General features: G+C 47.0%; 4 protein-coding genes across 5 annotated transcripts; 1 reads left to right on the top strand and 3 right to left on the bottom strand.

Moving 5' to 3' along the window:
• Positions 1-4,980: 4,980 nt before the first annotated feature.
• On the top strand, positions 4,981-8,667 carry LOC127293759 (auxin-responsive protein IAA12-like). Of its 2 annotated transcripts, none has more exons than XM_051323399.2 (3): positions 4,981-5,396; positions 5,487-5,861; positions 8,331-8,667. In XM_051323399.2, the coding sequence occupies exons 1-3, from the start codon at positions 5,170-5,172 to the stop codon at positions 8,401-8,403; spliced, it is 675 nt and encodes a 224-aa protein (XP_051179359.1). In that variant the 5' UTR covers positions 4,981-5,169; the 3' UTR covers positions 8,404-8,667. The 2 variants fall into 2 exon arrangements, with proteins under 2 accessions (XP_051179359.1, XP_051179360.1); XM_051323400.2 differs by lacking the exon at positions 8,331-8,667 and adding an exon at positions 5,952-6,292 and having other exon boundaries at positions 4,989-5,396.
• A 4,513-nt stretch (positions 8,668-13,180) lies between these two features.
• LOC127293757 (protein OSB2, chloroplastic) lies at positions 13,181-20,079 on the bottom strand. The gene is made up of 5 exons (XM_051323398.2): positions 19,681-20,079; positions 17,489-17,627; positions 17,305-17,386; positions 16,361-16,518; positions 13,181-13,629 (listed from the first exon to the last, which is right to left on the bottom strand). Exons 1-5 carry the CDS (start codon positions 20,043-20,045, stop codon positions 13,432-13,434), a joined length of 942 nt encoding a protein of 313 aa, XP_051179358.1. The 5' UTR covers positions 20,046-20,079; the 3' UTR covers positions 13,181-13,431.
• Positions 20,080-20,283: 204 nt separating this feature from the next.
• LOC127293756 (sec-independent protein translocase protein TATA, chloroplastic) lies at positions 20,284-29,237 on the bottom strand. The gene is made up of 2 exons (XM_051323397.2): positions 28,792-29,237; positions 20,284-20,607 (listed from the first exon to the last, which is right to left on the bottom strand). The coding sequence occupies exons 1-2, from the start codon at positions 29,128-29,130 to the stop codon at positions 20,464-20,466; spliced, it is 483 nt and encodes a 160-aa protein (XP_051179357.1). The 5' UTR covers positions 29,131-29,237; the 3' UTR covers positions 20,284-20,463.
• A 14,619-nt stretch (positions 29,238-43,856) lies between these two features.
• LOC127293755 (CBL-interacting protein kinase 7) lies at positions 43,857-45,464 on the bottom strand. The gene has a single exon (XM_051323396.1). It carries the CDS (start codon positions 45,380-45,382, stop codon positions 44,078-44,080), a length of 1,305 nt encoding a protein of 434 aa, XP_051179356.1. The 5' UTR covers positions 45,383-45,464; the 3' UTR covers positions 43,857-44,077.
• Positions 45,465-71,289: the final 25,825 nt, after the last annotated feature.

Below are 71,289 nucleotides of genomic sequence, written 5' to 3'. Positions count from 1 at the left end.
GCCTAGCTAGCTGCAAGAACTAAATTCTTGCCACCGTAAACCAAGGATTTGTCTGTGTGAGTAAGATCACAGAATAATACCTTCTTGTATCTGATGATCTCGACCCAATACCTTCTTGAATATTTCGGCTTCCATATCCGTGAACCCCTCCTCATCAATTTCTTCATCGGGACCATCGTCATCCGAGTCTGATGCATAGCATCGGGAATAAGGGATGGAACGGTCATGTTCTATTGCATATAATATGTGTCCAAATCACCTACATTGTTCTCATTGAGCTCAAAATCATTCTCATCGTCCTCATACTCATCATTCTCCTTCTCCGATTCTTCATATTGTTTCTTCGAGATTGGGCTCAAAGGTTGGCTCACTACATTTTGGGTCATGGGAGGTTCACTCATTTGTTCGTGGTCCATGGGTGGTGGACTCCTAGCATCGAACGGGGATGCTTGCCGGTTCAAGTCAAGGTGCAGAGTAGCATCAACCTTTTTGGGTGACAAACAACTCAAGAGCCTTGTCTTGTGATTCTACCACTGTCTCCTTATATACAATCCCACGTTGGTCGGAGTTGATATGGATCATCTTCCAACAGATGTGCATTCCAAAACCCACATTATGCCTTCCCTCCAACTCTACAACATCACTTGGCTAATTCCAATGCAAACCAATCCTAACTTGTTCCAAAACCTCGGTATAGTTAGGAGTACGCTCAAACAACAAGTCAAGATCATCTGGGTCGGGCTCTATGTTTCAAAAAAGCGTCCTTATCCATATGATGAACATGAATCACCATCCCTAACATAATTACAACATCACATACATAATTTTTTTCAATAATTAATCATGACAAGACACAAGAAATTCTAGCAATACAACCAAACCCTAGTCCTAACATAGAAATCTAACAAAAAAAACATAACTCTAACCTAAATATAACCTAACCTACAAATCTTAGACATAATGCTTCATACGAATCACAACAAACAACCATTGGGCATTCCAACACTAATCAACCATTCAAAGTTTTTTTTTAGATGCTATGGTTTCCAAGATTTGGAGAAGTCAAACCAAAATACAAGATTCCAATCGGTTGAAGAAAAAGGAAAAGGGGAGAATACCTATTGGCACTTGGGGGTGGTCGAAATCCATGGAGAAAACCTTCAGATTTGGGGATTTTGGTTGAGGGATTTGAGAGGAAGAGATAGGGGAACCGTCAACCTCAAGCTTGTGTTGGTGGGTGGGGGAAATGAGGGAGATGGGTCGGGTTGGGTGGCTTGGCGGTTGGTTTGTTAAGTCATAGTGTAGCGCCGAAGTGAGCGGCGCTACACCGCACAAAGTAGCGGCCAAGGGAGCAACGCTACATGACCCGTGGTGGGGGCCGGCCTAGCCCAATCATGCCACGCTAGCTGGGCGTGTAATGTCGCTTGGAGAAGTGCTATGCTTCTGAGTGTAGCGTCGTTGACATAGGCACTACCAAAAGGGGTTAGTTTGGTGAAATAATTTCCCCGCGAGTGTATTCCATGAATTTTTTTCACCCATAGGTTAGTTTTGTCCATTTTGCCGAAGTGGAATGTTAGAGTATAATAAATGATCCTCCATCATATCTACATTTGGTTGGCTAGTGCATGAACACGAACGAGTTAGTAGCGGCACGTAGAACCGAAAAAAACCTTGCCTTAAAGCAAGTATTATGATCCTTTTGCCGTGGTCGAGCTCCGCTAGGTTTCACCCCCGCGCGCCGCTGCGAGACTCCTCCGACATTGTTCACTCGCCCCATCCCTCTCCCTCCTTCTGCTCAACCCCCATGTCATCTGCGGGGGGCGCCATGGGGAGGAAAGCCCAAAAAAGCAATGGGGTTCCACAACAGCGGTGTTCTTCTATTGTTGCCACTTTCTTCGATCGCGCCACTTTCTTCGATCTTGGTGGCAGCAGAGCCTATTCTCCAAGAGGATGGGGATCTCCGGTTGTCTCTTGCGGCGGCTGAGTATGGTTCCTAGGGCGGCGGTCCCGGTTGATGGCGGCGGGTGAGGCTCGGGCTCCTTCAACAATGCCGCGTGATGGTCCAAGGCCAAGGCTATGCTGCTCGGGCGTCTGATGTCTACGCACGCTTCTATTCTTGTAGAGAGTATTGGGCCTCCAAGTGCAGAGGTTTGTAGAACAGCAGCAAGTTTCTCTTAAGTGAATCACCCAAGGTTTATCGAACTGAGGGAGGTAGAGGTCAAAGATATCCCTCTCAACAACCCTGCAATTACGATACAAGAAGTCTCTTGTGTTCCCATCACACCCAATACACTTGTTAGGTGTATAGGTGCACTAGTTCGGCGAAGAGATAGTGAAATACAAGTAATATGGATGATTATGAGTGGTAATTGCAATCTGAAATAAAAATGGCAGCAAACAAATATGTAGCAGAATTGGTTGTAAACGGTGTTTTAATGCATGGAAACAAGGTCTACGGATCATACTTTCACTAGTGGACACTCTCAACAATGATATCATAATTGAATACATAAATATTATCTCTTCACACATGGTACTCTGAACCACTCTCCGGTTGGATAACAAACACAAATTCACTACGTAGGGCTGCATAAGAACTCTTTAAAGTTCACGTTCCCAATCTATGGACGACCTACACTATCAGTTTGAACATATAAAGATGGTACTAACAAGATACCACAATCATAAGTATTGAGACACACGCGGTATGCACGCCGTCACCTTCACACCGTGGGACAAGGTGTCCCCGGAGATCACATAATAAAACCACTTGAGTAGCATAATAGTTGAAGAATAACATCTACTTATTCAACTGGATTACAAAGCTCACGATCACATAAAGATCATATCATGGGAGAGAGAGATAGACCACATAGCTACCGGTAAAGCCCTCAGTCTCGGGAGAGAATTACTCCCTCCTCATTATGGGAGTCAGCAACGGCGATGAACATGGCGGTGGAGTCGATGTAGATGACTCCGGGGCAATTCCCTGTCCCGGCAAAGTGCCGGAACAGAGACTTTTGTCCCCCAAAACTTGTCTACGACGACGGTGGAGCTACGGAACTTTTCGTGGAGGGAGGTTGGTTGATTTAGGCTTTTCGCGTCGGGAGGCTTCTTATAGGCGGAAGGGCGAAGTCGGTGGGCGCCAGGGGGCCCACACTACCCCTAGGCGCGGCCAGGGGCTGGGCCGCGCCAAGTGAAGGTGTGGCCACCTCCTGGCCCTCCTTCGTCTGCCCTCTGAACTCCATCTTCATTATGGTAAAATAGGAACTTCGGCTTTTGTTTCGTCCAATTCCGAGAATATTTGCTGTACAACTTTTCTGAAATACAAAACAATAGAAAACAGGGAACTGACACTGTGACATCTTGTCAATAGGTTAGTTCCGGAAAATGCATAAAGGTGCCACGAAGTGTAAACAAAACATATAGAAATTGGTGCAAAACAAGCATGGAGCATCAAAAATTATAGATACGTTTGCAACATATCAGCGCCTGGTGGCTTCTGCTCCGATGGCTGCTCGATGCAATAATGACAACGAGCAGGCGCGGGCTTTCCCGATGGCTCACCAGGCTTTCGTGGTGGGGTGGCAACCCACCCTCCACGCTATGGCTGTGGCACTCTTCGGTAGCGCCGGAGCGTTGTGCTCCTATGGCGGCACGGCTGTGGGTGGTCACCGCATCTGGGCGACCATATCTGGCTTTCAAGGGTGGGTTTTGTGGCGTTGGTGCGGTTACTGCGGCAGGGGTGTGCGGGCCAATGGAGGCATGTGCCGGCTGTTTCCTGTTGCGCGAGGTAGGGTTTGGAAGCTCAAGCTTGCCCGACTCTTGCTAGCCGGTGGCGGTGACATCTATAGCCGTTGGAGGCGCCGATGTGGAGTCTTCCTCGACTTCTTCCACCTCGGAGCAAACTTTTAGGGTGAAAGCCTAGACCCTTCGGGCCGTGCAACGAGAGTCGCTCTCGTATTGCTTTTTTCCTTTGGGGCACCGTCTTGAAGATCTTGCTTCTTTCGGTGAACCGTGGTGGGATGGACGCACGTGGCATCGCAGTTGGTTGATGGCTAATTTGCGGTGCGGGTGTTCCGTGTGGCGGCCTGTTTGGCAATGATGACATTGAAGAGTGATGGTTTGTCGCGTCAAGACCTTGTTAGTCGGCATCTTCCCGATGTGTCCGAGCTTCCTCGGCCTAGGTCTTGCGCCTTTCCTTCCGGAGATCATCGGTGGAATTGGAGTTTCCCATCCCTGCACGATGGGTCATCTACCCGGCCTAGGCCAATGTGGGTTTCACGGTGCTTCTTTCGAAAGGTCTTCGAGGATGTCGGAGTCGATGTTGCGTGGGGATCATGATCCTGGGTGGCAACCTCTACGAAGACCTTCGACTCGGTTATGCGTGTAGCTTGTGTGTGTAGCCAGGATGGTTGCGTGGGCCAGGGTTGTTAAGGTATTATGCTGATTTCCCGCTAATTAACCGATGATACTCTCGTCGTCTTAGTTAATGAAAATGAAAGTGTTTTTTTTTTTTGCCTTAGTGTTTAAAAAAAACCGTTGCCATAATAGACCCGTAGTGCGATGGATGGACGATCGACAACCCGGTAGACATGCCATGTGCCCCACGCAATACAAAATGTGCCCGAGACCCGGAAAACCGCGTGCCCATCCACCCCGTCCGAATTAATTAATCCAGCCCTCAATATACACAAGTGTGCATCGTACAGCCAGCCAGGCCGATCGGCACCACCAGCCGGCGACGAACGCACATGGGCTGCCGCTTGATCGGACGGCGGCGGCGCGTCGTTGCCCGTGGACCGAGCGATCCCCGACGGTCGCTCGCGCGCCGCGCGGCCGGGCCCGCGCTGTCGCCGGCCGACCCGGCACGCTGCGCCCCAGCCACCCTCACACCCCAGCCTAGCCCCACCCGCCGTGTGCTGCGCTCGATGCAGCGACGTGTCCCCCTCCCTCCTTCCCAGCTGCGCATGTCAGCCCATGCCATGACCTTCCCCGTTCTTGCCCCGCCTATAAAACATGCAAGCTAACCCTGGCCAAGCCAACACAACACACAAATCGTCTCGTCTCTCAGAGCGGAGCTCATCAGATTTGACATCACATCGACGTACTCGAGTCTAGCTAAGACAAAGGGAGCAGACAGCACCTACGATCGCACTTCAACCGGAAATGGAAGCCGCCGTGGGCTACGTGAGCGGCGACGCCGACAGCCTCCTCATGGCCACCGAGCTCAGGCTGGGCCTGCCGGGCACCGACGACCAGAAGCCCAAGACCACGTTCTCGCCGCCGGCCACGCCTAGGGGCAAGAAGCGCACCGCCGACGCCTTCGAGGACAGCGCCGCCGCCGAGGCCCACAAGGCCGACGACGACGTCGAGGCCGCACCGCCAGTAGCCAAGTGAGTATACTAGTCGATCCCCTCCAGCCTCTCCGACTCCTTCAAAACGCATAGCCAGGGTTCTTACATGCTTGTCATCAACTCTCTCAGGGCACAAGTCGTAGGATGGCCACCGGTGAGGTCATACCGCAAGAGCTGCTTCCAGGCAGCGGCCAGCAAGAGCAAGGCTCACAAGAAAGCCGAGGACGCCAGCAGCAACAGCAACGCACCATCTGCGGCAGCCACAGCGGCGCCGGCTAGCACCAACGGGGGCTCCTTCGTCAAAGTGAGCATGGACGGGGCACCCTACCTCAGGAAGATCGACATGAGGATGTACAAGGGCTACCGGGAGCTCAGGGAGGCGCTGGAGGCCATGTTCGTCTGCTTCTCGGGCGCGGACACAGCCGCTTCCAACCCGTGCGAGTACGCCATCACCTACGAGGACAAGGACGGCGACCTCATGCTCGTCGGAGACGTGCCCTTCGAGTAAGTTCTCTACTTAACTTCACCAGTTCTTCATCTTTAATATTACGTGCAAACCAGTGACTCATGATCTTTGCTCCTCTGTGTTTGCAGTATGTTCAGCGGCACCTGCAAGAAGTTGAGGATCATCAAGAGATCCGAGGCCACGGGGCTGGGATCCAAATGATCAAGGATCCCTGAGAAAGCGCAAGATGAAGCCACGAGCTCTTTCTTTTTTTATATACTTTTTGTTCTTCGATCTGGGTTCGATCACCAAGCCCAAAAAGGAGATGAGCTTGGTGCATCAGAGTGCACACATGGATGTGTGCCTTTGTTTGGGTCCTTGAATTTAGTAGGCCTTTTTAGAAGAAGCACAAAGGAGATTTGAGTTCAACTCTCCATGTGTTTGTACAAACCAAACTGTTATATTGATTGTTGATTACTTATTATCATCATGCATGCTGGCTTGCTTGAGGGAGGGATCGAGATTCGAGAAGCGTGGCTCCTCTCCTCTTTCCCCCCTTTTGTCTGTGCTTTTGTATCCGGTTGTCAAGTTACTTTACCATCATCAACTATATTACTCATGTTGGTTGTTTGTGAGGGTATCACATGTTTCTTCATTCTTTTGTTTGACTCCAAGGCTGAGATGCTTCAATAACATATCTTTTAAGTGGTAAATGATATCTGCAAAGATCGAGTTACAAAAAACGTTTCAATCTACTTAATTTCAGAGTACATGTTAGAACAAAATTGGATGGAACCGATCCCTCAAAAAATTTTTTTGGATGGAACCGCCACGCCTGTATATTTAGTTAACAAATAATGCAAACACGCCGAACTTGCTTATAATGCGAACTTGTGATTTCTCTTGTTTCATCAAAGCATTTTAAGGACATACTTGGTTCAAAGGAAGTTCAGAGATAATATGTACGAGTTCAATCTTATTATAGAGATTGGTTTATATGGTTAGAAACCCCATGACCGCTACGTATGCATCACTTTGCAGCCGATTCCAAATAGAAATTTTCATTGAAGAGTTCATATGCTGCATAAAACCAACACATCTATAGGATAGGTTCCAGTTCCTATATGGCTTTCAGTCCTGTAAGATCAAGAGGAGCTCACATTACATTCATGACTCCAAATTCTTGGGAGCCAAGGAGGCTCTCTCTTGAATCATACTCCAAACATTACAAAGAAATGACAACTTGTTCCACCCGAATCTTTAGCCCATGTTACACAACAAATTGACTTGAATCGAAAGCATAGGCCAATATATAACTTAACCCATGTGCTTCCAAGATAAAAATTCCATCACGGCCTAATGGCTAGTCACTGGATCCAATGTCAACTCTTGCTAGCCAGAGGTCAAACGATGAGAAAGAGATCTACCAAGACTGGTCAAGCGAGCAACACACAGAGCCCCCATTCAAACTGGCCTGCAATCCTGCATCTTGTTGTCAACACATGCTCCGGTCGATCCTTGAGCGGACAGCGTGCATGTGGTGCACATGAGCGCTGGATCCAAGCATCATCCACTGACATCAATTAAATCGATTGAGGTCTTTATCCACATCTCAAAACGAAATTACATAAACAGTTTGCAATAATCTTCAAAAATATATATAAAAGAAATCAAAGTCTACTGTACCACCTGCGCCTTCTGGGATGGTGCGGTGGTTTGGTTGCTGGAGAAGAGATGGTGCCTGGAGAAACGATAGGTACATGTTCTCTTCATTAAAAGGAAACAGCCTAGACACAGGGTTTTCGGTGCAAGTCATCATGTCTGGTCAGGGTCCAACTAGAGGAGCATCAAAGTATCAACGTATATCTTGAAGGTTTGATGTGCACCCCTCAACAATCCTAAATCCTAATACATGTTGCGAGATCAGGATACAGATTTGACAGTGCAGATATCTCAGACGTATCAACTGCAAACGTTTTTTTTAGCAAGATAGTGACAACATATCATGGCTTGGCTGTGTCATCCGAGAAACGGCGACTTATCAGACGGGACTTAACCAGTGTACCATTTCTCAGATAGTAGAGGTTCTCGTACATAGTCATACTCACATATTGTCAGCTAATAAAGCTTCCAGGGCCTACCTATGTACAAAAAAATTGAGACACGAGAAGTTTAGCGATAACACAGCCTTTCTACATGAAAGATAATTGGGGAATCAGAACTTCAGAAGCTTCCTCCCTCGTAGTTGAACTTAGTTGTTGGCGTCAGATTTCATGAAGTCATCAGCATACATAAAAGAGACAGTGTCCATCCCAGAAGGCGCAGGTGGTACAGATCTCTTGATGATGAGACACAGCCGCTTCCAACCCGTGCGAGTACGCCATCACCTACGAGGACAAGGACGGCGACCTCATGCTCGTCGGAGACGTGCCCTTCGAGTAAGTTCTCTACTTAACTTCACCAGTTCTTCATCTTCAATATTACGTGCAAACCAGTGACTCATCATCTTTGCTCCTGTGTGTTTGCAGTATGTTCAGCGGCACCTGCAAGAAGTTGAGGATCATCAAGAGATCCGAGGCCACGGGGCTGGGATCCAAATGATCAAGGATCCCTGAGAAGCGCAAGATGAAGCCACGAGCTCTTTCTTTTTTTTATATACTTTTTGTTCTTCGATCTGGGTTCGATCACCAAGCCCAAAAGGAGATGAGCTTGGTGCATCAGAGTGCACACATGGATGTGTGCCTTTGTTTGGGTCCTTGAATTTACTAGGCCTTTTTAGAAGAAGCACAAAGGAGATTTGTGTTCAACTCTCCATGTGTTTGTACAAACCAAACTGTTATATTGATTGTTGATTACTTATTATCATCATGCATGTTGGCTTGCTTGAGGGAGGGATCGAGATTCGAGAAGCGTGGCTCCTCTCCTCTCTCCCCCCCTTTGTCTGTGCTTTTGTACCCGGTTGTCAAGTTACTTTATGATCAACTATATTACTCATGTTGGTTGCTTGTTTGTGAGGGTATCACATGTCTCTTCAGTCTTTAGTATGAGTCCAAGGCTGATGCTTCTTTCAAGTGAAAATTGATATCTGCAAAGATCGAGCGTTGCAATAACGTTTCAATCTGTTTAATTTCAGAATACAACCAAATTGGCTGGAGCTTCCACCTATATATTTAGTTAAGAAATAGCACAAACACGCTGAAATTACTTAAATTAAAATGGAAACTTGTGGTTTCTATCATTTCATCAAAGCATTTTGAGGGCATCTTTGATTCAAAGTGAGGTGTCAAGTGGCGCGGGACGGCCCGCTAGGCCGCAACGCCGCCCCGCGAAAATCGCTCGCGCGGTGCCGCAGCATGGACCGCGTTGGTACGTGCGGGATAAAGCGGTCAGCCCGCTAGGCCTGCACAGTCCCGCACTGTATACATAACACGCTTCCGACGGCCACACTGAAGAAATTCCAACGCATCATTCTTTGCTTTCGTGCAGCGTAACCACGGCTGGATGGCTGAGTCCGATCGTTGTCTTTTGACTGCCCCGCCTGCAGCTGCACTCCGGCTCCACTTGCCGTCTATTCCACTGTAGAACAAATAGAGTAAGACATCTTTACTAATTTAATGGCTATTTTTTTCTAATACTGTTTTTTAAGGGCCGTAACAAAGCGACAACGTTACAATTGTATTTTTCCTGACATAATATGGGAAATATAGAGGTAGAGTTTTTAATCTAGGCAAAACGTTTGCCGCTCGCTTTGCCGCACTTTGCCCCACCGGACGCGTCAAAATGCAGCGCATGTGCGGGCGGTAAAATTGAGCCTCCTTCGGACGCTCTAAAATACAGCGCGCGCCGCCACGCGAACGGCTAGCTTTTTGTATATCGTTTGAAACGGATCAAACAAATCAAATAAAATTACGAAAATTTAACTGAAATTACGAAATATATTAAAAGTTCGACAAATACCGACATTTTATTTAAACTAAACTAAACTAAACTACTCGGAGTCCTCCCAATCAAAGTCCGACGATCCGCTAGTCGGAGTCGTGTCGGACACCGGAGTGGTCGTCCACTCAAAGGAGGGGGAGGAGGTCGGCATGTTCGTCGACGGTCCGGCGCCCCTCTTCTTCTCCTCCGCCCTCTTCGCCCTCCGCGCCGCCTTCTCCGCCCTCTCCGCCTTCCTCGCCGCCGACTCAGCGCGGCGCCTGTCGCGGTCGGCCTTCTTCGTCGCCGCCGCCTTCGCCTTGGCCTCCTTCTTCTGCGTGTAAAACGCCTCCGTGGCGGCGACGTCCTCCGGGAACGCGCGCGCCCACTCGAGGCGCATGCGCTCGTCCTGCTCCGCCACGCGCAGAAGAAGGAGGTTCCGAGGCGGATCCGCTCCTCGCCGGAGCGGATCTCCGCGTCGAAGCGGCCGCTCGGCCGCGCGCGGAAGCCGTGGTAGCGGGAGGCGGAGCGGCGGCGCGGAGGCATGGCGCCGGAGGCGGAGGCAGATCGGAGACTGAGGCGGACCATCGGCGCGGAGGCAGAACGCTAGGGGAGAGAGAGCGAGGCGGAACGACACGCGGAAGTTTCAGGCAGTTGGCGCGTTCGCGCGTGTCGCCTTTATAGCGCGCGGCAGCGCACGCGGCAATTTTCCCGTGTGGGATGGCGCAAACGCGCGGACGCGGCAATTTTTTTTACCGCGCGCGCCCTTTTCCCGCGTCAGCTGGAGCTTCGCGCGGGCGCCCGTGCGCGCCAAACAGGCGGTTTTTTTGCCGCGCGCGCCTTTTACGGCGTCTGTTGGAGATGCTCTTATGGTCCAGAGTTTGTAGTTTAGAATTTTATGTTCACTCAGTGCGTTCCGAATTTTACAAACCAGTCTATAAACTTCAGAGCGTTCTGTTCAGGATCGAACTTTTAGATTGCAGTTTCAGAGTGCAGTTCCGATTTTGTGTTCAGGTTTGGAGTTATTCGGTCAGCACGACGCCCTGCATTTCTGATCGACCAGCTAGCTACTTGTGACTGATCTACTTGCGATCGGTCAACTAGCAAGCTACTGCTCTAATCGTGCCCATGCGGGATAAAGCGGGATGAAGCCTGTTGCCGCAGTGCCCGCGCTATTTCTAGCAGTTTGGTGCGGCAAGCCGCGAGCTCCCGCAAAGCTAGTGCGGTCCCGCTTTGCTCTTTGGCGGTCGGCCGCAGCCCGCCCCGCTTGCAACCTTAATTCAAAGGAAGTTCAAACATATTACGTAAGATTGAACGATGAACGTTAGGTACGCATTACTTTGCAGCCGGTTCCAAATAGTATAAATTTTCATCGAAGAGTTAATATGCTACATAAAACCAACACATCTAGAATTGGTTCCGATTCCTACATGGGTTTCAGTCCTGTAAGATTCAAGAGGACCTCACATTGCATTCAGGCCTTCCAAGTTCTTGTGAGCCAAGGAGGCTCTCTCTTGAATCATACTCCAAACAGTACAAAGAAATGACTACTTGTTCCACCCCGAATCTTTAGCCCATGTTACACAACAAATTGACTTGAGTCGAAAGCATAGGCCAAGATATAACTTAACCCATGTGCTTCCAAGATTAAAATTCGATCACGGCCTAATGGCTAGCCACTGGATCCAATGTCAACTCTTGCTAGCCAGAGTCAAACGGGAGAAAGAGATCTACCAAGACTGGTCAAGCGAGCAACGCACAGAGCCCCATTCAAACTGGCCTGCAATCCTGCATCTTGTTGTCAACACATGCTCCGGTCGATCCTTGAGCGGACAGCGTGCATGTGGTGCACATGAGCGCTGGATCCAAGCATCATCCACTGTCATCAATTAAATCGATTGAGGTCTTTATCCACATCTCAAAACTAAATTACATAAGCAGTTTGCAATAATCTTAAAAATTATATATAAAAGAAATCAAAGTCTACTGTACCACCCCGCCTTCTGGGATGGTGCGGTGGTTTGGTTGCTGGAGAAGAGATGGTGCCTGGAGAAACGATAGGTACATGTTCTCTTCATTAAAAGGAAACAGCCTAGACACAGGGTTTTCGGTGCAAATCATCATGTTTGGTCAGGGTCCAACTAGAGGAGCATCAAAGTATCAACGTATATCTTGAAGGTTTGATGTGCACCCCTCAACTCTCCTAAATCCTAAGAGCATCTCCAGTCGCGTATCCCAAACCGTTCACCAAACAACACCGAATTGAGTGTTTAGGGGACGTATTTCGTTCGTGCTACGTTTGGGGGACATCGCTCTCCAGCCGCGTTCCCCAAACGTCGCCCCCAAACATTAAAATACTCTTTTTTGTTTTAATAGATAGAAGAAAACTCTGTACTAATATTCAAATCGGTGCAACATAAACAAATTACATTTAAAACTTCGAAAAAACATAATCAAATTACATATAATTTTTTTAAAACTATTTCTTCTTCTTTGATGGCCCCGCCTCGTTGTCCTCATCACAGTGGCGCTTCCTGCTCGTCACCTCTTCCGAAGAGGCGGTGTCGGTCGACGCGTCGGAGGAAATTGTGTCCTCCTCGTCGTCGCCGGTGCTCGTCGGGTGTGCCTTGGCCTTGGCCTTCGCTTTCGCGTCCGCCTTCGCCTTCGCACGGGCCGTCGCCGCCGTCGCCTCCTCAGACCCTTCCTCCTCCGCCTCCTCCTCCACGGCATGCCATTCCTCCGCGTTGTCCAATGGCGGCGGGGAATCATCGCCGCTGCTGGGCATCCGGACTCTATCCCACCAATGACGTCATTCTGGAGGCTTGCCCTCGTTGGAGGTGTCAGATGCAAGGCCAGAGATGTAGCTCATCGTGAGAAGTTTGGATGAATGGCGGCCGGTTGAAGATCCGAAAGCGCCTACGTACGGATCTTATTGAGCGTGGATGAACGGCGGCGCAGAAGTCGAAGAGAGCGACGGTTGCTCTTCCGAGGAGTTCGCGCTCCATTCCGGCGGTTGGCGCGTCGATCGACGCGGTTGCCAATGTGACGGTTCCCCTTCCCGGCAACTGCACCGTCACTAGGTAGGCAGCGGTTAAACGTCCGAGCCGCTTACGCGTCGGGCCCGCGTCTCCTCGCCTCTCATTTCGTTGTGTTCGTCGTGCCCGGAGCGTCCCTGTGTAGCGGGGACGGGCTCAAGGAGGAGGCTCCCATGACACCGTATTGGGCCGCGCGGATAAAAAGGATTTTTGGAGCGCGCGGCTGGGAACGATTTTTCATCTGACGCGTTCTAAATATCTTTGGGGGGCGCAACTGGAGATGCTCTAATACATGTTGCGGGACATCACGATACATATTTGACACTGCAGATATCTCAGACGTATCAACTGCAAACGTTTTTTTAGCAAGATAGCGACAACAATCATGGCATGGCTGTGTCATCCGAGAACCGGTGACTTATCAGACGGGACTTAACCGGTGTACCATTTCTCAGATAGTAGAGGTTCTCGTGCATAGTCATACTCACATATTGTCATTACGACAGATATAGAACAGATGGCCATGCACCTCGCTAATAAAGCTTCCAGGGCCTACCTATGTACAAAAAAATTGAGACACGAGAAGTTTAGCGATAACACAGCCTTTCTACATGAAAGATAGTGGAGCTAGATAATTGGGGAATCAGAACTTCAGAAGCTTCCTCCCTCGTAGTTGAACTTAGTTGTTGGCGTCAGATTTCATGAAGTCATCAGCATACATAAAAGAGACTGGTTTTCTCTCCTTGTCTTGCAGAGAACCCATTCTCGAGTCCAGAATTGCCAACTGGGAGATAACCCAATTGGGGTTGCTCCTCCCATCGACCCACAGCGCTTCGCCAGTGCTCTTATGCTTAAAGTCTGGATACTTCGGGTTCTTCTGTTGACACGTAGAAGGCAAATTAGCCATCGTTGTATGGATTAGGAGGTATTATTGTCGTAAATCATATGAACTTAAGATAATCAAAGCAATCTCCAGCACACATTTCTTCAAAGAAAGCATCTGATGGCCAAATCATAGATGCAAACATGAATACAAAATGCAACCAACTTCTATGATAAAGTTTGTGGGACAGGCAAGGAGGATAGCACGAAATTTCACAACCTAGCATGATGGTTCCTTTTGCAAGTTATTATGAGGCAAAAGGAAAGGTAGCTCCTATTGGAGATTCTAGCTATAAACTGAAACAAACTAAAACTAATCACTATCACATCACTACAATATCTCAAAGCATGGAATTCCTTGATTTGATTTGGGCATCAACTTTACATGTTCAGAAAATTTGTGAAATTGTCCTCAATTCATTGTACCTCCAATAAATTGGAACCGCAAAATCTACAAATGTCTGGCTAGAGAAGAAAAGAAATTCCTTGATAACTGCTTGCAAACAAAACTCTTTTCTCCTCTTTATTAGTCATAATGGAATTTTGGTTTAAACCTTAAAATTACAAGGGACGACACTCTTCGTATATAGACAAGTGAATGAAAAAGTAAAAAAACAAAAACAGAACAACAGCAACAGCACATCAGCACATCAGCCCATCTCTGCCACATCATCATTGTCTCATAAGTCAACTATCATGATCTCTCTCCTCTGACAGTCCAATAGCTTGTGCCACGCTAGCACATACTGCCAGATCTCACACTATCCCTCTCCTGTGTTGATGATAAGTAAACAATGATACTGGTGATACCAGAGACAGAAACCAATGGTGCCGTAAGTTTCACTCTCCCATCGGTCCCTCTACCTAGATTTTTTTTCTTGAGAGATGTCACGCGTTCATTTTATAAAAAAGTCGGGTTACAACACGTAGACACATCCGGAACCCTCCGAACACACCAGCTGATCACGACGCTTTACACGAAAGTCTCCCAGAAACAAAGAAATTACAAAGAACCCCCTGGAAGACACTGTGCAGCACGCCAGCACACGTCTCTCGAACCCACCGCAGCCGGAGCCGACGACGAAGCAGGAGACGAGAACTACCACCAAGGACCCGGAGCAGCCTCCTCGCAGACAAGCTGCTTTGTGCACCTCGAAAAGGATCCGCCGCGAAGCGGCGGAAGCACATACTCTGGAGCACGCCGGCCGGGGAGGACCCCGAGCTCCTCCGGGTCGCCGTACTGCCTGAATCAGTCGACCGAAGCGACGAAGACAAGCAGCACCGCCCACCAACAACCGCAAGCCCAGCACCGGATCCGCCAGCATGCGGAGAACACCGACGGCGATGGCATACAGAACGCCACCCGCCAGCACCGCCCCTGTGCAACAACTCCCCGGCTCCGTAGCGACGCGGGAACGCACGTGGCAACGACGGCCCAGCCGGAAGACAAAAGCGACCTCGGAGCTCACCGCCGCCGCTACGGCAACCCCGCTCGCACACCCAGCTCGCAAATCCAAACCCAATCGCAACGGAGGACGTCGCGGTTGGGCGAGATCTGGGGCTGATTTATTGAACGCCGCCCTCGCCGTCGGAGACAAACCGAGAGCCGGCAAACAACTAGCTACGAAGACTATCCTAAGTCTACAGCTATACAGATCCGGGCGGAGGAACCAGCGACCCCCCTCCCGCCGACAAGCCAGAGGCCCATGGGGGAGAGGAGTTGCTGGATCCGCCGCCGGAACCTTGGTCTCCTCTCGGTTCGCCCTTTTCTGTGGAGAGAAACGAGAGAGAAGGGAAAGTCGCAACTGAGATTAGTTGCTGGCTAGTGGTTCCTCTACCTAGATTTAAGGGTCCTATTCCCCAGCAAATAAGATTGCTGCTGAACCCAAAATTAGATCAAACAACCTAGATCAGATTTTTAGTCTGATCACCGTGCACCCTGTAACTCTGGTGTACTATAACATATCATGGTGGTAAATCACATTTAGCTTAGATTTGTTACTGGTCTTTTACAAATTTGAGATGAGCAATATTGTTTTTTTTTTGCGGGATCCGTGTGAGCATGTAACACTAACATAAGTGATAGATGTTGTGAAGTGTATAAGTGGATTGTACTAGCCCTTTCTATCAGTTTTTGGTTGCGTTGGCTAGTGCATGAAAGGTTGACAATAGATAAGTCATGACCCGCTAAAATTCAATTGCAAAACTGAAGCAGCAATGTTGCCACAGTACTTACGTGACTAAGCTGGCACATTATATAAATCTAGAAGTTAGAGGTAAGGTATGAAAAATGTTGCATTGTGCAGCAAGGCAGACTTATTTTGGAAACCATGTGCTATGTTTCTGTCTGAAGGGTGATACACAATCCCTAATTCTTCACGAAAATAGTAAATAAGATTAAAGATAGTTCTTATTTCATTTTATGTTTCTGAAATATATTTTGACGCCTTTATCATTTCTGCTTTCAATGTTAGCTACATTCCACTACCCCTATCTGGCTCTATATTAGTATTTCAGCATTTCTTAAGTGGTTTTAGTATTTCAGATGTTTAGCAGTGTAGTCCATGTTTTGTGCCTGCTGCCCGATTTCAATTTTCAGAGGATAAACCATCCTAAAAGGTATAGATGGTTTGCTTTAAAGAACAGACATTAACGCAACGAAAATAATAAATGATAATGTATCGGATATTCTAAATGCCACGACGAGAATAAAACAGGACACAAACCTTATCTTTCCTGTTATCCCACCAGTCAAGCGGATTTGCGAAGAACGCTTGCCACAGTGCTTCAGTTGAACGAGAGGAAGAACTCATGTAATCCCCTTTTCTATTCCCAGTTGAGCCAGAGGTAAAATCATTGTCAACATAATTTCCATGCTTTCCACCTTTCATTCACAACAAAGAGTCAATCTTTCCTATTTTTAAAACATATATTATTACACATATAAACAGCTACCCAGCACCTAGTTCTAAGTATCACTGGCATAGAGTTTCCATACAAGTTAAGACGAGGCAACACACATACAGTAGAAATGTAAGTTACTAAGTTCTACACAAAATGCATAGTAAACCCTCTAATCCTCTATAAAATATGATGAAACTCAGGGTGCAAATATGTGAAAAATCAATTGCATTGGAGAGAGTACTCAATGACTGAAAGGAGTCAGAGGATTGCACAATCCTGTGCTATTTCTTCTTATCTTGAGAATAATTCTGTGCTATTTCTTTCCCTTGGTATTCATGTGTGTTGCAAATTTTGTAAATATAAGCCATGATAATTTGAGCTAACTTCTAACAGCCTTTTTCTGCAATATTTGAAAAGTAAGGTTCTATCTTCCAAAATATGCCCAAGATAACACTTTAAGCTTTGGGAAAATGTTCTCTAAGCATGAAGTGAATTACATATGTTGAATAGAAGGCCTTCTCACAAGTGACTTTGAAGACTACAGCGTCGCAATGATTATAAATGTTGAAATTTGACGGTTTGAAGGTGAAGTGGGCAGTACAAACTGTAAGTTACTCTAAAACTACCTGGTAAAAGTAAATATTGCTGGCTTTCAAATAAGTAACCAGATGAAAATATAAATAGGTGAGAGGGAGGAACTCGGGAACAGTAGTTTTACGATACAGACTGTAGATATCAGCATACCCAGCATGACTTAGATCCATACCTTGGGTATCCTGGCTTGACTCTGGTTCATATAATCGCACAGGTTGGAAGGACTCAATAAACTTAAACTCCTGAACAACAACCTGCAAAATACATTATACTGATCATAAACACGAGAAACAAGGATAATACTACAGCATGGATATAAAGTAATGGTAACCCAAATAATATTATCAGAGATATACCTTGTAGTAAACCTGGCGCTTCTCAGGCCCCTCCTCAACAGTATCGGATACAAGTCGTCCAGAAACAAATATTTTGTCTCCTTGTTTCACATGCTCAGAGGCTGTAACAGCCAGGTCGTCCCAAAATGCTAGAGTTACCCTGCAACAACCGCCACATTAAAAAATTAATGATTATGAAGACGAACAGAAGATATGCAGACAACTTAACAAATGTACAGCTCCAGCTTATGCATAGTGAATGTTATAAACTATATAGTTTTGGTTTTCGGTTAGCATACTGATGAGTCAAAGGGGACAAGATCATTTCATCAAAGAAAGCTGAGTTTCGACCTTAAAAATCTGTTAAATCATGCTTTGGCTGCATAATGCTCTCGGTTTCATGCTTCGTCTGTTAAAATATTTGTTAATTCCGAACCTTGTCAAATGGTATATAGATATAGTTCTCATAGCTAGCTAATAAACTTAGGTAAATGATTCTGTCCGACCCACTGATTGGCATGTCATGTCGGCCGCAACACGAGACGTTGACCCATCCAACGGCCCACCATCGATTCAGTGCAGCAATCTTATCTACTCAGGGCCACTTGCCTCCACTTCTTTCTCGTTCCACTCATTTTGATGTTTCTTCTCTCTCATGCTGCCATGCATGCTCTGAAGCAGCACAAGAAGAGGCGCCCGGAGAGTCGGAGCAACTGGCTGCCAGAAAGCTCAAAAATTCTTTGTGTTTAGACAAGATAAGCTGCTAGTGAGCTTGGAGAGGAATTTGTGCTGGCTTCCGACAAGCCTGGGAAGACACCTAGGTGGATTGTTCCAGACAAGCTCAACGAGACATCGAGCTTGGGGCATTGCCGTGGACGACCACCAGCGGACTCAGGGGCAACTGGAACAGGCAGGCGGCCTTGAGTGGAGCTGTCTCAACGGAGCAGGCCGGAGTTGCCATGCAAAGGGAGCAGGCAAGGCCCATGACGTGGGTTGTTCAGTGTTTTCATTTTTGTATTGTTCTCTACAGGATTTCCTCATGCTGCAACTGTTGTCTGGCTGTGCTTCATGCATTGAAGACTTCCCTTCACATGTATTGCATATCTGTTGCAAAGGAAATTTCATGCTGCATAAGTAGACATTATTCTGTGTACATCTTGATATTTAGCTCATACTTTTGCAATGGTTTCATACTTTGTCAACTTAATTAGTTGCATAAACTCCTCGTTCTTGTGAATGCAGAACAAAATGCTGCATTCCCCACATGGATTTGCTGGCTCAGTTTACCTGTCTCTTTAGTCTTTTTTTTTGCGGGGTTTGTTTCTTTAGTCTTTGTTGCAGCCGCTCAGCAAATTAGTTGTGAGTTAATCCGATTTGCTTGGAATAGTTTTTTTTTTGTCGTAACCTAGAGATAGCTGTCTCTGATTTCTAGCATCTGTATTCTTAAGGAACTCCTTCCTACACTCCACCCATGGACTTTGAAGGAGCACTAATCGTAAAAGAACGAAGGAGAGGAAGGAGGGTGCGCCATGGAATCAGGGAGGAAGGAGGAGGGTGCCCCATAGAATCAGGAAGGCAAGAGGACGGCACGCCATAGAATCGAGGATAAGCAAGGGCACAGCTAGTGCCATGATGTGTTTTATTGTATGGCTGGGGCAGCGGCTGGTCTCGGTCTGATGCCCCAATTGCCCGACCGACGCCTAGCGTCGGCCATAAACTTGAGGGCGAACCCACTTACACCTTTCCTGTCCCAACTAGTCCCTTTGTAGACTGAGGCATCACTCTATTGCAAGGAACCACACATAGTGACTGATGATTCAACTAGTAATCTGTACTCCCTCCGTCCCATAATATATGTTATTACAACATCTAATATTACGGGATGGAGGGAGTAATTGTTAAGAAGTATCGGCCATTTCGCAGTAATATCTCCATATTTACAATTTCACATGAGCAGCAAATTGGCAATTAGCTGCACCGCTCATGACCAAAACCTCCCCTGTGACCATGGACTGATAATGGTACCCAGAAAAGCGTAAATTGCTACCTCTGCATATTGTCGAACACTTGGCGGCACCCTCCGACGATGCAGATTTCCACTAATCCACACGGCCAAACACGTCACCCATATATCCATTAAAAATGGTGAACCACGACATTGACCGCAGAAATGTAATTACGAGCTAGATCTCAGGCAGTACTGAAAATTTTACCATGTGGTCTCGGTGGCGGACTTCCAGACGGCAATGCGGCCCCGGGCGACGGAGGCGCCGCTGGGGAGCTGCCGCAGCTCGACGTCGGTGCCGACCGTCCCTATAAGCCGCACCGAGTTGCAGAGCTCCTTGCTCCACGGAATCTCGGCCGGCCGCGGCGTCGTCGGAGCCGCCTGCTGCGGCGCGGCCGCGTCGCCGTAGCCGGCTGAGCAGCGGAGGCGGCCGCTTCGCGAGAGGAGCGGCGGCACGCGGAGAAGGGAGTGGCTGTGGAGGAGGCGGCGGCGGCTGCTGATGCCGGGGGTTGGGTTCAAGGTAGGGTTTAGGGTTTTGAGCGGGGAGGCGACGGCGAGGAGAGGGTGAGCCATGGCGATAATTTCGGATTTTTTCTTTCCTTTCCACTCTCGAGAGTGGCCTCGTGAGTTTATTGCCGGAGGAAAGGTGGTGCTTTTTCTATCTCTGCCGCTTGGGGCCCAAAACCTGCGGCTATAGTCACTGACAATACGGGCCCACCTGCTAGTGTCAAGAGTGTGACCAGAATGCCTGTGTCGGTCAAAATTCTTCACACAATTTTTTACCAGAAAGCACCAGAGTAATCCCCTAAGATTGATGTACACAATTAACCTCATACATTAACAAGATGGTAATTTCACAGACTTGATTTCCCTGGTTACAAATAATGTATCGCCGCACATGCCTGCAAGAACATCAAAAAAAGAAGGGAGCAATGTGCTAAAACATCACACTGTTCTTACATACACAACTCTTCTAGTTCGGGAACTGTCCTCATGCGCTCTCTTTCCTACTCGATGCCTCTAGCTCGTTTTTCTCTTCACCGTCGCTGCTAACCGCCGTGGCGGTTGCAGGTGGAGGCTGGTCGCCGCCATCCTCGGGGTCTTTCTTCAGTTCCGTTTCAAACTCCTTGGCTGCCTGAGAGAGATTTTACATAAATAGGTAAGGAAACAAGTCACAAACTTGAAACAAATAACTTCATACAAAAAAAGTACTATAATAGTAATGTGCCTTGGTAGGAGTAGGACACAACAAATTAGAGTGCACACTACATGGCCAACTGCTGCAAGTCCTTAGAAAACTCGAGGAAGATTAGATCATCAAGTGAACATGATAGTGAGCCTTCAATATCATATCAGGATCTTAAATAAGTGATGCTAATGCATAAATCTGATTTTATATGTGGCAAGAGACTATCACACAACTTGCAGCGACGTGGATATTTCTCGCCATTAGGGATTTTATGCCAGTCTCCAGGGATGATTGGAGGAATTCTAATTCAAATTTCATATTCTATTCCCGAATATCTTCGTCATAACAATATACAAACTACATTTTCAACAAGGAATAAATTTATATTCTATTCCTGAATATCTTTGTAATAACAAGAACTTATAAGCTACTCCTTATTGTCCAGAAGGAGTATGAGTTAGTAAAGAGCATTAAATATGAACTACATGACCCAAGTATATAGCTATATTAAACTGACATAGTCCACCATCTTGAGACTTGACAGTGCTTATTTTCAGTCGCTCCGAGATAGCAAACACATAGTATACAAACTGGCCAAAGGTGTACAGGTAGCTACTGGTCTCCTCAATATATACCTATATTGGATAGGTACAGCCTGTCATCTTGAGGCTTGACAGTTCTCATTTGAAGACATGTAAAGGCAGTTAAGGGGGAGAATGCAAACACTTGTTTTTAAAATTTTGAATCCATGACTATGTGATTCAGATATTTGACCATAGTGAATATCACAAAGTAGCATGGGTGCAGGAGCAAATCCATGTATCGTCATAATCAAGTTTGTGCACTGGAGAACTCCTGCCTAGCTATGTATTTACCATAATTCCCTATTTCCCTCCAGTACTTCTCCCATACTCCCATTATCTCATGGGCAAATCAAAATCACACTAGAGCACATAAACCCCAGATCTGAGACCCACACTCATGATGGCCCATGCATCAGCAACTGTTGGTACAAATCAGCATCGTAGCATGAACTCGAGGGAATGGCACAACCACACACATTTAGACTAGATAAGACTTATTGGACATCCGAGCACAGCATGAACACAGACCAATATCATCTACAAAGGTATATCCGCATATATATTCACCGAATGAATTCCTAGATGACTTGACCTGATAACAGAAAATGGGCAGACTAGCTCGAGTTGCCTATTGACAAAATGGACATAGTGATCAAGCTTAAAGCTTTGAATATTACCAAGCTGTCCCACCTTGATTGATAAGTTTTTCCCATCAACCCATATTCTCTGATGACACACTTATGCTCAATGAAAATGGTTGAGCTGTGAGCACTGGACACCACAACTTAGTTCAGCTCATGTTAAAATGAATAGAAAGGTAGAACACGTTCAGGCAGTAGCATGAAACACACTCACACTTACACTTGGTAAAGTAATATAGCAGGGCAGATAGCAACCACGAATATTCATTTACGATAAATAAAGTACTATACCTGATCGCCTGATCAGATAAAAGCATATGAAAAAGTACCAAAGTAATCTACTTCAGCCAATAGACAGAAAGCATGTCCCATAGTGTTGAAGCTCAAAAAGGCTTCAGCTATTTGACTATCTGAATTTGTTATCTAGAAATTGAATAGTGATTTTTTTTTTTACAAAAATTGAATACTGATTTTCAGTTAACCATCTTGTTGACCATTTGTTACAACTCCAGGATTTCTTAATACAAATTATTTCACTATTATAATCATTGCAAACTATTATGGGTGTGGACCCAATCCCTGGCCCAAGCTATGGGGAGATTCTGTTCACGGGGCTGTAGCACAACAGATCCTAATCTCACATGAACAGTAACTGCCCATATCTTGGGCTAGGGTCTGGGTTCACGCTCATGACACAAACGTGGGTAGCAAAGTCCCAATATGCAAACTATATCATCAACAGAAGAAACTGCATTTCATAAGTGCGCGAGAACAGATCACAGTTGGACTCTTGGACTTCTACCCCGCAGCTACATCACAACGGCCTAAAACACAAACATTATCATTCCAAGATCCCTTCTCCTTCCTGTGAAGGTGCAAATAAGAGCTACAAAATTTTCCACCCCTCATCCCCAGACTCATGTATTCCCCTGAACCAAAACACTTGCTTTTGATTTTGAGTCCAGGGTTACATGATTCGGATATTTAAGCATAATGCATATCACAATGCATCACTGGTGCAGCAGGAAATCCATGTAATCCTCATAATCAAGTTTGTGCACTGCCTGCCCAGCTATGTATTTCCCTATTTCCCTTCAGTATTTGCCCCCACATTCCCATTATCTCACGGGCAAATTAAAATCACACTAGAGCACACAGTGGCGGAGCTACCTCCCGGTGACCCTGGGAAGCTGCCCAGGCTCCACCGGTGAGAGCTTGATTAACTACAGCTAAGAGACTTCGCCCAGGCACTACCAACAGGCTTACTCCACCACTGAGAGCACATACACCCCACCCCACCCCAGATCCGAGTCCCAGACCCATGCCGACCCATGCATGAGCAATCGCAAGCACAAATCATCACGGTAGCATGAACTTGAGGGAATGGGCCAGCCACACAAATTTAGACTAGATAACACAATATCAGACAGCAGACAACAACATGAACAGAGATCAAGATCGTCTACGAAGTCACATAGGCATATATCCACTGAATGAATTCCTTGGTGGCTTGAACTCATAACAGGAAATGGGCAGACTAGCTCAACATGCCTATTTGCAAAATTGGTAAACATAACCAGACTCTCCCATCTTGATAGATAAGTTTCACTCCTCAACCTATATTCCCTGACTGACACTTGTGCAGTTATGCTCAATGAAAATGCTTGAGCTGTGAACTTTGGGCCCCACAACTTAGTTCAATTAGTGTTAAAATGCATAGAAAGGTAGAACATGTGCATTCATTAGCAGTAAACGAGGTAGGCACTTGGTAAGTAATATAGCCGAGCAGATAGTAACCACAAATACCCATTTACATACACTAAATAAAGTGCTATGGTTGACCGCCTGATCAGATAGCAGCATATGAAAAGTACCAAAATAATCTACTTCAGCAAACGTTTCATCTATATGACTATCTGAATTAGGCATCTCGAAATCGAGTATTGATTTTAAGTTAACCCTATTTTTGACTGTCCGTTACAATGCCAGGATTTCTTAAGACAAATAACTTCCCTATTTCAACAATTGCAAATTGCTATGGGTGTGGACCCAGCCACTGGCCCAAGTTATGGGCAGAGTCTGTTCATGGGGCTGTAGCACAACAGATCCTAATCTCATGTGAACAGTTACTCTGCCCATATCTTGCGCTAGGGGCTGGGTTCACGCCCATGACACCAACGTGGGTAGCAAAGTCCCAATATGCAAACTATATCAGCAACAGATGAAACATCATTTCAAAAGTGCACAAGAACAGATCACAGTTGGACGCTTGGACTTTTACCACAGCTACATCGCAGCGGCCTAAACATAAACAACATTATTCCAAGATCCCTTCCCCTTCCTCTGAAGGTGCAAATAAGAGTTCCAAAATTTTCCACCACTAATGTCCAAGCCCATGTATTCCCCTGTCGGTGTGTCGCTTTGCATCACCGCCGGTGGTGTTCAACAGATCTCGACCGCCGGCGGTGGTCAGACCACGGGAAGCACCAGCAAGACCCAGGACACTTGGTGAGTTCCTGATGGCTGCGAAGTCGCGCTCGGACGCCCTCATGCAGACTCCGTCGGTGAGGCGCAGGTTGGTGGAGCTTAACTTCCAGCCGCGACGCAGCTTGAGGATCGCGGGACAACCTGGAGGGCTGAGCACGGAGATGAAGGCGGTTCGGAACCTGATGCGCAAGCTCGGCCTTCTCTCCGGGGACGAGGCGCCGTCAGCGGCTGCACTGGAGGCTTACCATAAGATGTACGAGTTACCACTGACGGATGACATGATTGAGGCCATTGCGGAGTTCTATGGATGGACGCTGGCCACGATCAGAGGATGCTCCCCACCCATGCTGGGGATGTTGGGTGGTCGCCTCGTTGAGGCCTGACCCCGACGGCGATCTACGGGTGTTTCTACGTTGTCCCAATGTTGTACGAACCAAAGATCATGGTGGCCAATGTGCGAGGTCTTAATGACCGCGCACGGCGTTCGGGTGTTAGGAGTGTTGTTAGTACTACGGGTGCGTCCATTGTATGCCTCCAGGAGACAAAGCTATCGGTTGTAACTCTGGCCATTGTTATGGAAACGCTAGGCGCGGACTTTGATGCTTACTTCTGCTTGCCGGCGGTTGGTACGAGGGGTGGGGTGATCGTTGCGTGGGTCAGCAGGTTGGTGCAGCTGGATAGCGCCCACTACGGAGACCATAGTCTCACGGCTAGGGTGTCCCCCTTGGGGGGTGGCCCTTGGTGGTGGTTGACATGCGTCTACGGCCCACAGGCTGAGGCTGACAAGATCGCCTTCCTCGCGGAGCTTCGCGATATCCGTGGTATTCACCGGGGCCCCTGGGCCCTCTGTGGGGACTTCAATATGATATACCGCGATGAGGATAAAAACAATGGTAACCTAAACCGCAGGATGATGGGTAGATTCCGTCGCTTCTTAAACGACTGTGAGCTCAAGGAGATCTACCTCCACGGGCGACGTTACACCTGGTCAAACGAGAGGGACACGCCCACTCTTGTTCGGCTGGATCGGGTGTTCACCACGGTCGACTGGGAGGAGATGTTTGGCAGCTGCATGTTGCGCTGCCTGGCGACGGTGGTGGCAGACCACTGCCCCCTCATGCTGGACTGTACCACAAAAGCAGCAGGACGGAAGAGGTTCCAGTTCGAGCGCTTCTGGCTGAAGTTGGATGGGTTCAGTGAGGTGGTGCAGGACAGCTGGGGTGTGGTGGATGGAGACCCGGACCCATTCCGTCGGCTCACCGCTAAGCTGAAGCGCACGGCGCGCAGCCTAATGAGCTGGAGCGATAAGAAGGTGGGGTGTGTCAAGCTGCAGCTGATGATAGCGCGGGAGGTTGTGCTGAGGTTGGATATCGCCATGGAATCACGACAATTGTCTCCGGACGAACGTCGACTCCGTGCACACCTCAAGCACGCCTACTTGGGTCTAGCCTCTCTGGAACGCACTATGGCTCGCCAGAGGGCCAAGATTGCGTGGCTGCGAGAGGGAGACGCCAACACATCCTTCTTCCACCAACATGCGGCCTATAGGCGACAGAAGAACGTAATCCATAGCATGCAGGTGGATGGCGCGGTTATCTCGGACCATGCTGCCATGGCTGAAGCGACCTTCACGCACTTTGAAGGTCTGCTTGGGACCTCGGTTGACCGGGCGAACTCGCTGGACTTGGACTTTCTGGGCACCCACCCGGAGGACCTTTCCGAGCTGGAGACTGCGTTCACTGAGGAGGAGATCTGGGAGGTGATTAGGCGCCTACCGCCAGGCAAAGCGCCAGGACCCGACGGCTTCACAGCTGAGTTCCTGCAGAAATGCTGGAACGTGGTTAAGGGAGATTTCATGGCAGCCTTCGAGAAGCTGTTCACGATGTGTGGGCGCGGGTTTCAGGGCCTCAATCAGGCCCTGATGATCCTGCTGCCTAAGCGCCCGGACGCGGCGGCGCTGGGTGATTACAGGCCGATTAGTCTTATCCACATCTTCGCCAAGCTTGTGGCTAAGACCTTGGCTACACGGCTAGCTCCTAGGATGGAGTCGCTGGTGGATCGTAACCAATGTGCGTTCATCCGCAAACGGTGCATCCATGACAACTTCATGTTGGTCCAGCAGACTGCTAGGTTCTTGCACAGGGAGAAGGAACCACGGGTGATGCTCAAGCTGGACATAGCTCGGGCGTTCGATTCTGTCTCGTGGGGGTTCCTCATGGAGATCCTTCGCAAGATAGGTTTCGGCCCTAGGTTCCGCGAGCTGGTTTCCATTCTACTGTCCACGGCAAGTACCAGGGTGTTGCTCAATGGCGAGCCAGGCCCCCCTATCTGGCATAGGAGGGGTCTGAGACAGGGTGACCCCCTGTCGCCGTCGCTGTTCGTCCTGATGATGAACTCGCTTAATAGGTTGCTGGCCAAGGCCATCGAGTTGGGTGTCCTCAAACGGTTGGCTCGGCGAGACCTGGTGACATCGGTGTCGCTATACGCGGACGATGTGGTGATCTTCTGCCACCCTGATGAGTCGGAACTGCGCGCAGTTCGCGGCATTCTGGATCTCTTTGGGCAGGCCTCGGGATTACACACCAACTTCGCCAAGTGTTCGGTCTCCCCCATTGGATGCTCGGAAGAGGAGGCTGCTGGCGCCGCTGGACTCATGGGATGTCAGCTGGCGCAGTTCCCTGTGAAGTACCTTGGCATCCCGCTCTCTACCAGGAGGCTGCCAGCCGCATCCTTCCAACCCCTGGTAGACCGGTTGGCTGACAAACTCCCTACCTGGCGTGCTTCCATGATGCCCAGGGCTGGGCGTTTGGCGCTGGTACGCGCGGTGCTCGCGGCGATCCCTTTGCATCAGCTGATGGTGTTGGGACTGGACAAGAAGACGCTGAAACAGGTGAACAAGATTTTGCGCGGCTTCCTGTGGGCCGGCAGGGCAGAGGCCAACGGAGGGCACTGCCATGTCAATTGGTCCAGGGTGTGTCGGCCGCTGTGGCTGGGGGGCCTCGGAATCCCCGACCTGGCGCGCACTGCGACCAGTTTGAGGGTGCGCTGGATCTGGAGGATGCGTACCGACCCCACGCGACCATGGCGTGGGCTCGATATGCAGTTCTCTAAGATGGAGCTCGACGTCTGTACGGCCTCCACTACGATGGAGGTAGGCGATGGGGAGTCCGCCCTCTTTTGGGAGGACAAATGGCTGGATGGCAGATCCATCAAGGAGATGGCGCCGGAGGTGGTGCGCTGGTCCCTAAGCGCCGCCGGAAGGCGCGCACAGTTCGGGAGGCGCTGATCGATCGAACCTGGATCCCCGACATAGTAGGCGCGCCAAGCGCGCTCGCACTTTGGCAATACGTGCAGCTATGGGGTAGGCTTCGCGATGTGCAACTTTCGGCGGAACATGATAGGATGGTCTGGCGCTGGACGACGGATGGCCGATACAGTGCTCGATCCTGCTATGACGCCCTCTTCCAGGGGGCTATCACGTCAGGGTCTTGGAGATTGAATTGGAAATCTTGGGCGCCGCCAAGGGTGAAGTTCTTCATATGGCTGACCTGCATGGACAGATGCTGGACGGGTGAGAGGCTGGCGAGGCGGGGCTTACCGCATGCGCCTACATGCCCGCTGTGCGATCAGGCTGTGGAGACCATGGCGCACGGTGCTCTTTCTCCAGGATGGTGTGGTTTGAGGTCCTCTCGTGGATCCGATCCACCTCAGGTCCTCCCACGGTGGAGGGTGACTTCGCGGAGTGGTGGTCGCAGGCTGTGCGGACCGCCCCCCGCCAACTGCGCAAAGGAACTTCGTCGGTTATCATGCTTACGGCGTGGTGGATTTGGAAACACCGAAATGCGGCGGTCTTCGACAATGCGCGGCCTTCGGTGACGTCCCTATTCAACGACATTAGGTCCGATGCGTGGCTATGGGCGGACGCGGGAGCCCGGGGTGTCCGTCAGCTCCTCCCCTAGACTAGTTTTCTTGGGTTGAGTTGTATGGCGGGGTGTGTCCTCTAGGGGACTTGTACATATAACCTTCTTTTCTATCAATGCATCGGAACGCAATGCTTTTGCGTTTTCGCGAAAAAAAAAATGTATTCCCCTGAACCAGAACCCAAGAATACTCTCAGAATGAACAAATTTTGACTCATAAGTCTGTGTACTGGCACAATCCTTACTATGCTTCTAAGTACATATGGCAAACACACCAACAAATGACCTAAACTTCACGACATCATCAAGTGGCAGTGTACTAGATTAAACATACTTTCTAACAATAATAATTGTCTCGTTATTTTTTTAAGTTTATAACAAAATTTTGTGTTCGCATAGCAATGCCTAGTACAGTGTGCTAAGTGAGCAATAAGCGCCAGCGAGTAATCATAAACATTAGAACCACCGAGAATTCCTAATTTAGGCTGCAACCCGCACCTGCTGGAAGCTCTTGACGGTCTTGCCGACGCTGCGGCCGATCTCGGGGAGCTGCTTGGGCCCGAACAGCAGCGCCGCGACGCCGGCGATGACGACCATCTCCGGCACGCCGAGCCCGAACAGGCACTTGCACCCGAGCGCGCCGCCCCCCGCGCCCGTCCGCCTCGGCCGCGCGGCCACCGCGACGGAGGCCGCCGCCACGGCGAGCCCGCTGCCGGCGGCGAAGGAGGACGCCCTCGCGGAGAGCCCTGCGGCGGCGAGGTGCGCCCGGTACGCCGTGCTCCTCGCCGGCGGCGGCGCTGGGAAGGAAGAGTAGGTCGCGACCGGAGCAAACCCCATGGTCTGGCTGCTGCTCGCTCGCTCGCTCGCTGGGTACGGCGCCGGAGTGGTAGGAAATGGGAGATCTTTTCCGATGGGATAACGTTCTGTGGATTCCGCGTCGTGACTGTTTGGAAGTGATGGACACTCACATGACATGTTTGTTTCTCTAGTTTTTTTTTACCTTTGAGTTTTATTTTTAGAATTAGTTTTTTCTTTGAGTGGAGACATGTTTCTCTCATTTGATAATCTATATGGCCTATCACTAATATGGCCCGGCCCATTAAATTTCTCAAATTTGTCCAGTACTATTATCAACTATGATGGGCTTTTGTTAACCATAGTTTTCTCCCTAAAATCGGTGTCTTTCTAGGGCCTTTCTCACCCGGTTCCATGTGTTGCAAAAAAGATTAAAACAAACTAATCGTTGTAAAAAAATCAAACACTACTTTCTTCATAAGTTTTTATACACATGAAAAAACCTATGTAGATTCTACAAATACAACATATGTAATGCTCCCTAACATGGGACATGCACATGATCATGGATGGGGGTGTTCTTGAATCCTATCTCGGCGCACTTTGGCCCTAGCATGCGTGGGGTGTTCTTGACGACTTCCTATCATTTACACGTGACTTAGTTGTTTCCGAAATCGGTAGTTGTTGTGGCTCGGCCATCCACGGCACGGAGCGAGAGGGCAGACGACCCTTTACGGAAATAACTTGATGGGTGTGGAACATCAGTGTCTATCGGTTTCACAATGAGGCATAGATTCACCTCTATTTGGTTGTCTTGGGTGTGTCGTGGAGGGTGCGGCTCCTCATGTACTTATCTTTTATCTTTGATCTGCTTTGTAAGAGGGTTTTTCTCATCATCTTGTATCGGTTTGATCATGTGTCTTTATATTTGTAAAATGGGGTGAAAGCTGTTTCGAGGATCTAACAAAAAAAAAACACTGATACTATTTTGTATGAAAATATTAATAAGCATGACTGTTTCATTATTTTTCAATTTGAAGCTTATCCCTAATCAGATGCCAACACGTAATATCTTCTTGCACTTTTTTGATGTTGTGGCTAACCTTTTTCTTCTCCACATCCAATGAATTGTGAGAAAGCTGTCCATAAAAACTAGATTAACATCTAGCTAGGTGATGGTGTAAGCAAAGCACAACATGTTCTCGAAAGGGGTTAGGTAGTTTTCCTCATCGCAGAGTTTGGACGTCTATGCGGTAAAGCATTATCAAGACTATCAACAATAGAGTTTGGACATACAACAACTATTGGATGCAATGCCTTGACAAAAAGAAATGGAATCTTCAAAGTCGATAAGCGATGCCCTTATCCGTATCAGATCCATTACTAGATCAGCTGCCAGAATGTTATCTGAAATTTATTATACCCACGTGTCCATACACAGAGAACTTAATTATCTGCTTCCTGGACGGCTTATCCTCACCATATTCTCTCATTTTTCTCTGCTGACACTAGTCATGACGATAGATCTATGGGGAAAAGATGGAAAATCAAAGAAGATTTTTCTGGTTTCTCTCTCAATGTACGACGTGGATTCAGAACTGCCTTACCTGAGAGTCAAACACTAACACGTGTAGCTCTTTCTTGCTGCTCTTCCATTGCGCCTATTTTTCTTCCCATGCCTTGCCGACCTGCATATTGAATTGGTTACCACATTTTCACCATTTTAGACTAGAAGAGAAACGTGCAGTAGCTTCAGAGAATTAACTAGTACATAGAGGCTAATCACGCAAAGTTACTTAGTCTTGTCGCTAAGCTTCTGTCAAATACCTTATTTCCATTATGTCCGTGTCAAGGTTACTCCTTTTTCGCAAGCTGGTATCTGACCCAGTGCCCTCTCGCTCTCGTCGACATCGGTCAGACCTGTGTACCCAATACTGAGATGACAGGGAAGCAGTTGGTTGGAGTGCTAAACAGTAAAGATGCACGTCTCGTTATAAGCTTTCTGAAATTTATTTTGACTTCGCAGTCACTAGCGGCCAGCGCTGTTGTCCTGTTGACAACAAGTTCATGACACAAGTCCTGAGATATATACTTCTCGTCCTGGAAATTGGGAATCTGTGACGCATGTATGCTTATCACTCAACATATATGACCAGCAGTTCAACACCTTACAATAGGATAAGGTAACTGATTCTGTTTACCAAACCTATAGCCCTGACAACCCAGAAGTGAGACATCTCCTGAGACAGTTCCCAGAAGATCTCGACGAAGTAAAGATGACAAACGAGAACCACAAAGATGACCAAAACGATGATACCGCTGCTGAAAGGAAGCGGTAGTGGAAGCAGCAAGCACACGTGGTGTAGTCGGTGAAGTGGTAGAGGAAGTAACATGAAGCCAGTCAAGCTCTCAAAGTCCCTGGGAGTCACGGCACCGAGGGCCAGCCCCAACCAGTGCCCGAGTGTGAGTGTCGAATCAACATCAAGAATAACCCTACAACCAGAATCAATGAGTTAAGCAGCGGAAAACGCACCCCCCCGCCGCCGCCGCCGGTAGCGCCACCGGGCAAAGGCCGCGGGGCGTGGCGGCGGCGGCGGCCTCTCCTTCTTTGCCGCGCTGGGACGGCGACCGGGAGCCCTCGACGCTCGCTGCGGCCGGACGGAATTGGTGATGGGCGGCGGTGACGGCCAGATCGGCCAGAAGCGGCAGCCCTTGCCTTCCGCCGGACTTCACCGCAGCACGCCGGAGGGGCTGGTGGCGGGCAGCGGCCAGGCCATGATCTGCGCCACTTCCCCCCGCCTCTAGGCCGTGTGTGGAGGCGATCTCGGGTTTCTCTCGCGTCATGAGGTCGCCCGGGGCTGCAGCCTTGGGTAAGACGGTGGAGGTGGCCATCTTCTTCGTCGGAGAGGGTTGGCCTGCGGTTGGTGGTGGTGGATCTTTCGATCTATCACCGCATTCCGGCGGCGTGATGGAGGAGCTTGGAAGCCGGCGTCGGTGTCGCCGGTGGTGGGTTGGAGTGGCCAGCCCGGGATGGTCGTCGATGTGGGGGTCCGACCTGAATAAAGGCGGCGGTCCTAGGGCCTCTCTTGCGTGAAGAGGAGAACCTACCGGAGGCCTGGACTCGTGATCTGGCCGGAGTGTTGAGTTCCGGAAGGCTCCGCCGATGAATGTAACAGTGCTTTTGCCTGGAGTTTGTTGGATCGGAGGTATTCGGTCGTGCGCACCCATGTTTTTATTCCGACCGATTGGTTCTGGAGGGAGCGGCGCGAAGCTCTTTTTCTTTGATTGACATCAAGTGACTATGGATCCATGATGAAAGTCGGAAGAAGAGAATTTCATGAAGGTCAGAGGGGAGGACTAGCTAAGGGAGGTTCAAGTCTTTGTGTTGTTGAGGGACTTGCTTGGTGTTTCGGGCTTCACAGCAGCGGTATGAAAGTGGGGGCGACAACACAGGTGAAGTGCAGAGTCCTACCTTTCAGGGTGAAAACCCAAGGTCTGGCCTTAATTGGTTGTGCCTGGCAATATCCTTGGTGGAGGCATTTGTTTTGAGAGCGGGGACTAGTCTGTAATTCAGGTGTTGTCTTGGCGGTGGATGTATTGCTGTTGTTAGGCTCGAGATACTGTAGCGGGACTTTTATTTCTTAGTTTTCTTTTCTTGTTTTTGGCTGTGTGCATCCGTAGTGCCATTAGGGTGGTGCGTTGTTGCAGAGGCTGGGTGTAATTGATATCTTCTTGATATTAATATATTCCCTTTATCGAAAAAAAAGCAACGGAAAACATATTCATGGTAAGACGGATAACATGAAAAACATCAGGAACGAAAAAGGAGGGAGTAGAAAGAGTGTCATGACTAGCAACATGAAGAGAAGTACCATCGGCAATAAGAACATGAACAGGAAGAGGGAGAGGTCGAAGAGAAGAAAGAGAGGAAGAATCAGGCGACATGTGAAAAGAAGCTCCAGAACCCACGAGGATGTACCTGACTGTGTAGAGGAACCAGCCATAGAGGCAGCAGTACCCGTCGAAGCAGAGCCAGAGGAGGCAAGGAGGCGCTGAAGCCTCGCAATATCCTGCTCAGTGAAGCCGGTGGTGACGGACACTGAAGGTGGAGCACGAGGAGGCACTCCCCGCTGCTTCTGATAGCAGTTAGACTCAAGGTGACCAGGCCTCCGACAGTGAGTGCAGAACCGGGGAGGACGGGGGCGACCCCACCGCGAGAAGAGCGAGCTCCTCCAGTAGTAATAGGTGGTGTGGGTAGCAGCGGTGGTGCAGGTGTAACCGGTACTCGAGCAACACGAACAGAAGGTGTCCCAAGTAGACCAAAACCACGCAGACGAGTCTACTCAGCATGGAGCTCAGTCAACACCTCTAAGATACGAACACGGCCCCGAGCAAACAACTAGGCACAACGGGGCTCAAACTCTGGACAAAGTCTAGATAGGAACTCATGGATCCTCTGAAAATCCATATTTGAATGTACTGTCCGGCAACACTGGCAAGTGCCACAGACAGCAATGCGAAGGGAGTCAAGCTTGCGCCAGATCGCCGCACTCTGGGTGTAGAACTCATCAACAGGAGAGTCACCCTGCTGAAGATCATGCTCCTGACGCAACACATATAAATATAGAAAATCCCCAGAAGGCTGATAGCGCTGACGAAGGTGAGTCCACATCTCAGCGACAGTAGCAAGGTCCATGAACTCGGAAGCAAACTGTGGCTGAACACTGTGAGAAAGAACAACAACAGCTCTGGCATCCTCATCACACCACTGAGTAAAAGCAGCCAAACTATCACGGTAGGAACCAAGAGTCTCTGAATAAGCAAGTACCTGCTGCTCATATGCCTCATCAGCAACAAACTCAGCGGACCTAGCTACATCCTGAGCAGCCTGATCAACATCATTAGCAAGGACCTGTGGCACTGGCAGCGGGGTAGAAGGCACAGGAGCATTGGGATGCGGCGGACACGAGACCTCGTCGATAAGAACACCCCACAGACGAAGACCCCGTATGTGAATGCGCATAAAGACAACAAACTCCCCATAGTTGGTACCATCAAAGATCACTGGACACCGAGGAATATTGACATAGCCAGACGTGGAGGCGCTATCATCTAAGCACAATTTTTTTAGATCTGGATCTGGATCAGGAGGTCGGCCGGAGCAGAACCGGCCAGGTCGGACCGCGCAAGGAGCGGAGGAGATGGCAGGGGCGAGGCCTGCCAGGGGCGGAGAGGGCCGGGCCAGAGCCAGAGATGGCCGAGACGGGGCGGCCGACTAGAGGCGGCCAGATTAGGGCCAGGACGAGGCCGACACGGCCGGGATAGGTCCGGCCGGGGGCGGCGCTGCCGGAGGCCGGGGGCAGCAGCGGCCGGGACGGGAGCAGGCCGGCGACGGCCAGGGTTGAGGAGGGCCGGGGCGGCAGCCGACAAGACCCGGCAGTTTGAGCTCGATTTGGAGCTCTAAATTCGACGGAAATGACGAAATTTCTTGGACAAATCAATCCCGACAAGAACATGGAAGAAAGAAAAAAGAAGGTGGAGCAGCGGCGGCCGGAAAGATCATCGGCGATGGCACGGATCGAGCAAGGAGTTGCAGCGTGCAAAGAGCTAAACCAGGAGCTCTGACATGTGTTACACTACGCAGGGAAGCTCCTCATACACTTGAAAATATACAGTAAAGGATCTATACATCACTAACAGACCTTATTATATTATTTTTTCCGGATACTCGGTCTTGCATAAACCCTTTCAATGCACCATCTGAAGGGAATGTAATAGGTCTAGCAAAATATCTCTGGTTGGTAAAGTTAAGTAGTGCACACCTGTGGAATCAATTGCTAGTCTCATATGCATTTCCATAGTGCACACCAGTGATTGGAATCAATTGATTCTGTTTGATTGACCGCTACTTCCACTACTTTACCAGGAGGTTTACTAGTCGATCGTTCCATCATCATCGAACCAACCTTCTACGTCATGATGGCACTTATGGCATATTCTTCAGCAAAGCATTTATCCGAGCTTTAATTAGATGGATGCAGGTGATTCTATAGATGGACAACAATCAGGGAGTTCAACTAAAGAACAGTCATGAAGGAACTAAGATGAAAGTTGGGTAACACAACAAAGAAGAGGACACACAGACAGGAGATTAGTTCGATCATTAATCTTGTTAAATTTCCTAATCCTGACAATAATATACTAGTAGTGCACTAATTGGTATCTAGGTCCAGCTATATATATGCATAATTCGTAGGAACAGTTGCAGAGTTGCAGTTGGATGGATTTTCCGCAGGTTCAGTAGCTACCAGGCAAGAACTGAAGAGGAAAATGTGACGGAAGCAAAGCAAAGGGCTGGATTTTTCATCGGACAGGCATCGGACACGAGGGTATGCAGGGTAATTCTGAAGACAAATATTTCGGCCGGGTACGTAGTGTGCATATATTAGACTTGTAGACTATCTGGCACTTAATAAGAGTAAATTTTGGTCAACGTTTCGTAAGAGTTCATTACCCTTATTGTGCTTGCAGTTGCAGTTGCTACCATATACTCCTACAGTATTGCTAGATTCAAGCCTTGAAGTTGAATTAAGAATCACATGTAATCATTCAACTGACAATCTAGCAATTCCTTGCAAAAAAAAAAAAAAACTAATCACTTGAATGAACCAACAATCATTCACCAACAATTGCAAAATTATTATGTTAATTAAGGTACCGTTGGTGCTTGAATTGTAAGGAAAGGCATGAAGGCAATGTTATTATAATTAGGTTCAACAGCTTACAAGCTAGCATCCACACAAAAAATTCAGAAACATCAAATTAGAATGAATGAGCTAACAATCTACCCTATAATCTGAAACAATTTGGGTTGTTTTGTTTTGTTTTGTGAAGAAGTAGTAGGTTTTAGCATGTAAGCATCACTTGTACTGTTTTGTGAGAAAATAGTAAGAAGCATGACTGATTCACTCTGTATTCAGCCTGATGCTTATCCCCCCTAATCAGTAAGTCAGATGCCAACATTTGCGGAACTGTTCTTCTGTTATTGTGACTATATCTTCTGGAACCTTTTTGTCGCTACGGGTGTACCTTTTTCTTCTCCACTTCCAATGAGATGTGAGAAAGCCGTGCACAGATAGGAGAGCACAATGTAGGAGATGGTGTAAGCAAAGTAAAGCAGGCCATTGCCTCTTCACAGAGTTTGGACGTATAAATATAGGATGCTACGCCTTGACAGGAAGAAATGGGATCTATGAAGCAAGAGATCTATGGGATCTTCAAAGTCGATAACAGTGTATTGTTTTGTCCTTATACAGTACATAAGAATCATTTATACCAAATGATTCTTCTGAAATTTATATGCCCTCGTGTCAAAATACAGACAACATAGTTTTCTGCTTCGTACACAGCTAATCATCACCATCCTGCCCTTTTCTCTGCTGGTACTACATATACCGACAGAGGTACTGACGAAAGACTAAAAAGCAAAGAAGATTTCTTTTGGTTCCTCTTTGCAATGTCTGTCGATTAAGAATTGGCACCTGACCTGAGAGTCAGACACCAAGTGCACCTCTTTCTTGCCCATCATCTTCCACAGCGCCTGCTTTCTTTACCTAGCTAGCCATGTCGACCAGCGTTAACATATGATTACCTGATCCACCTTCTCACCATTTTAGACTAGAGATCAGTAGGTTCGGATAATTAACTAGTAAGTACACAGGAAAGGCATGCAAGTTACTTAGTTTTGTCGCTAAGCTGTTGTCAAGTTCCTTAATTCCATAATGCCCGTGTCAAGGTCACTCCTTTTTCGGAAGCTGGTGTCTGACCCACTACCCCTTCGCTCTCGTCGACATAGATTGAACCTGCAAGCAATAAACATATGACAAGCAAGCATTTGGTTAAAGTGTTAAACTGTAAGGATGGACGACTCTCTGAATTTATTTTGACTTTGCCTTTGGTAGCGGCCAATGCTACTGACACCATGCTTACGGTGCGGTCGTGAGATCTGTACTTCTTACCCTAGAAATTGGGAGTTTTTGAAACTATAAAATGCATGGTTAATTGGTTATCACCCAACATATACAGCACACAACACAACGACTTACTAAATATGATCATGATAGTTAGTAAGATGTTGTGATGTGTGCTGTATATGCTGGGTCTTGCATAAACCACGATATTCGGTCTTGCATAAACATGATCATGTAAACCAGCATGCCATTCATGTAAACCATGATATTCGGTCTTGCATAAACCACTTGTACGCACCACGTGAAGGAAACGTTAATAGGTCTAGCAAAATATTGATGGTTGGCAAAGTAAAGTGAGTATGCATTTCCATAGTGCACACATGTTATTGGAATCAATCGCTTCTGTTTGACCACGACTTCCACTACTTACCAAGATGTTTACTCGTCCATCGGTCCATCGTCCTCGCAACATTCTGTGTCATTGATGGTACCTATGGCATATTCTTTAGCAAAGCATCGAGCTGCGCTTTAGTTGGATGGGCGCGAATGATTCCAAATATGAGCAATAATCAGGTAGCCACTACAGAACATGCGCGAAAGAAGTCAGATGGAAGTTGGCTAGCACAATAAATTAAGTAGAAACACACACACACACACACTGTTGGGACACAAAATTTATTTTGTTCCTTAATATTGTCACATTTCCAAATCTTATCAATAACATAGTGCACTAATTGCTATCTAGGTTCAACTATGCATTGCATTATGCATAATTCGTAGGGACAGTTGCATTTGGGTGGATTTTCGCCTGGTTCAGTTGTAGTATACCGGCAGGGTGGATTTTGGCAATTAATAAAGTTAATTTCCGTCAAATTTTCATAAGAGTTAATGGCCCTTATTGTGCTTGCCACAAACACCTTATAGTACTACTATAAGTACATATGGACAATAATCAGGTGCCACTAAAGAACAGGCAAGGAGGAACTAATGATGAAAGATGGCTAACACAACAAATAAGAGCACACACAGAGAATGTTGAGACAGGAAATTAGTTTGTTCCTTAATCTGGTTAAATTCCAAACCCTAACAATAATATGGTGCACTAACTAACTGGTATCCAGGTCCAGCTATATGTATGCATAATTCGTAGGGACAGTTGCAGAGCTGCAGGTTGGATGAGTTTTCTGCTGGTTCAATACCTACCTGGGAAGAAGATGACAAATATACCAGCATGGTGGTTAAGTAAGAGTTAATCTCGGTCAAAATTCATATGCTTTTTTTTTGTGCTTGCCGGAAACACCTTGTACTGAGTATGCTCTTTTGTGAGAACACACAGTAGTAATAAGCATGACTGATAAACTCTGTTCCAGTCTGATCCCTATCCCTTATCAGTAAATTAGATACCAGCATTTGCTGAACTGTACTTCTGTTATTGTGACTATATCTTCTTGCACCTTTTTGTAACTACGGATGAACTACCTTTTTCTTTTCCACTTCCAATGAGATGTGAGAAAGCCGTGCACAGATAGGAGAGCACAATCTAGGAGGTGGTGTAAGCAAAGTAAAGCAGGCCATTGCCTCTTCAGAGTTTGGACGTATTCACGTATACATGTAGTAGGATGCTACGCCTTGACATGAAGAAATGGTTTCTTCAAAGTCGACAACGGTATCTTTGTCTTGTACGTATAAGAATAATTTATACTACTCACTGGAAGTATATAATGTTCTCAAATTTATATGCCCCCGTGCCAAATTACAGACAACTTAGTTTTTCGGCTTCCTACAATGCTAATCATCACCATCCTGCTCTTTCCTTTGCTGGTACTAGGCATACCGACAGAGGTACCGACGAAAGATGAAAAGGAAACGAAGATTTTTTTTGGTTTCTCTTTGCAATGTCTGTCGATTCAGAATTGGCACCTGAGAGTCAAACACCAACATATGCAGCTCTTTCTTGCCCATATGATCCTCCACTGAGCCTACTTTCTTCTCCTAGCCATGTCGACCAGCATATTCAAATGATTACCTGATCCACCTTTTCACCTTCTTAGACTGGAGAGAACTTCCAGTAGTAGCTTGGGACAATTAACTACTCCTCGAAATAGGCTTTCGCCCCGCTTTATAAATAAAGCCGCACACGGTCAAACCGATACAAGGTAGTGAGGAAGACCTCTTACAAAGCAGATCAAAGATACAAACAGAGAACATAATGGAGACGCCACACCCTCCACGGTACAACCGACCCTACTAACTAAAGATGCACCCCGCCTCCTTGTGAAACCACCGGACATTGTCATCTCGTACCCACCAAGTTGTTTGCTGGGGAGGGCCGCCTGCCCTCCCGCTCTGGGCCGTGGAGCGCCGATCTTGCCCGCAGACAACAAGTACCAGGAACTAAGACCTCCACGTGTATAAGATAGGAAGCCGCCAAGTCCACCCTACGCCGGGATCGAAGCACCGAGAGAGGATTTGAGCATGCCCGCCGATGACAACGAGAACCGCCCACGGGAACCCAAGCTCCACGACGACGCCCCCAAGAGGTTGACGACACAAGGTGCCGCCGCCGCCGAGACCGAGAACGGTCAGAGGTTTTCACCCGGAGCTCACGCACAGGGGAGCGACCACAACGGTGCCCCCAAGAGGGACACGACACCCACGGGCGCCGTCACCGTTGGCGCCAAAGCGCTGGGCTTTCGCCCGAAATCGACTCCCTCCGCACGAAGGACCGATGTGCAGCCCGCCGTCATCAAACAGAGCCTCCAAGATAAGATCCGGGAGCCGCCACTGCCGAAGCACCACCGATGCCAGGAATCCCCGCCGCCCACTCCACGCCATCCCCATGTCCCAGGAGATAAGCCACCACCACCGCAACTTTGCCCGCCGTAGAGCCAACCGTGCAGCTTCCAGGGCCGCCGCCCCGGCATCCTCGCCCAACCCATCAACCGGCGGCCACTACCATATAGACCAGCGGCAGGGCAAGGGGCGTGAGAGGTCGAACCGGAGATTGAGCGGACACCGATCTGGCACGCGGTGGCTGCCAACCGAAGGCCCGCCTGGCCCCGGAATGGTCGCCTCCAACGTACGCAGTGAGGCCCGCCAGGCCCAGATCGAGCCTAGCTCTCGCCCGCCTGGCTCAGATCGGGCCCAGATCTCACCGGCGCCGCCCACCTACCGCGCTGCGCCGCCAGCCGTGCCGCCAGTGGTTGCCGCTGTCGTCCCCATCCAGATCCTCGCGCCACTGCCGCCGCCGTTGAACCGCAGACCCCCGCTGCCAGAGATGGGGTCGAGCCCGCGCCGCCGGGACCGGCCGCCGCAGCAGCTGCGCACGCCGCCCCGATTGCGCCGACACCACCATGAGGCCACCACGCCGCCGGAGGACCGACCGCGCCGCCGCACCCTCGCCAAGTACGTCGCCCTCGACGTTCCCCGCGGCCCGCGCCGTTTCTCCGTGCGAGGGGGAAGGAGGGCCCCGCCGCCGCCAGCGCCCAGGCTTTGCCCGGCGATGCCGTCCGGCGGCAGCGAGGAGGGGGAGGAGGAGAGGTAGGGACCGGAGAATGAGGGCGGCTAGGGTTCCCTCCCCGTCGCCCACGGGAGCGACGAGGGAGGGCACGGGTTTTCCAAATTCCGTCGGACAATTAACTACTCACTCCATTCAATTCCAATGAATAAGGCGTATTCGTTTTTTGTGTTTTTTCTTTGACCAAAATTTTCTCCAAATATAAAGATTATTGATAAATAATAACCATTATTAGAAAGTGTTTTCAATACGAATCCATGAGACGGAGGTAGTAGTACACAGGCTAGGCATGCAAGTTACTTGCTATTGTCGCTAAGCTACTGTCAAGTTCCTTCATTTCATTATGTCCGTGTCAAGGTCACTCCTTTTTCGCAAGCTGGTATCTAACCCAGTACCCTCTCGCTCTCGTCGACATCGATTAAACCGGTGCGCAGAGATGGCAATCAAGCATTTGGTTGAAGTGTTAAACTGTAAGGACGGACGGCTCTCTGAATTTATTTTGACTTTGCTTCAATAGCGGGCAGTGCTATTGACAACAAGCTTACAGTGCGTTAGATATATACTTCTTACCCTGGAAATTGGGAGTTTGTGAAACTATAATGTACATGTTTATCACTCAACATATATGACCAGCACAGCATCTTACTAAATATGATCATGTAAACCTCTTCCCTTCTTAGGGATACCTCGCCAAGAGGACAGAGAGCACATTCTTGTAAATCATGATATTCGGTCTTGCATAGACTACTTGTATGCACCATGTGAAGGAAACGTTAATTATGGCTAGCAAAATATCTGTGGTTGGTAAAGTTAAGTGAAGTTTCCATAGCGCACATCAGTTCTTGGAATCACGTGCTTCTGTTTGACCCCGACTTGCACTACCTTACCAAGATGCTTGCTCGTCCATCGATCCATCGTCCTCGCAACGTTCTGCGACATGGTGGTACCTATGGCATATTCTTCAGCAAAGCATCGAGCTACAGTACGTTTTAATTGGATGGGCGCAAATGATTCCAAATATGGGCAATAACCAGGTAGCCACTTCAGAACATGCATGAAGGAAGTCAGATGGAAGTTGGCTAGCACAAGAAATTAAGAAGCAACACAAACAGAGAATGTTGAGACATGATATTAATTCGTTCCTTAATCTTGAAACATTTCCAAATCTTATTAATAACATATTGCACTAATTGCTGTCAAGGTTCAAACATAAATTGCATTATGCATACTAATTCGTAGGGACAGTTTGCAGTTGGGTGGATTTTCACCTGGTTCAGTTGCAGCAGTATACCGGCCAGGTGGTGTGCATTATACCTGGAGATATTTTGGCAATTAATAAGAGTTAATTTCGGTCAATTTTTCGTCAGAGTTAATTGCCCTTATTGTACTATGGTATATGTGGGCAATAATCAGGTGGCACTAAAGAACAGGCAAGGAGGAACTAATGATGAAAGATGGCCAACACAACAAATAAGAGCACACACAGCGAAGGCGCCGTATCTTATGAATCCGTTCGGTTTGTGCATCCCTGCATCTGAACCATTTCAGACGTCCGATCTGAATCGTGCGTGACTAGCCTGTCTTATGCACTTTTACACTGAAGCGCCCACGTCCGGCCTGTTTATTTTGCAAAATACCACCAGAACATCGAAATGTTACAGCGTGAATCACTCCTCAACCCGTCGTCTAAGTCGTCTTATCCTAGGTTCTGAAGATGTCGCCGGCGACGGTGATGTGGTAGGCACAGAGTCTGCGAGACGCGGCCCTAAAGAATATCCGTTGGCGCTCGCCGCCGCCGTATGCGAGATGCCCTTAGACGGCCCGGACGTGATCTGACGTGCCCTATCCGATCGAGGTCTGTGACCGCCTCCGCGCAGATCCTTCTCTCCGCCCCGGCGCGGCGTCTACAGCCTCCGACTCCGTACTGTCGGCGTCCTGCGGGTGCCTGCCTAGTAACTCCTGTCGACACCTGAATAGCTTATCGATTCCAATTGCTTCGGCGTGCGTGCAGTGTAAGCCATTGTTGGCATCCTGAATAAGATTGGGAATTTAGAATATGAATGTACATCCTGGATTGTCTCGATAGAATAGGGAATCCTAATCAACATTCCACAACGCTTGCTGTGAGTCCAGTTAATTGATCCGGCGCATATAGCTAGCTAGATGCTAGCCGCCTTGGCGATTTTGCACCACAAGGACGCCGAAGATCGGTTACGACAAGCCGCGTTGGAAGATTGGGCTGAAACCAACAGCTGACGGGATACGCCGGCGAAGTTTTGGTCGCAGGTCGACTGTCTCCGTCTCTATGCGGGGCGTCACCATGGTGATTGAAGCCGGCAACTACCATCAATCGCAGGGACGACCGTGGGGTTCAGGCGTCGTGCAGGCGAACTGGCAGGGATGCATGTGCAAAATTGCAGGGCCAAGTTGGGGAGACGGCGGGCGTGTTTTTAGAATATTACCACGGGAGCGTCCGTAATGCTACGATGTTGATCAAGTGGTCTGAAACGATTTCAGATGCAGGGATGCACAAACCGAGCAGATTCATAAGATACGGCGCCCACAGCGAATGTTGAGACAGGAAATTAGTTCGTTTCTTAATCTGGTTAAATTCCAAAACCCTAACAATAATATGGTGCACTAACTGGTATCCAGGTCCAGCTATATGTATGCATAATTCGTAGGGACAGTTGCAGATATGTATGTTGGATGAGTTTTCTGCTGGTTCAGTACCTACTAGGGAAGAAGATGACAAATATACCGGCCGGGTGCTGCATGTATTAGATTTAATTCGAGACTATTTGGCAGTTAATAATAGTTGTTAATCTTGCTCAAAATTCACATGCCCTTATTGTGCTTGCAGGAAACACCTACCGAGTATTAGTGTATAACCAACCTCTCTTACTTATATGTGCTGGCATCAATTGTCTTTGGAAAGTCCTCATGTTGCATCTTTTAAGTTTCTATAAGCGAAAATTATTAGACTGTCTTTCAGAGAGTTCGAACAACGCTACAATCTGAGTCAAGTCACCTAAAGCTACCATATACTTGTATTATCGTCAGATTCAAGCCTTGAAGTTGAAGTAAGCATCACAGAAAATCATTCAACTAACAATCTAGCAACTCATTGCAAACAATCTAATCACACTTAAACTGAATGAGCCAACAATCATTCACGAACAATTAGGTATTTTCATTAGTATGTTAATTTAGGTTCCTTTGGTTCATGATATGTGTTCATATAGTCAAAAGATTAACACATCCATAAGACAAGCCAGCCAGGCAGGAAGGCAAGGTTATTATCATTAGATTCAACAAGAGCCTACTACAAGCTAGCATCACAAATTAAGACACAAAAATCTAGTTTCATTCCCCAAAAAATCTAATCACAGTGGTCAGAATTAGAGTGAATGAACTAACAATCTACCCTCCAATCTGACACAGTGCCACAGAGTCCTAGTTAGCTCTTTCTGGCATGATATTTGTACAGCCCCCAAACTTGTCACAATTCGTCGCAGCCGTGCCATGCCATGACCACATCGCCAAGCTCCGTCCTGAGCTCCTCCCATCCGAACGCCTGGAGCTCGTTATCATCCCCGGCCTCCAGCCTCAGCTCGACGAGCATCAGAGGCGGCGACACCTCCGACATCTCCATGGACATGGCCACGAGCCCCGACAAGCCGCCGAGCGGCAGGCGGTCTACTCCTTTCTTGCCCACCATGAAGTAGCCGAGCTTTGGACCCGATAGCCCGAGCTGTTCTACCATCTGCTCCGGCGAAGCTGTGGTCATGAACCGCTTCTCGCGGCTTCGCCGGTTCTCGCCGAAGAGTCCCGACAGGTCGAGCCCCGGCGACATGGAGATGATGTCGAACGCGTTCAGGGTCGGCGGGGCCTGGAACAGGAGGTCGCGCTCCGGCGCGCCTCCGAGTAGGCTTCCGAGCTGTGAGTCGAGGCTGAGTGACCGTTTGAACCAGGGGTGGCTGGAGAGCTCGGCGACGGTGAGGCGGGTGGCCGGGTTGGGGTCGAGCAGGCGGCCCACGAGGCGTCGCGCCGGCTGCGAGACCCACTCCGGGAGCGCGTAGTCGCGGCGGTGCGCCTTCCTGCACATCTCGGGGATGTTGGAGTCGTCGAAGGGCAGGCGGCCGACGAGGAGGACGAAGAGGATGACGCCGCAGGACCAGGCGTCGGCCTTGACGCCGTCGTAGGCCTTGCGGCGGAGCACCTCGGGCGCGGCGAAGGCGGGCGTCCCGCACGCGGTGTGCAGGTGGCCGTCGTCGCGGTGCGACTCCGGGAGCGCGGCGAGGCCGAAGTCGCAGACCTTGAGGTTGCCGTCGGCGTCGATGAGCACGTTCTGCGGCTTGACGTCGCGGTGGGTGACCCCGCGCGCGTGGCAGTAGATGAGCGCGGACGCGAGCTGGAGGAAGACGCGGCGCGCGGCGGGCTCCGAGAGGCGGCGCTGCGGGAGGGAGGCGAGCCTGGAGAGGAGGTCGCCGCCGGGGGCCAGCTCCATGACGAGGTACACCTTGGTCCGCGTGGCGAGCACCTCGTGGAGGCGCAGCACGTTGGGGTGGCGCAGGCGGCGCATGGCGGCGACCTCGCCGATGACGCGCGCGTCCATGCCGGCGGTGGCGGCCATCTCGGGCTTGTCGAGCACCTTGACGGCCACGGGCTCCCCGCCGACGAGGGAGCGCGCGTGGTAGACCTTGGCGAAGGTGCCGCGGCCCAGGAGGCGGCCGAGCTCGTACTTGCCGAGCAGCGGCGCGCCGTGCTTGCCTGATGAGGCCTTGCTGCTCTTGGCGACGGCCATGTCGAGGCAGATCGGCCTCTCCCTCTTGAAAAGAGAAGGTTTTGATATGGAGGCGGCGGTGGTGAGGTGTAGTTTACAAGGAGGGTGGGTATATATGGGGCGACTGTGGTTGGGTTTGGCACGTTGTTTATGCCCTAGTGGCTCTCTCTGTTTTGTCTCTAGCTTTTGTACCACTCGCAATGCGAGTTTACTTGTGGCTCGTTCCAAAAAAGAAACAAATGATATTTGGGGTGTACAAATTTCATACTACTAATTTTGAAAAATAAAACAAGATCTTCATTTGCAGATCGATATAGCCCGTCTCAACTTCACACGTCACCGTGCTGTCAATGCTTTCACCTGGATATTACATCTACATGTAACAAAATATCCTCAAGATTGCGAGTGGAGATTTGTGGCTGCCGGGTCCATTTAAAAAAAATCTAACAATCATATTTGTGAGTCTGAAAATTCTAAAAGATCTAGATGTAGCTAGTGATGTATCCCAGTATAACAAGTAAAATATCAGTTCAAATAATTTATATTTTGAGTAGCACAAAAATGACATAAGTGTGGATCTAAGTATTGTGAACAATGCACATTTTATTCGTCACTACATGAACCGGTACGTAAGAGGAGTCCATGAGAGAGGCGACTGTGAAACCCATAGGGTTTCGTCTCCTCGCAGGTGATGACGACGGTCTGCTTTGCCTCCGGTGGCATTAGGGCCGAGGTGTGGCGCACCACAACAACTTGCTCTTTTTCATTGTCTTCTTTGAGATGATGAGACGGCAGCTACATCTTAATCCGGCCCTATCATTCGCTTTGTGGTGTGCATAGCCCCCGAGGAAGGCGCGCGAAGGTTTGTGTTGTGATCCGATCCGTTTTCGTGTTCGTCGGTGTGGTTATGGATTTGGCTCTTCTAATCTATGGTTGTTGCTCTTCCGATCTTCATCGGTGTTCGTCATTTTCACTGGCGGGGGTTATTGCTCTGTTGCGTTGATCCTTTGGGGCTTACCACGATGACTGGCCGCCCGTCTACTACAACAAGCTTTGCCCGACTACGATGATGGGGTGCCTTCTACTCGCACCATTGCTCATAGTATGTGACTTTTATTATCATTGGTGTTCTTTGTACCACTGATGATGATTAATAGATCGGGTATCCTTTTCGCAAATAAATATTGTGCACATTGTTAATCTCCAAATAAATATCAGACTTTTTATTTTCGTGTAGTTGAACAAAATAATTTTGGATATCGATTTTGCATAATGGTATGACATATTTTCATAAAAAAGGGGCAGGATGCGTCATTGACATCGTCCATAAATTGTTTTCAGTTTTTTTTTGAAACTTGTAAAATATCTTTTTTTTGTAGTATAGAGGGGCTACTCGAGGTCGGGAGCCAAAGAGACTTTTCGGGAAGTTGTATTTCTAATACCCCTTCCCCGTTCCGAATTATCAGATGCTTTGGATATTTTATTTTGGACTACGCATAGTGAAGTTACAAATTAAAATATGCTTAGATACATACATATAATTTAGAAAGAAGTTACTATAACATTTTAGAATTCGGAATGGACTGATAGTCCTTGTCAAGTTTTTAAGATTTTATTACGCATTGCCCTCTGAATTGAACAGAGAGGAAATTTAACACTTTGGCATCTACCTGTTTTATTTTGTTTTGCGGCGACCATGCACTTAGACATTTAGTACGTCTACATAGCAATATGCAAATGTGTGCCTGCTCCCATTAAAAACCATGTAAAACGTTTTATCAGCAAGAACATGGCGTATGGATCTTGCTTGTTTGTTTGCTCAGATCAGATCAGCATGTCGACCCCCGGATCCTGCCAATTCCGAGGGCCAAAAGGAGGCCACCAGATGCTAGCAGCGCATGGCCGTGAATGGGGTTGGGTCCCAGAATGTAGGAAGGAATCATTCCATCTCCATCCTCCGCTAGCTCCTCCCGTGCATGCACAGCTGATCTGGAGCGGTGAGGAAGCGCCGCGGAAATATCGGTAGATCTGCAGCAAGCTTTTTGCCCGAAAGGAAATAAGGGCCAAATGGGATCCAGAGAAGGAAAATCTACGGCCGTGTATGGTCGCACGGCTGGCTCCAGTCGCGCTCCAGCCCCAGGCCTAGCTAGCGAGCCGCCTGGCGTGTACCAGAGGTCAACAGCGGCCGTGTTCCCGCCCCCTGCGGCAGCCGGAACCTTCACGATTGGAACAGCTCCGGCCTAGCTCTATCCAGCCACATTGGCCCGCACCTGCACATCTTAGATTTTTTTGTTTCACCTCGAATCGATTTTTCCTAAAGGTGGCTTTGCCTCCTCTGGGCTCCACTGATTCCTTCATTTTAATTTAAACGAATTAAAAATACATATTTTATGCTATAGAAAAATCTGAAAATATGTCTAGACGTAGCCAATAACGGAACCTAAAATCCAAACGCGAAATTGTTTGTATTGTGGCCACTGGAAGATTGCGGAATTTGGTTGTATCGATTGATGGTAATTATTAATTTATTATATAGTAGAAAAGACTTGGAGGGCAAGAAGCTTAGTAGAGCTAGATTTGGACAACAATCTTGAACTACCTAGCGGGGGATGCAACCTTTTGTTTTACTACACCCTGATTTTTTACTTTGAAAACTGTATTTTTTATGTCTTCTCCCCAATTTTTCATGGTTCACGACAACAAATGGTGATTTATTCAGTGAAAAACTTCATTTTGCTACTACATCTGTTGCAATTTTTGCCACTTTTTATTAGCACGATAATGCTTTTGTTTGGTCGGCTCACCTCATAAAAAAATTTGTGGCTCCGCCGTTGATTGTGGCTACACCGAAATAGCAAATCTGGCAAAATATCGAGATTTTAAAAAATTTCATACTCAGATTTGTACTTTTGTGATTTTTGTCCAGTTCAGACCACAAAGTATATTTGAAAACTATATCTTGCACGCTTTGGGATACGTCCAGAATTTTCTTATGTCAATTTTTAAAAATTGTATATATGATTTTTTTATATAAAAAATAACAAGATCACTAGAACTTGTGAGCCAAAGAAAAAAACTCTACGCCTTGATTTTCTGTTTATTTTCTTTCCTTCCTAGCAGAACTTAGCTCTCTCCCGAACCATGTATGGCCTTCTTTTTCGAGAAATATATCTGTGCTGCAAAGGAGATGGAACAAGCGACTGAAAACCGAGAACTAACTTGTGGTTTGATGGTTAGGAGGAAAGTGACACCCTCTAGCCCTCTAGAATTTAAAGCCTAAATTTGATATTCTGATGTCTCATAAAAGACGGAATAGACGATGTTCCCTTCGACAACGACACAATTGTGTTGACTGCGTTAAAATCTCAAGACCCACCGGATTGTTTTTTGAACTCGATCTATCAAAGGTACTTATATGGGTGGGATGTGTATATGTGTTCATATACGTTTTTGTAAAGAGTTTATCGTTTGTGATGTGCTTCAGTAAAAAAAAAAAAAACCCGACTGAAAACCATCGATCGCCCCCAAGGCGCACGAGCTCAGAATCGATTCCGTATGCTGTCGCTCGCAGTGCAAGCTCAATCTGGCACATGTATTTACTTGGCTATACTAGTGACTGACTGCGTCAAGTTGCTTTAGTTGTAATACTAGCAGCTAGGAGGTAACTTCATCAGTGTCGGTCTGTCAGTGTCGCAAGCAGGTGCAGGGAACGAGCTGAGGCCGCCGGCGCCAATCGAACAGAAGAGCGGCTAGCTTTCCCTCGTGGGTCAACTTGGCCCGACGTGCAGGGTGACCGTCCATTTTCCTTCGTATCTACCGTGCGCGTCACCGTCACACCGTGTGGGCTCTCTACTTCTCTAGTGCCATGCATACTGCCATGACGTCTATGCCAACCAGCTGCCGGCTCAGCTCGGCCGTCTTCTTCCATGTCGTGTGCGTGTGCTCGTCTGTAGGTTGCCACTTTTTTTGGGAATGGGGTGGAATAGAATGGAACCATTCCATTTCACTGGCACGGAACCGTTCCATCCTGTGTTCGGTTTGGACAAAAAAATTGTCACGAAACGGTTCCATCCTTGTGTTCGGTTTTGGAATGGGATGAGAATGGAATGGAATGGGTGAGATAATCACCCAATTAATTATTCTAAACTCGATTAATTATTTGTTAAACTTGATTAAGTATTGCTAAATTTGATTAATTATTGCTAAACTTGGTTAATTATTGCTAAACTTAATTAATCAGCGTGTGACAGTCACCCATTCCACCTCGTCCGGCCGAATCGGAGGAACCACTTCATTCCGGATCTAGAGGGAATATTCCATTTGGAGAACCACTTCATTCCATTCCAGTTTACAACCGAACGCAGGAACGGGCTCTCGGTGCGGAACGGTTCCATTCCGTTCCACCCCATCCCCAAACCGAACACACCTAAACATAAGGCTCGAAATGAGCCCAGTTTTGAATTAACGAAGCCATCAACCGACTAGGAGTTACACCAGAAGTTACAACACACGCGCCACACGCACAAAGAAACCCACACAGAAGACAACACAGATAACGTCGAGCCGAAGCGTCAGCTTGAACCAGGAGGAGGGAGCCTTGTCTTCTGCGGCACCGGAGCAATCACGACCATGTCCACACCAACACAACCTCCACCGCACCAAGACTGCAACCCACGGAGAACTCAACGACGGGCTGGACAACTAGCAGAGCTTGAGGAACCAAAGGAGGGGGGGTCTTGCGGCGACGCCTCCAAGAAGGTGAATGACGCAAGAACGTGTCATCGTCGTCGGCAGAAACAAGGTCCTACAAAGTTTTCATCCAGACCCGAGAGCCACCACCCCTGGAACTCGGGCTAGGTCCAGACATCATCTTCCCCTGGCATTGGGATAAGCACACCGGCAAGAGCTATGACTAGACGCCGCCCTAGCAAAGCCCCCCAAGACGCTAGGAAAGACATCAGCTACCGCAACAGACCGTGTAAAAGAAGCCATACCAACATTGCGAGAGGGGCTGCGACACCAACGCAAGGTTACAGGGTGAACCACAAGACACTACTAGAGAAGCTTGCACAAAGTGAGGACCCTAAGAGGGCAGATTGGGGCGGAGGGACAAAGTCCATCACTTCGAACAAGAGAGACATCATCGGGATGCCTTCAACAAGGGAGCGACACCCGCAGGTGCCGTCGTCACCGGCACAGGCCACCACCATGTGCAGCTTTCACTGAGGTCCAAACCCGATCGAAAAACCGATCGCCATCGCGAGGGAGTAGGGTAGACATCGCAGTAATCACTGCCGCGCCCCCAACCACAGGCGCACTATGAACTAGCCCCAACTAGGTTCATCCGCAGGGTGAAAGCACACCCAGGCTGGCAATGGTCGGCCAAACCCAGATCTAGAAGTCAACGACGCTAGAACGGCGGCAACCAGCGACCTCACCAGCCCCATGCCGCCAACACCTGCACTAGTACGACCAAACTGATCGGAGGGAAACCAGACTACCGCCGTGGGAGCAGCAGTAGTACTGGGCACGCTGCCAACCCGGCAAGCATGTGCCGACCCAGAGACCCATCCCGGATAGCCAGCAAGGACCACACCCCCAAGCGACATCCAACCGTCGGAGAACCCCGAGAAAGCAGGACTCCGACGGTAGCGAACCAGGTCGCTGGGTTCAGGCCCGCAGGAGCAAACCTACAAGACAGTGGAGGAGCCACCAGGAGCATCCATAGCCACCCGCAACACGCGATTGGGCCAGGCCTTGGCAGGCCCAGATCTGGGCCCACAAGCCCAGATCCAGTCGTCGCAGGACAACCCTAGGCAACCAAGCCGCCGAAGGACCAGGCGGCGCTGCGCAGGGGAACCACTGATACGTCTCAAACGTATCTATAATTTCTTATGTTCCATGCTACTTTTATGATGATACTCACATGTTTTATACACACTTTATGTCATTATTATGCATTTTCCGGCACTAACCTATTGACGAGATGCCGAAGAGCCAGTTGCTGTTTTCTACTGTTTTTGGTTTCAGAAATCCTACAAAGGAAATATTCTCGGAATTGGACGAAATCAACGCCCAGGGTCTTATTTTTCGACGAAGCTTCCAGAAGACCGGAGGGGATACGAAGTGGGGCCACGAGGGCCCGTACCCATAGGCCGGCGCGGCCAGGGAGGGGCCCGCGCCGCCCTATGGTGTGGGCCCCTCGTCAGCCCTCCGACTATGCCCTTCCGCCTACTTATAGCCTTCGTCGCGAAAACTCCAGTACTGAGAGCCACGATACGGAAAACCTTCCAGAGACGCTGCCGCCGCCAATCCCATCTCGGCGGATTCAGGAGATCGCCTCCGGCACCCTGCCGGAGAGGGGAATCATCTCCCGGAGGACTCTTCATCGCCATGATCGCCTCCGGATTGATGTGTGAGTAGTTCACCCCTGGACTATGGGTCCATAGAAGTAGCTAGATGGTTGTCTTCTCCTCATTGTGCTATCATGTTAGATCTTGTGAGCTGCCTATCATGATCAAGATCATCTATTTGTAATGCTACATGTTGTGTTTGTTGGGATCCGATGAATGTGGAATACTATGTCAAGTTGATTATCAATCTATCATATATGTTGTTTATGTTCTTGCATACTCTCCGTTGCTAGTAAAGGCTCTGGCCAAGTTGATACTTGTAACTCCAAGAGGGAGTATTTATGCTCGATAGTGGGTTCATGGCTCCATTGAATCTGGGACAGTGACAGAAAGTTCTAAGGTTGTGGATGTGCTGTTGCCACTAGGGATAAAACATCAATGCTTTGTCTAAGGATATTTGTGTTGATTACATTACGCACCATACTTAATGCAATTGTCTGTTGTTTGCAACTTAATACTGGAAGGGGTGCGGATGCTGACCCGAAGGTGGACTTTTTAGTCATAGATGCATGCTGGATAGCGGTCTATGTACTTTGTCGTAATGCCCTGATTAAATCTCATAGTAGTCATCGTGATATGTATGTGCATTGTTGTGCCTCTCTATTTGTCAATTGCCCAATTGTAATTTGTTCACCCAACATGCTATTTATCTTATGGGAGAGACACCACTAGTGAACTGTGGACCCCGGTCCATTCTTTTACATCTGAAATACAATCTACTGCAAACTCTGTTCTTTACTGTTCTTCGCAAACAAACATCATTTTCCGCACCATACGTTTAATCCTTTGTTTACAGCAAGCCGGTGAGATTGACAACCTCACTGTTACGTTGGGGCAAAGTATTGTGATTGTGTTGTGCAGGTTCCACGTTGGCGCCGGAATCCCTGGTGTTGCGCCGCATTACACTCCGTCACCAACAACATTCACGTGTTCCTTGACTCCTACTGGTTCGATAACCTTGGTTTCACACTGAGGGAAAACTCACTGCTGTACGCATCACACCTTCCTCTTGGGGTTCCCAACGGACGTGTGTCAACTTCACGCATCAAGGATTTTTTCTGGCGCCATTGCCGGGGAGATCAAGACACGCTGCAAGGGGAGTCTCCCACATCCAATCTCTTTACTTTGTTTTTGTCTTGCTTTACTTTATTTTATTTACTGCTTTGTTTGTTCTCTATATCAAAAATACAAAAAAACTAGTTACTAGTTTTACTTTATTTACTGTCTTGTTTGCATTCTCTATATTAAAAACATAAAAAAATTAGTTACTTGCATTTACTTTATTTAGTTTGCTTTAGTTGCTACTGCTAAAAATGAGTAATCCTGAAGTTGAAGTTCGTTCGTTTAAGCAACAAGGTGGAGAAAGTTTTAAAGATGCTTGGTATAGAATTAGTGATGCTCATCATAGGTGCACTAAGAAACACTCCACTATTATCCTACTTAGGAACTTTTATGTTGGTATCTCTAGCTGGAATAGGTATGTTCTTGATACTCTTGCGGGAGGTAATTTCCTAGGTACCCCTGCTTTAGAAGCTAGTTGCATTATTGAGAGTCTAGTTGGAATACCACCTGTTAATGAAGCTAAAATTGAAATCTCTATTGAAGATGTCATGAAAAAGTTGGAGGCCATAGAGAAAAATCTTCCAAGTGTAGAGACTAAATTGGGTATATTACTTAATAACACTGATAAACTTGATAAAACTCTAAGTGGAATCAATGAGAGAATTGCCGTGTTAGAAACTTGTGCTACTCATGATAATCGAACCCATAGAATTAGTGAACTTGAAGAAGCTATGGGAACCTTGGGTTCAACTTTTTCCTCTCTTAAGTTTAAGGAGAAAGCTTATGTGGGTAAGGAGCAAAAGTTCATGTATGTCTCTAAGGTGCCTAAGCCAAAAAAAACTATTATAGGCCTAAAATTGATAAAGCCCTTAGTACCACTATAGATAATGGAGCATCTAAGATACCTAATGTGACAAATTGTGAAAATTATGATGTTGATGCTTCAGCTCTTGATAATACTTGATTCGCACTTTCTGCGCCTAGCTGAAAGGCGTTAAAGAAAAGCGCTTATGGGAGACAACCCATTATTTTACTACAGCACTTTTGTTTTATATTTGAGTCTTGGAAGTTGTTACTACTGTAGCAACCTCTCCTTATCTTTATTTTATTGCATTGTTGTGCCAAGTAAAGTCTTTGATAGTAATGTTGATACTAGATTTGGATTACTGCGCAGAAACATATTTCTTACTGTCACGAAATTTAGCAGCCCCGTCTGTAGGTAACTTAGAAAATTCTTCCAATTTACGTGCGTGATCCTCAGATATGTACGCAACTTTCATTCAATTTGAGCTTTTTCATCTGAGCAAGTTAAGTGCCCCAGAAAAATTCGTCTTTACGGACTGTTCTGTTTTGAGAGATTCTGCCTTTTATTTCGCATTGCCTGTTTTGCTATGTTTGATGGATTTCTTTGTTCCATTAATTTTCAGTAGCTTTGTGCAATGTCCAGAAGTGTTAAGAATGATTATGTCACCTCTGAATATGTGAATTTTTGATTATGCACTAACTCTCTAATGAGTTTGTTTCGAGTTTGGTGTGGAGGAAGTTTTCAAGGGTCAAGAGAGGAGGATGATACAATATGATCAAGAAGAGTGAAAAGTCTAAGCTTGGGGATGCCCCCGTGGTTCATCCCTGCATATTTCAAGAAGACTCAAGCATCTAAGCTTGAGGATGCCCAAGACATCCCCTTCTTCATCGACAACTTATCAGGTCACCTCTAGTGAAACTATATTTTTATTCAGTCACATCTTATGTGCTTACTTGGAGCGTCTGTTTGTTTTTATTTTTGCTTTTGTTTGAATAAACTTGGATCCTAGCATTCTTTGTATGGGAGAAAGACACGCTCCGCTGTTGCATATGAACACATGTGTTCTTAGTGCTACTTTTAATGTTCATGGCGAAGGTTAAAACTGTTTCGTTCATTGTTATATGATTGGAAACGGAAAATGCTTCATGTGGTAATTGGTATAATGTCTTGAATAATTTGATACTTGGCAATTGTTGTACTCATATAGATCTTGTTTAAGCTCTTGCATCATGTACTTTGCCCCTATTAATGAAGAATTGCATGCTCTCCGTTGCTAGTAGAGGCTCTGGCCAAGTTGATACTTGTAAGTCCAAGAGGGAGTATTTATGCTCGATAGTGGGTTCATGCCTCCATTGAATCTGGGACAGTGACAGAAAGTTCTAAGGTTGTGGATGTGATGTTGCCACTAGGGATAAAACATCAATGTTTTGTCTAAGGATATTTGTGTTGATTAGATTACGCACCATACTTAATGCAATTGTCTGTTGTTTGCAACTTAATACTGGAAGGGGTGCGGATGCTAACCCGAAGGTGGACTTTTTAGGCATAGATGCATGCTGGATAGCGGTCTATGTACTTTGTCGTAATGCCCTGATTAAATCTCATAGTAGTCATCGTGATATGTATGTGCATTGTTATGCCCTCTCTATTTGTCAATTGCCCAACTGTAATTTGTTCACCCAACATGCTATTTATCTTATGGGAGAGACACCACTAGTAAACTGTGGACCCCGGTCCATTCTTTTACATGTGAAATAGAATCTACTGCAAACTCTGTTCTTTACTGTTCTTCGCAAACAAACATCATTTTCCGCACCATACGTTTAATCCTTTGTTTACAGCAAGCCGGTGAGATTGACAACCTCACTGTTACGTTGGGGCAAAGTATTGTGATTGTGTTGTGCAGGTTCCACGTTGGCGCCGGAATCCCTGGTGTTGCGCCGCATTACACTCCGTCACCAACAACATTCACGTGTTCCTTGACTCCTACTGGTTCGATAACCTTGGTTTCACACTGAGGGAAAACTCACTGCTGTACGCATCACACCTTCCTCTTGGGGTTCCCAACGGACGTGTGTCAACTTCACGCATCAAGGATTTTTTCTGGCGCCATTGCCGGGGAGATCAAGACACGCTGCAAGGGGAGTCTCCCACATCCAATCTCTTTACTTTGTTTTTGTCTTGCTTTACTTTATTTTATTTACTGCTTTGTTTGTTCTCTATATCAAAAATACAAAAAAATTAGTTACTAGTTTTACTTTATTTACTGTCTTGTTTGCATTCTCTATATTAAAAACATAAAAAAATTAGTTACTTGCATTTACTTTATTTAGTTTGCTTTAGTTGCTACTGCTAAAAATGAGTAATCCTGAAGTTGAAGTTCGTTCGTTTAAGCAACAAGGTGGAGAAAGTTTTAAAGATGCTTGGTATAGAATTAGTGATGCTCATCATAGGTGCACTAAGAAACACTCCACTATTATCCTACTTAGGAACTTTTATGTTGGTATCTCTAGCTGGAATAGGTATGTTCTTGATACTCTTGCGGGAGGTAATTTCCTAGGTACCCCTGCTTTAGAAGCTAGTTGCATTATTGAGAGTCTAGTTGGAATACCACCTGTTAATGAAGCTAAAATTGAAATCTCTATTGAAGATGTCATGAAAAAGTTGGAGGCCATAGAGAAAAATCTTCCAAGTGTAGAGACTAAATTGGGTATATTACTTAATAACACTGATAAACTTGATAAAACTCTAAGTGGAATCAATGAGAGAATTGCCGTGTTAGAAACTTGTGCTACTCATGATAATCGAACCCATAGAATTAGTGAACTTGAAGAAGCTATGGGAACCTTGGGTTCAACTTTTTCCTCTCTTAAGTTTAAGGAGAAAGCTTATGTGGGTAAGGAGCAAAAGTTCATGTATGTCTCTAAGGTGCCTAAGCCAAAAAAAACTATTATAGGCCTAAAATTGATAAAGCCCTTAGTACCACTATAGATAATGGAGCATCTAAGATACCTAATGTGACAAATTGTGAAAATTATGATGTTGATGCTTCATCTCTTGATAATACTTGATTCGCACTTTCTGCGCCTAGCTGAAAGGCGTTAAAGAAAAGCGCTTATGGGAGACAACCCATTATTTTACTACAGCACTTTTGTTTTATATTTGAGTCTTGGAAGTTGTTACTACTGTAGCAACCTCTCCTTATCTTTATTTTATTGCATTGTTGTGCCAAGTAAAGTCTTTGATAGTAATGTTGATACTAGATTTGGATTACTGCGCAGAAACATATTTCTTACTGTCACGAAATTTAGCAGCCCCGTCTGTAGGTAACTTAGAAAATTCTTCCAATTTACGTGCGTGATCCTCAGATATGTACGCAACTTTCATTCAATTTGAGCTTTTTCATCTGAGCAAGTTAAGTGCCCCAGAAAAATTCGTCTTTACGGACTGTTCTGTTTTGAGAGATTCTGCCTTTTATTTCGCATTGCCTGTTTTGCTATGTTTGATGGATTTCTTTGTTCCATTAACTTTCAGTAGCTTTGTGCAATGTCCAGAAGTGTTAAGAATGATTATGTCACCTCTGAATATGTGAATTTTTGATTATGCACTAACCCTCTAATGAGTTTGTTTTGAGTTTGGTGTGGAGGAAGTTTTCAAGGGTCAAGAGAGGAGGATGATACAATATGATCAAGAAGAGTGAAAAGTCTAAGCTTGGGGATGCCCCCGTGGTTCATCCCTGCATATTTCAAGAAGACTCAAGCATCTAAGCTTGAGGATGCCCAAGACATCCCCTTCTTCATCGACAACTTATCAGGTCACCTCTAGTGAAACTATATTTTTATTCAGTCACATCTTATGTGCTTACTTGGAGCGTCTGTTTGTTTTTATTTTTGCTTTTGTTTGAATAAACTCGGATCCTAGCATTCTTTGTATGGGAGAAAGACACGCTCCGCTGTTGCATATGAACACATGTGTTCTTAGTGCTACTTTTAATGTTCATGGCGAAGGTTAAAACTGTTTCGTTCATTGTTATATGATTGGAAACGGAAAATGCTTCATGTGGTAATTGGTATAATGTCTTGAATAATTTGATACTTGGCAATTGTTGTGCTCATATAGATCTTGTTTAAACTCTTGCATCATGTACTTTGCCCCTATTAATGAAGAATTGCATGCTCTCCGTTGCTAGTAGAGGCTCTGGCCAAGTTGATACTTGTAAGTCCAAGAGGGAGTATTTATGCTCGATAGTGGGTTCATGCCTCCATTGAATCTGGGACAGTGACAGAAAGTTCTAAGGTTGTGGATGTGATGTTGCCACTAGGGATAAAACATCAATGTTTTGTCTAAGGATATTTGTGTTGATTAGATTACGCACCATACTTAATGCAATTGTCTGTTGTTTGCAACTTAATACTGGAAGGGGTGCGGATGCTAACCCGAAGGTGGACTTTTTAGGCATAGATGCATGCTGGATAGCGGTCTATGTACTTTGTCGTAATGCCCTGATTAAATCTCATAGTAGTCATCGTGATATGTATGTGCATTGTTATGCCCTCTCTATTTGTCAATTGCCCAACTGTAATTTGTTCACCCAACATGCTATTTATCTTATGGGAGAGACACCACTAGTAAACTGTGGACCCCGGTCCATTCTTTTACATGTGAAATAGAATCTACTGCAAACTCTGTTCTTTACTGTTCTTCGCAAACAAACATCATTTTCCGCACCATACGTTTAATCCTTTGTTTACAGCAAGCCGGTGAGATTGACAACCTCACTGTTACGTTGGGACAAAGTATTGTGATTGTGTTGTACAGGTTCCACGTTGGCGCCGGAATCCCTGGTGTTGCGCCGCACTACACTCCGTCACCAACAACCTTCACGTGTTCCTTGACTCCTACTGGTTCGATAACCTTGGTTTCACACTGAGGGAAAACTCACTGCTGTACGCATCACACCTTCCTCTTGGGGTTCCCCAACGGACGTGTGTCAACTACACGCATCAACCACCACGCTGCAGCCGTCGACCCCACAACCACCCACGGCCGGTGCAGCGCCAAGGGCCAGGGCGAGCCCGCACCGACGAGCCGCCAACGCGCACGGGGGAGAGAGCCCCGCGCCTGAGCCCTAGGGGACCAGGCCCGGCCGGAGCCGCGTCGGTCTGGGCCGGAGCCGGCGCCTTCCGCCGCCGCAGGGACGAGCTCGCCCCGTCGGGTCGCCACCACGAGCGGGAGGGAGGGAGGCCGCCACCGCCAGCACCGCCCGGGCTTTGCCCGGCGGCTCCCGTCGGCGGCGGCGACGGGGGAAGGGGGAGAAGAGGGACGCCTGGGCTTGGAGGCGGTGGCACCCCGGCCGCCCTCGGGGGGGGGGGGGGGGCGACGGGAGCGGGATCGGGTTAGGTTTCGGGCTATTTGTGCAGGTCTTCTTGCTCCTCGACACAGAGCTCGCCGCACAGCCGCGCCGCCCGCTATTCGCCGACGAGCACGCCACCTTCCAACGTGCACTGTGGGCGGAACTGCAGCGCGCAGGCGGAGCGGCCGACGCCCTTGGCCATCGCCCTGCGCGTCGCCGTCGACGAGCTTTGCCGCCGGAGCTCATTTTGGAAGCAACAACTTCCAGCATGAACGAAAAAAGTGAGGAGTCGGCGACGGGGGACTTCATGCGTGGGTGACGGCGGCAATTGGTCAGGCCAGCCGAAATCCGGTCGCTATTCCGGCCATCTCCATGGGAAAAAGAAGATAGAGGAGATAGAAGATGTGGGGTCGGGCGGATATAAACGGACGTCCAGAGCCGCACGAAGCCGTCTAGGAAGACGCAAAGGCCACTCAAATTTGGGCCGGCTTTGGATCGTGCTGAACACCACAACCGTCCGTTTTTAGTTTGGATCCGCCCGTTGAGAGCTGGTTTTACCCAAACGGATGAAAGTGGACAGTTTCGGTCACAGCGTTGGAGATGCCACACCGTCAAGGTGTTCGACGACACAGCCTGCCGCAGGCACTACCACACCGGCGAATCCGGCTCGGACACCGATAGTTAGAACGTCGAGTGTTCTTTCTTTGCAGCGAATCTGGCTATAGGCCAGACGAAGCCAGTAGTGGAGGTCTCTCTGTTCTTCCTCGGTAGAACCAACAAGGGCACCATCTCCTCCCGCTGGATTTTCCAGTTTGGGTGATTGGGTGTGCCCTCGAATGTTCTTTCTTGGCAGCGAACATACGGAAATCAACACAACTGGTTTCTTTTTTAATTTTTTTTTATATTTGTGTCGACCATGGTTCAAACCATGTGTTAGTTTGTGTAAACCATGTTCCAAACTATGTGTTAGTTTGTGTAAAATCATGTTTCAATATGTAATATTTGAAACTATGTTTAAATGGAGAAGAGGAAAAAAAAGAAAAAAAGAAATATGTCACCCCGCTGGAGCAGCCCCTAGACACAAACGGACGCGCGAACAAAAACGATCATTTTAGCGTCCGCGGCGCGACGCAAACAACCGGAACTGGAGATGCCCTTAGAAAGACTCGGCGCTCGTTGGTGCAACGGATGTTTTTTCCCCGCAATATGCTACACGGAACCTCTCCATCTCCACGTAGAGAAAGGGAGAATATTCCCACCTGCCAACTATCAAAATAGTATACTCAATTTCTACGCAAAACAATATAAAACTGTATGATTGTTAAATTACCCGACGGCCCAAAATTCTGGAGCTTCAGGAAAACAACGTGTGATTTCAGCAGCACACTATCGTCCAAGGAGGTGCTTCCAGGCAGGACTACAGTGATCTGTCAGACAAGAGAGCTCTAGAAAGCGCAACGTGCACCATATCATTCCAAAATAATGCTGAAATCCGTGCCTTTTCTTCCGTATCTTATTTGCATGGGGACAAATAAGTATGGAGAGCCAGCAATTGCACTACGGAAAAGGAGCAACTGAACGAAAGAACCAAACCAGCAAAGTCGCATACGTGTATCTTCATTTGCTTATGTTATTCAGAAAATAACCAAAAGGTCACGCACTGGGACTAGCTAAACAACGGATCTGCATTCACCTAATGCCCAGATATACCCTTCCCGGCCAAAAAAATATATCCCATCTAACCCACTAGGCATTGCACGAAAGCAACGCCACCTCACTGCCGAATACTTCAGGGCTCCAACACGAAGCAAGCACTCGGAAATGCCATTTCACGAGCAATGATATTGCTGAATTCTTAATTGTAAAGGTAAGACACGCTGATTAGTATGTATATCCCTTATCTAACCTAGCCGCCGCCGCCTCCTCCTCTCCCGCCCCCCTTCCGGGCGGCGGTGGAGGATCTACCCGCCCCGCTCCGAGCAGCCGCCCCCAGATCGCCGCACCTCAGCCGCCGCTGCTGCCTGCCTCGGCCCCGGCCCCGGCCTTAGCCTTGGCCCTGGCTTCGGCCCCGGCCCGGCCACAGCCCCGGCCCCGGCCTCGGCCACGGCGGCGGTGGCGGCGCCCCTTCCGTCAAACGACGAGGGGGAGGAGAGGGTTTCCACGGTGGCGTTCCATGGGAGGTGATGAAGCGCCGATGGAGGAAGCCGGGCGGCCGGCTACTTGGCCGGGGCCTGATGCTCTCCGTCGGTAGGCATGGAGGATTCGGTAGAGCGGTGGCGGCCTCCGCCCCCGGTGACGGTTCAGCGGTGGTACGCATGATCCGCGCCGCCGTCTTCTTCCCTGGTGATCCGGCAGGAGGGACTGGCGGCATGGGGGCTGCTGGTCTTGCTTTGTTTTTGGTGGCGGTCCTCGGGTTTCTCGCAAGCGAAGATGAAGATCTATCGGATGTCAGTTTGCTTTGATCTGGCTGGAGAGATGAGTTCCGGAAAGCTCCGCTGGCGAATGGAGCAGTGCATATTTTGCCTGCAGTTTGCTGGATCGGGTGGTATTCGGTCGCGCGCACCCATGTTTTTATTCCGACCGTTTGGTTCCGGAGGGAGCGCCGCGAAACTATATTCTGTGTTGACATCTGGTGACTTTTTGGTCCATGGTGAAGTCAGAAGAAGGAATATCATGAAGGCCGGATTGGTGGACTGACTAAAGGAGGTTCGAGTCAACGTGATGCTGAGGGATCTGCTTGGCATTCCGGGCTCGCAGTAGTGGTATGCATGTGGGGGCGGCAACACAGGGGAAGTCCGGAGTCTTACCTCTCAGGGTGAAAACCCAAGGTCTGGCCTTAACTGGTTGTGCCTAGCAATGTTCTTGTTGGAGGCATTGTTTTGAGAGTGGGGACTATCTTCAGGGAGAAATCCTAAGACCTTTGGTCGGGCGAAGACGGCGCTGGTGCACTGTTTCCTTCTTGGAGGCGTCGCTTTTGGAGAGTCTGTACTTCAGGTGTTGTCACGGTGGTGGTTGTATTGCTGTTGCTAGGTCTAGAAGGATGTAGCGGGACTTTTATTTCTTAGTTTTCTTTTCTATTTTTTGGTTATGTGCATCCGCACTGCCATTAGGGTGGGGCGTTGTTGCAGAGGCTAGGTGTAATTGGTATCTTTTGATATTAATATATTCCCTTTATCGAAAAAACGTATATCCCTTACTGTCCTGTAGAGGCATAGGGCCAATACCATAAACATATGTCATATCCTGAACTACATGCGCCTTTCCTGCTGGATCCAGTCATTAAAACAGCATTATCATTTTTCATTTTACCTGCTAGGTTCAACAAAATTCTTGAACAAGAAAACGGCACACATATGGTGGAAGAAATAGAGGAAGAGGATCGGTATTTTTCAAAACTTAATAGAAGGAAGTAAGCCTCAAATGGAGGTTAAGATGAATGTTCTACACAAGCCCATGTCTTAAGAGATTTTAATTATTGAAGTGCAACAATTGCATTCTTTCGACTAACTTGAAAACTACTATGCCCGCAAAAGAAAATAAATGTAATTATGAATATATGTCAGAGTAATATTTTTAAAATTGATCTAGGCTAAGTTGACTATGTGTACTAAATTTTATCCTAGGTGATGAAGATAATTAATATAGCTATTCATATGATATAGGTATATATATACACATCCACTTTTTAATATACAATATGAGATACCCAATTTACAAGATGTGAGGTTGTGACCTTCCTCGCATGTGACAAAACTGTCTTATCCTTTGTTTTTTTTTTGGAAAATAAGTATTTGTTGCTATTACACTTTCTCATATATGTGTATAAACTTGTGAGTAACTTGAATTTTTATAGTTATTTTCTGACCGTGTTCTTTTCAACATAGAGACATATTATTTATCTTAGAAATGATATTTACTTATTTATGATTGAAGGGTATATATACTTCATTTCAGCAGAGAAGTGCAAAAGCAAAGGACAGGGACACATATATATATTGCACCAATTTTTTTTAACATACTCCCTTCATCAAATAACTAACTTTGTTTTCATGAAAACAACCCTTGGAATTAATCAATATCATAGGTCCATGTCCTCTTTCATTTATTTGAAGGAAATATTTTTGTGTGGTGAATTCACAATATCACACCTCATCATTGAATGCATGAGATATATTTCAAAGCAAGTGCATGCACTATTGATTCCACTCTATATTAATTAGCTCTCATCTTCAACAATGATCTCCTATATTTTTATTTATTTATTTATTTTTCAACAGAATGGTAATTCACTAATCACCTGCTAGATGTATTGGGTACACCATCCTTTATCAGACTACCATCCTACGATAATATATTCATGTACAACCGTAGTATATGTAATAGTATATCCCTTGACCCAAGATTGTGGAATACCCCCATGACCTACTTATGACTTAAGTGGCTTAAAATATTTGTAAATAAATAAATTTACTTGACAATCATATGTTATAGCATAGAAGGAGAAACTACAAAGATCCATACAAGACACAAAAAATTAGATCATCTTACTGATAAAATGTCTGCATTCTTTCCATGTATCTGTGATTGTTTTTCCACGTACTTCTGAACCTTGGGGTGCTTCAACAATTCTGAAATGTGCACATCGCATAATGTGGAATATAAATAATTTGCGTCATTTGACATCATACAAAAAACATTTTCTTTTCTTCCCAGTGGTTCCTCATGAATCTAGATATGATAAGATGAGTTCCATAGGCCCACTTGCATGTCACTTGGCCCCGCCTTCTTGAACATGTGGATAATCGAAGCGAGTGACTAATTCAAAGTTGTATACATGTTAATTTGCATGAATGTAACATCACCAATTGTCCGCAAGTTCACAAGTTAAAAACAGTGGGGCCAAGTGAGATACAAGTTGACCCATGGAAGGTGACATACTGTATAGAGACTTACCATGCACACTAGTAAAAATGAGTTAGTCTTGTATGTTCTCTATGGTCTAAAAGTCATGGGAGTTCGACGGCCTACTGTTATAATTACATAGTGCCCTAATAAGGACAATCGCTTCACCAGTTGTGCATTAATTGGGTTTCAAAGGTAGTAAGATAAGTATATAGGAGACACAAATAAAATAAAATAAATCATTTTTAGTGAATTCACGTAATCAACTTTTCGTTTGAGAACCTAAGCAAGATTAATCATGTGAATAATTTCATGATTAGAAAAGTAGATTCTCGTAATATCATACAAACTTTCTACTTCATATTCTTTTTTTTAAAGGAATACGGTAGGGAAAGCCCCTACAGTGATTTTGTTTTTTTAATAATAAGAACCCAAATTCGTATCCCTGGAGATTTGAACCTGGATGGATGGGTTGTACATCCACTTCCCTAACCAAGTAAGCTAGACTCACTTCTTAACTTTCTACTTCATATTCAAAACGTAATAGAATAATAAAGTTCCCCCCTATGAGCGAATTTAGCTTAAAGTTTTGTATATAGGTAGATTAACCTTAGATATGCATTTTTGTTTGTGTTGCATACGTGTGTGTGCAACCAAAGATGATTGCATGTGACAGGAGTAGGGAGGTGAGGTAAGCGGCTGATATGAACAAATGTTTGGGCTTATGCTAATTTGTATACATGAAAGTGAAGCTCAACTTTGGTGAAGGTAATAAATAATGACGATATATTAACCTTCAAGTTAGAATATTTGAATCTTTATATTGTAGAGCAAACCAAAAATTGTTTGAATGTCTTATTGTCTCGATTAGATTTTGTGAGATGATGATTGGTCCTTTTATCCTGCCCGTTTATGCTTATATTCAGCCAAATCTTCTACATTTGTTACAACATGCATGTGGGGTTTGTTATAGATGAAACTGGAGACTAATCCAGCTGTAGGAAAATGTGCATATACACCACAAATAGCACTCACAAAGGATGATTAGAACAATACACAAAACATATTCCATTGTAGTGTTAATTCACTCATTTATGTTGAGCCTTAGACAAGGAGACTCTATGTCTCCATTGTTATTTGACTATGCCGGATGCACTTGCAATTATGATTGAAAGAGTTGTGTCTAGTGGACTTATTACAGGTCTTGGGGAAAATTTTGTAGAGGGAGGGGTGGCCATTCTGCAATATGCAGATGACACGATCTTACTCATGCAAAATAACTGTAAGCAGGCAAGGAATGTTAAGTTTATTCTCTGCCTCTTTGAACAATTGTCAGGGCTCAAGATAAATTTTCATAAAAGTGAGGTTTATTGCTTAGGCCAGGCAAAAGAGCGAGAGTAAATTTTTGAGAACATCTTCACTTGTCAAAGTAATGTTTTACCTATGAAATACCCGGGAATCCCTGTAAATAAGAAAAGGATTAGGAACAACGACTGGAACGGCCCCATTGGGAAAGTGGAAAAAAAACTCAGTAGTTGGATTGGGAAGAGCATCTCAATAGCTGGGAGGACAATTTTGATTAATTCGTCCATCTCTAGTGTTCCTCTACACATGCTCTCTTTCTATAGACTACCCGTAGGGATTGGGAAAAAATTTGCTACTCTTAGTTCTGGCTTTCTTTGGGGAGATGACCCAACAAAAAAGAAATACCATTTAGTAGGTTGGTCGAATGTATTTTTGCCGAAGGATCAAGGCGGACTGGGGGTTCTATTTTTTTTTTTTTGAACACAGGACTGGGGGTTCTAAATTTAGATGTCATGAATATAGCCTTATTGTCAAAATGGCTTTGGAAATTGTTCAATAGCTCAGGTTTATGGCAGGATATTATCAAGAAGAAATATTTAAGGGACTCCACCTTGAGACATGCCACGCTCAGAAATGGGGATTCCCATTTCTGGCAGGGGCTACTTGAGGTTAAATCCCTCTTTCTTAGTTGTTGTAAATTCCAAATTGGAGATGGTCGCAGTGTATGTTTCTGGGAAGAAAACTGGCTTGGTGACTTTGCTTTCTCAACCAGCTTCCCTAGACTTTTTGCAATTAGCTAAGATCATAAAATAACAGTGAGGAAAGCATTTGAGGATGGGCTTGAAAACATGAGCTTTAGGAGAGCTTTAGTTGGTGTCAAGAGAGTTATGTGGACAGATTTGAGGAAGCTTTGTGAAAATTTTACTTTCTCGGAGGAGCAGGACACTTTATCCTCGCTACTAACGGAATCTGGACAATTTTCTACGAAGTCCTTTTATCTTGCTTTACAAAACTTTGGCACTGTCCCACACAAATTCTTGTGGAAAACTAAATTCCTATGAGGATAAAAACTTTCATATGGTTGGTGCTTAAGAAAAGCATCCTGACAAAAGATGTACTTACTCATAGGGGGGGTAAATATGACCTGAAATATTTATTCTGTGGTAAGAATGAATCTATCGACCATTTGTTGTTCCAATGTCTGTTAGCACGGTACATGTGAAATGTGGTCAGTTGTGGACTGGCTGTCAGTTTAAGAATGTTGAGGAATGTTTGTTTGTATGGCTTAAACAATTTTCTGGGAGGAAATAAATGATGATGTTAGTTGGTGTTGCGGCTGTTATGTGGAGTATTTGGAAAGCCAGGCCTGCTTCCAACAGTCTTGGCCAAGCGACCCATCTGTGGTTCTCTTCCGAGCTTGCTACTGGATTGACTTTTGGAGTAACTTGCACGTGAAGGAGGGCATAAAGCTGGAGCTACAACGGGACGCAAGGCTACTGAAGCAGGTCGCTGTTGAGGTGTTCAAGGACAGGAGGAGATGGGCGCCTTGGGTTCCAAAGTTGGAGAACTGAGATATAGTGATAACAACAAAAAGCTGAAAAAGAAATTAGGGAGAGCTGCTGAAAAGTTTCCTGGAGAGGTCATCTGGGCAAACAAAGATGCTTTGCTGTTTCCTTCAGTGTTTCAACATGGTTTGGATTGTATGGAGAGAGTCCCCCAGGGGGCAGTAGTCGTAGTTTTCACTTCTTCTCTGCCTTTGTTGGATTATCCTCCTATATACCAGCCATTCTAGTTGTATCAAAACCCTGGTTTTGTGAGATGATGTGTGCGTAAGGTGGAAAACTTTGTAGATGTTGATTTCTTTAATGGAAATCGGTGGAAACCCTTCTTTCAAAAAAATGTTGAGCCTATATTTGAGGCTAGAGATTTTTACGTAAGTTCCATTTAGAACACATGGATCTGTGGAATTTTCTCAATTACTCAACATCAAATAGTTTAATCACCACTTAAAACCGAAAAATAAATTCCAACCAAGAGGTTTGTATCGTGATATTAGGCTTCATTCTAGAAGTCTGAATTGAATCACATAAGAATCGTAGGATTGTACAATACATATCGGGATACTAAAAATCATGGTCCAGCTAGTGTATGAATATGTAATATGTTAACTTAACTAGAAATTAGTTAGGAATCTCCAAATACTCGCTCCACTCCCATGATTAAAACTCACGAAGCTTAAACATACGGTGTTTTTGTTGTAACTTGGTTTCCACTAGATACTTCTTCGAAAAACGTGCCAAAATACAGCCGATCCAAGGGGTGTAATGCAGGATGCAGCTATCGCAAGTTCATATAGAACAAAAATGACAAGTGACCAGCAAAGGAGCCATCCTTGATCAGGTATAAATTAACTGCACCTGTGTAGGCCATCCATTTGATAGACAGCGATCTCGCGTGAAATGAGAACCAAGCTTTAGGTTCGCATTGCCACGGCTTTGTAACTTGGTTTTTACTGGATACTTCCTGGAAGAACTGACCAAAATACAAGCGATCCAAAAGAGTGTAATGCAGGATGCATCCATCGCAAGGTTATATATAATGTCAGACAGTGACAAATAGTAATCAGCAAGGGAACCCTTCATGACCGGGCATAACTTAACTGCACCTGTGTAGGCCATCCATTTGATCGATAGTGACCTTGCCTGAAATGAGAACCAAGCTTTAGATTCGCATTTCGCTGTCTAGATTCGGTTGATGGCGGTGTTTAACATTTGATGATGCTGCAGTTGGAATAGACCTGGTGGAGGTCTAGATCTGAGGTCCACTAGTGCCACGCTCGGACTAAATATTTCAAAGTTGTTGAAGGGTGACACCAACTGAAACTATTCAGTATTATTTAGGTACGCTCGGCATTACTCATTTCAGGATTTACCTGGTGAAAATTTTACCTGGTTTGGTCGAGCTAGCTATTTTTGGCAGTTACTCCATATGAATGAATGCATGAACGCACATATATATATATGCTTCGTAATTTAGCTTGGATCAGTAGTACGAATACCAGGTTATGTTAACGAACTGGAAGTTAATCAGGCGGTTCAGGCCATGCTTCACAAATCACCATGATACATACCACTCTTGCCGGCAGTCCGGGAATGGGTCTCGGCCAATATTTGGGGACGATTCAGATCAAATTCCATGCATATATAACAGAAGCGTATTATGTTTTTCCGGAAGTCCTTGTCAGTACAATAAAAAATATGACCCTAAATTAGGATCTGAAATTCCTAGACCACATGGAGAAAACAGAAACAAGATCTGCAAGAGCAAATCTTGCTACCTATATATGTCTGATACAGACGGTTCATGGTTGGCAGTCGCCATCCCCACTGAATCACATCACTCGTGGTCCGTATCATCTGAGCAATAATATCTTGGGCGATGCCACCAACTAATGGAGCCCATCGCCGTTGTTTGCTACTACTGAAAACAATAAATTAGACTGAATCGGAGAGATGGAGCCAATCGGGCTCTTTGTTTCTTGCTAGTGATTGTATTATTATGCGTCTCATCAAGCATTAGCGTCTCTGTTCTTGGGCCTACGGGATATAAAGTTTTGGTTAAACAAAGACAAATGGTGCTTGGGGCTTTCTAGGTACCACAAGGGGAAGGCAAAATCGACAAAAATAACTCAAACGAGAAACTAATTCGAGAAATAAACCTTTGACGAAACTATTTTTCACGGAAGTAACACTTTTTTGCCGCGCCTGCAACGGGGGCAGCGCACACCACAACACCGCACCGAGGTGCACGTCGCTAGTGTGGACTAGCGGGGCCAATGGGCGGCTAGTGTGGCGCCCTAGGAGGTGGCGTTGCACTGTTTCTTGCGGCGCCGAGGAGGGGGGCACAACACATCGACCTGGGTAAGTCGGCCTGAGCCGGCCCAGCCTGAGCACTTCATCTCTCAGGGGCTCGAGTTGCTTGGCTGAGAGCAGTGGCGGCGGCTAGGGTTCCTCTCCTTCTCTTCTAATCCTCTACCAAAACTCCACAGACCTGAAGCATTTCTCCGTGAAGTTCGACAACCTCAAGTTCCTAGAGGTTCTCTCCCTCATTTCTCTTGTTTTTATGATCCATTAGATAGTTATTATTGTTGTAGACATGTCCAAATCTTCGAAACCCTAGAATATGAATTGACCCAAAATGCATGTTTGATTCTTGTTGGTTTGGCCAATGTTGGCTCCTATGATGTATATGAAGCATTTTCTTAAGATTAGTAGGTTAGGGTTAGGATTTTTGTTAGTTTATGGTATGGGTTGTTGTTATGTTAAGGTAAGTGTTAGAGTTACTGTTTGTAGTTTAGGTTATGGTTTCGGTTGTTGTTATGTTAGGGTAAGTGTTAGAGTTATTGTTGGATTTGTAGTTTAGGTTATGGTTTTGTTACTCTTTGTTAGTACTAATGTTGGCTTCGGTATTTATTGATTTTTTCCGTTGTATTGTCATGCTTATTTTCGGGATGGCGAGAATTGTCCATGTTCATCATGTGGACAAGGACGTTTTTTCGAAAGGAAACATGGAGCCGGGCCGGATGAGGTTGACTTGGTGTTTCAGCATAGTCCTAACTATGTGGAGGTCTTGGAACACGTTATGATTGATTTGAAATGGATGGACCCGAGTTATGTTGTTGAGTTGGAGGGAAAGCATAATGCAAGTTTGGGAATGCATGTCCATTGGAGGATAATGCTTATCAACTCTGAGCAACGTTAGGTTGCATACATGGAGGTGGTGACTAGATAAGTTTTAATCTGACGTGCTTTCTTGGTATCCTAAATACGGATGAAGCCTGGTCATCAGGGGGATACGTGAGCACCCCTTCTCTGCTCGACACGTGTCTAACAATGTTAGCACTGTACACGCATCGACGCGGTCCAGCGCGTTGAGTGGTGAAAGTATAGAGATGGTAAACCTAGAGGGGGGTGTGAATAGGTTTCTACAAATTTTAATTCTTTCTTTGCAATATTAGGCTTTGCGGAATATAAAGATGAGCCTAATGCAAACTAGGTGAAGCAACCTATATGAAGATACAACTATCTCGAGCACGAAGGCTCTCTCAGGCAGTTTAAATCACAAGTAAGGAGTTCGGTTAGAGATAACCGATAGCACGCGGAGACGAGGATGTATTCCCGTGTTCCCTTGCTTTGCAACAAGGTACGTCACGTTTGGAGGGGTGGAGGTCCCACGAAGGATTCCCCACGCCACGAAGGCTCACCCTATTCTCCGGAGCCTATCCCACGAAGGAATAGCTCACTCACTTGTGGTAGACTTTGAGGTAGCCTCCAAACCTTCACAATCTTGCCCGGAGCGAATCCACAACCCGGATGCTTCCGGACTCCTCTTGCCCACCTAGGGTTTCCAAGGAACCCTAGGAAGCAAGCTTCTCGATGAATACAAGGGAGAATGAGATTTGGCTTGGTAGAACAGTAGATCGGGTCCTCCTCTAGTGATTCCCCGGAGGGATTTGAGTTTGGGTGGAGGAGGAGGGAGATCGGAGGCTTTTGGTGTTTCTAACAATGGAGTAAGAGAGAGAGAGCTCAAGAACAGCTTGTAGTATGTTGCCTAACCCTTCCAAGGTAGAAGAAGGGGTATTTATAGTGTTCTTCAAAATCTGGCCGTTGCCACTTGCCACATCAGCATTTTTCCTCGACAAACCCGGTTGACCGGGCCACAGACCGGACAGCCCGGTCTAGAGGCCGGTCAGACCGGATCAGTGACCGGAGCTTCTTTGCGTCGTCCTGGCGCTTCTCCGGTTGGTGGCCGGTTGTCGCTCGGTTGCCGCCCGGTCGACCGGACGGAGCGCCGGACCCGCCGGTCGGGAGCCCGGTTGACCGGGCGCAAACCGGATCTGCTGGCTCCTCCTTTGGAGCCCGGTTGCCGCCCGGTTGACCGGCCACGCCGGGCTTGGCCGGTTCTTGCCGGTTGGACCGGGCTGGTGACCGGATTTCTCCTGTAACCCCTTTTTGATTGTTGTTGAAATGGGGGGTCTCCTTTAGCCTTCTTGTTCCTTTGATACACCATTTACGCCTCATTGCCTAAT

Source organism: Lolium perenne, chromosome 4 (genome assembly GCF_019359855.2).
Source record: "Lolium perenne isolate Kyuss_39 chromosome 4, Kyuss_2.0, whole genome shotgun sequence".
Classification (NCBI taxonomy): domain Eukaryota; kingdom Viridiplantae; phylum Streptophyta; class Magnoliopsida; order Poales; family Poaceae; genus Lolium; species Lolium perenne.
Note: the sequence above shows the minus strand (reverse complement) of the source record. Positions and strands in the feature narration are given on the sequence as shown.

Bases quoted from the DNA above. Each gene is read 5' to 3' on its own strand.
- LOC127293756 (XM_051323397.2), bottom strand. From the start codon at position 29,130: ATGGGGTTTGCTCCGGTCGCGACCTACTCTTCCTTCCCAGCGCCGCCG. The intron at 20,608-28,791 runs GTGCGGGTTGCA...AATCTCTCTCAG, and splicing joins CCGTCAAGAGCTTCCAGCAG to GCAGCCAAGGAGTTTGAAAC.
- LOC127293755 (XM_051323396.1), bottom strand. From the start codon at position 45,382: ATGGCCGTCGCCAAGAGCAGCAAGGCCTCATCAGGCAAGCACGGCGCG.
- LOC127293759 (XM_051323399.2), top strand. From the start codon at position 5,170: ATGGAAGCCGCCGTGGGCTACGTGAGCGGCGACGCCGACAGCCTCCTC. The intron at 5,397-5,486 runs GTGAGTATACTA...CAACTCTCTCAG, and splicing joins GCCGCACCGCCAGTAGCCAA to GGCACAAGTCGTAGGATGGC. The intron at 5,862-8,330 runs GTAAGTTCTCTA...GTGTGTTTGCAG, and splicing joins GTCGGAGACGTGCCCTTCGA to TATGTTCAGCGGCACCTGCA.
- LOC127293757 (XM_051323398.2), bottom strand. From the start codon at position 20,045: ATGGCTCACCCTCTCCTCGCCGTCGCCTCCCCGCTCAAAACCCTAAAC. The intron at 17,628-19,680 runs GTAAAATTTTCA...CGGTTGTTGCAG, and splicing joins TCCGCCACCGAGACCACATG to GGTAACTCTAGCATTTTGGG. The intron at 13,630-16,360 runs GTTTGTGTCCTG...ACGTGTCAACAG, and splicing joins GGGATAACAGGAAAGATAAG to AAGAACCCGAAGTATCCAGA.